The sequence below is a fragment of the Haematobia irritans genome, chromosome 4 (assembly GCF_050003625.1).
Source record: "Haematobia irritans isolate KBUSLIRL chromosome 4, ASM5000362v1, whole genome shotgun sequence".
Lineage (NCBI taxonomy): Eukaryota > Metazoa > Arthropoda > Insecta > Diptera > Muscidae > Haematobia > Haematobia irritans.
Window position 1 is genome coordinate 151,751,115 of NC_134400.1, and position 72,089 is coordinate 151,823,203.

Consider the following 72,089-nt stretch of genomic DNA (forward strand, 5'->3'; position numbering starts at 1 on the left):
AATTAATTTTTCAAATGGATCAATTAATTTTTTAATTGACTTTCAATTAACTTTTTAATTGATACTATCATTTTTGTGATTGAAGACATTTCAATTAAAAATTAATAAAAGTTAAAGAAATAGAACTCTAGAGGTATTTTAGGTCCATACCGCTATATGCCAAATTTGGTGACCAATCTCCCAATTTGACTTTTTGAGGTTATGTAAACCGCAATTTTTTATCGGATTTGCTTGAAATTTAAAATCTTGTCCAGACGACAATATTTTTTTCAGTGTATATAAAATTTACTACAGATTCGATATTATCTGAATTCCCAGATGTCCTTTTTATCGGCAATCTATTGCGTTTTAAGATAGTGTGTATTTAAAATTCGAACCGGCCGTAATCGGCCACCCTTGAAACTTACCATAATTTTAACATCCATTTATGTAATACTCATAGTTTTTTTTTCAAAACTTAAATTTTAAGCATTTATCTTTTGTTGTTGTTGTGTTTTTTTTTAATTTTATTACAATTATAATACTTATAGAATAAAAAAAATAATTTACGATCATCTCGATTTTGTTTTCGCTTTCTTTTTTTTTTAATCGCGCCATCGGTCTACGCTACATTTACATAAAAAATATTATTTTCAATTTGATTTTGTTTTTCTTTAAATTTATTTATATAGGCATTTACGTGTATGTATGTTTTTTTTGTGTATGTATTTGCTTTATATGTATGTGTGTGTATGTGTAAATGATTTTTCTAAAGAAATAAAAACTTTAAACAATTTGAATATAATTTTCTTGATTTTAATTTTCTGGAAAATTATTCAACCCCATGAAATGTATGTGTGTGTAAATCATGTAGTCGTATTGGACTTAATTAAAACAAATTTAAACAATATTTCTAAATAAAAAGAACAGACTTCCATGTTTCTTTTCCATAATGTCTGTGATGCTCCGCTTTCGTTAAATTTATGACAAAAATGGATTCGATGCTGCGGCTTCTGGCTTTATCCAAGGCATATTGTTGTTATTCTGGAAAATAAATTAAAAAAAAATAAAAAACAAATATATTAGAAAAATACAATAAAAATGTGTTGCAAGTTGTGGATTTGGTTCTATTACAAAGCATGCAAATAGTATAACAAGAATATCGAACCAATTCTATTAACAAAATTTAGATAACTCTAAATAGAAGACACTACAGAGAACAACTATTAATGAGATTAGTATTGGGATTTTGTTCATTGTTAAAATCTACAAAAAGAATTAGTAAATTTGTTTTGAAGGGCGTTTTTAAATTAATTATATGCGGTGTTGTTTAGAGAAAGATTAATTCATGTTACAAAAAAAAACAAACAAATTAGTTTTATTATATGTGTTACCCATTTTATTTAAGCGTCCAAGCTTCCATTGTTGGCTACAAGATATAAAATTGCAAGGAATATTTTAATTAGCATTAGCTTAAGAGTTTTAAAAGCATTCATCATTATTAGTAAGCATTTTCCATAGTTTTACTTTAAAAAAAAACCAACAACATTTTTTGTTTAATACTCCTAAGCATATTTATATATATATATATTAAAAAAATTATATATATATATATATATATATATATATATATATATATAAATATATATATATATATATATATATATATATATATATATATATATATATATATATAAATATATAAATATATATATATATATATATATATATATATATATATATATATATATATATATATATATATATATATATATATATATATATATATATATATATATATATATATATATATATATATATATATATATATATATATATATATATATATATATATATATATATATATATATATATATATATATATATATATATATATATATATATATATATATATATATATATATATATATATATATATATATATATATATATATATAAATTCTTTCTAAAAAAGTTCTTCTAAAGGCACAACTTTTAAAAGCACTTCCAAAAATGTCCTCCCAAAGATGTTCTTTATTTTAACTGCACAGGAAGTTCTTTTAAATCAATTTTTTATAAGTTACATTTTTTATACCCTCCACCATAGGATGGGGGTTTATTAACTTTGTCATTCCGTTTATAACACATCGAAGTATATATATTCTGGGTCGTGGTGAAATTCTGAGTCCATCTAAGCATGTCCGTCTGTTGAAATCACGCTAACTTCCGAACGGAACAAGCTATCGACTTGAAACTTGGCATATTTAATTGTTATTGATGTAGGTATTACAGAAGCAAATTTCATCCGATCCTGTTGAAATTTGGTACGTGGTGTTAGCATATGGTCTCTAAGAACCATGCAAGAATTGGTCCATATCGGTCCATAATTATATATAGCCCCCATATAAACCGATGTTGTTGTTGTAACAGTTTATTGTGATCTCATCCATTTCATGTTATACGCTTGGTACATCAGCTTGTTGGCAGATCAAGGAACTCTGCGACTAAGGTGGGGTGTGTCCAGAGTGATCTGGTGGTAAGTCGGGTTGGTTTGGCTGGGCAAGAGAAAAGATGACGCGTGTCGTGTGGCCCTTGGTTGCAAATTGGACAAACGTCAGCTACGCTGCTATCAATCACCGATAAGTAGGAATTGAGGCGGCTGCACTTGCCTGATCTTAATTGGGCCAAAACTACCCTTGTCTGCCGTGGGAGGTCTCTTTCCTCCGGTGCTATGGGCGGTGGTCGGACTCAAAGAACAGGATTAACCTTGTAGCTTCTCACCGCTTCAGCTACAGTATCCTCATGAATCCTGTTCAAACCTGCCTGGTACGCTGCTTGATCTAGAGGCTCTCTTTTATAGCGCTGGATCTCGCGCTCTAGATTATGTATATCAACCCTTACGTTCCTGGGTGGTGGTTGTGTATCCATAAGATGGTGGTTTGGATGATTACTGCGATAACAACCCAGGAGATACTGCTTTGACAACATGTAGTTGTGTCTTCGCACAGGGATGATCTTTGTCTCCACATAAAGGTGATCCAGGGGTGTGCTGCGGAGACACCCAGTCGCAGTTCTAAGAGCAGCGTTCTGGCAGGTTTGTATGTTATTCCACTGCGTATCACTGGTCTGCGGTGTCCACACTGGCGCTGCATAGTTTACCACTGACCGGCCAATTCCCTTATAAGTAGTTAGCAAGGTTTCTTTGTCCGCACCCCAAGTACTGCCGGCAAGTGACTTGAGGACCTTGTTTCTACCACGGAGCTTATTACAAATTGCAGTGGCATGGGCAGATGACCTAAACCGATCCCCAGATTTGACTTACGTAGCCTCTTGGAGGAGCAAAATTCATCCGAACCGGTTGAAATTTAGTACGTGGTGTTAGTATAAGGTCTCTAACAACCATGCAAAACTTGGTTCATATCGGTCAATAATTATATATAGCCCCCATATAAACCGATCCCCAGATTTGAACTCCGGAGCCTCTTGGAAGAACAAAATTCATCCGATCCGGTTGAAATTTGGTACATTAAGCTAGTATATGGCCGCTAACAACCATGCTAAAGTTGGTCCATATAGGTCTATAGTTATATACCCGAACACAAAAATTGGTCCATATCGCCAAAACTAAACTACCAACATTTTATTTCTATAGAAAATTTTGATAAAATTTTATTACGATACAAAATTTTGTCAAGATTTTATTTCTATAGAAAATTTTGTCAAAATTTTATTTCAATAGAAAATTTTGTCAACATTTTATTTCTTAGAAACTTTTTCAAAATGTTATCTCTATAGCTTATTTTGTCAAAATTTTATTTCAATAGAAAATTTTGTCAAGATTTTATTTCTATAGAAACTTTTTCAAAATGTTATTTCTTTAGCTTATTTTGTCAAAATTTTATTTCTATAGAAAATTTTCTTAAAATTTTATTTCTATAGAAAATTTTGTCAAAATTTTATTTCTATAGAAAATTTTGTCACAATTTTATTTCTATAGAAAATTTTGTGAAAATTTTATTTCTATAGAAAATTTTCTCAAAATTTTATTTTTTTAGAAAATTTTGTCAAAATTTTATTTCTATAGAAAATTTTGTCAAAATTTTATTTCTATAGAAAATTTTGTCAAAATTTTATTTCTATAGAAAATTTTGTCAAAATTTTATTTCTATAGAAAATTTTGTCAAAATTTTATTTCTATAGAAAATTTTGTCAAAATTTTATTTCTATAGAAAATTTTGTCAAAATTGTAATTCTATAGAAAATTTTGTCAAAATTTTATTTCTATAGAAATTTTTGTCAACATTTTATTTCTATAGAAATTTTTGTCAACATTTTATTTCTATAGAAAATTTTGTCAAAATTTTATTTCTATAGAAATTTTTGTCAAAATTTTATTTCTATAGAAAATTTTGCCAAAATTTTATTTCTATAGAAAATTTTCTTAAAATTTTATTTCAATAGAAAATTTTCTCAAAATTTTATTTCTATAGAAGATTTTCTCAAAATTGTATTTCTATAGAAAATTTTCTCAAATTTTTATTTCTATAGAAAATTTTCTCAAAATTTTAGTTCTATAGAAAATTTTATTTCAATACAAAATTTTCTCAAAATTTTAATTCTATAGAAAATTTTCTCAAAATTTTATTTCTATAGAAAATTTTTTCAAAATTTTATTTCTATAGAAAATTTTGTCAAAATTTTATTTCAATAGAAAATTTTCTCAAAATTTTATTTCAATAGAAAATTTTCTCAAAATTTTATTTCTATAGAAAATTTTCTCAAAATTAAATTTCTACAGAAAATTTTTCAAAATTTTATTTCTATAGAAAATTTTGTCAAAATTTTATTTCTATAGAAAATTTTGTCAAAATTTTATTTCAATAGAAAATTTTCTCAAAATTTTATTTCAATAGAAAATTTTCTCAAAATTTTATTTCTATAGAAAATTTTCTCAAAATTAAATTTCTACAGAAAATTTTTCAAAATTTTATTTCTATAGAAAATTTTGTCAAAATTTTATTTCTATTGAAAATTTTAGTCCCCGTATGGACTAACTTTCAATTTAGAAGACGATGTTAAGAAGTTTTAAGATACCTTGCCATCGGCAAGTGTTACCGCAACCCAAGTAATTCGATTGTGGGTGACAGTCTGTAGTAGAAGTTTCTAAGCAATCCATGGTGGAGGGTACATAAGATTCAGCCTGGCCGAACTTACGGCCGTATATACTTGTTCATATTTCTAATGGGTAATTTTAACATTTTTTGTTTCAAATAGATTAAAAACAGAGTAAGAGTTAATAAAAAGGGAACAAATTATTCAAATTTTGTCGATAAAAATGCTAAATCCATTCTAGAAAAATTACAAATTTTTGAAAATATTTGAAGTCATACGTTTCAGACAAGCTTTAGAGTGTATTAAAAACATTATAGTTCGAGCGGAAAAAATAAACAGAAAATGCTATAAATATTTGGTTGTAACCTAAGAGTTTTTCAGTAGAATTATTTTGCAACGATTTTTTGTTTGCTTAGCAATATCAATCTGTTCATTCGAAGTAGCTCTTTCTGCTCTACAAAACTGTTGTTCCTTTAACTGTTCGTCATTTTTTAGGCTCAGAAATGGAATATCTAGGGGCAATAAATCAGCATTCTCGGCATCTGCTTTTCATCAAGGTTAAAAGGCAGCTGGGAGCATGTGCAGTGTGCATGGAGAATAGAACTTTAAACAAAAGTTAACTTTTTGCGTCAATATCGATAGTTTTCAATGACTATCGATAGTAGGGTGAGTGTAGTAAATGTGGTATACCCATTTGTTTTTCGATAGCCAATTTTTTTCTTTTTCTCCGACGAGGCTAAGATTTTACCACATTCATTTTACTAGTGTTAGCCACGCAACTATGAGCGAAAAATAAGAAACCCATAATTTCGGATATATTTGCGAATTAAATAAAAAACACATTAAGCACGAATTCATAAAATGTGCTGGTAATATGGTACACCATAATGTAGATTTTTTTTTGTAAAAAAACAAAAATACAATATATGAATCGCAATTGCATACATTTTATGCTTATTTAGTACTCGTCAGTTATTTACTTCCGAATATTAATAAATTGAAAATATACCTTCACACAAAACGAAATTATTAAGAACCACCCAAACAAACAAAAAAAAAACCATTCGAACACAGGTACGAGTAGATGTGATTTTTTTTTTCAACTGGCACAAAGAAAAGAGTTGCAAAAATCAAACAGATCATTGATTGCTTCATTTTCTGACAGCCACAATCTATTCAGCTTGTTTTAGTTATTCGTATGTTGTTAGATAGCGAAAAAAGCTACTATACCACACTACACTAATAGAAAAAGTTTCGTTATAAATATTAACGAAATGTGTCGTTAAAAGTCAGTCAACGAAATAAATTCGTTAATACAACGAAATTTTTCATTATTATAATGATTTTTCTGTCAATCAACGTAACGTTTCGTACTATTAACGAATATTTTCATTGTATTAATGAAAATGTTTCGTTATATCAATGACAATTTTTCGTTGGTTGACTTAATGAAATTTTCTTTGTGTGTACGAGCCTGTACCACATTTGCTGCACTCACCCTATCGTTTAAATGTCATCACTTCCATATTTGTTGGGACACTGCGAATTTCGGTTATGCGACACTCACTTGAAATTTTGCTTTTTCAAGACTTAAAATCTCCTTTTCTCATAAAAGTCAGTATTTTAAATATCTAAAAGATTTCGTTTGTTGTTTGTTTTGCGCTTAAGCAAAATATAAATAAAATAAAATAAAAATTATTGATTTTAGATCGTTCCTATTCGACATTACTTTAAAAAGGAAAATACTCCAAATGATCATCGAAATATCCACTCGTATAAGCGAAAGTAAGAATTATCACGTAATCAATATTTCCCTAATTCATAGCATAAATGTTCAATGTCTGATTGCATCTTGATCTTTAAAATTTTTTCGTACCAATATCGCGATCAATAAATAAAAATTCGATAAATGGAAATGAACAATGTGTTAAAATATTGTCACGTCAAAATTAAATTGTTTGATTTTCAATATTAAATTTTCCAAACATTCTACAAACAAGGAAAAAAAAACGTTTTCTACCAAATGCTAGACATCAGCTATTAGGAACGCAAATTAAAAATGCGATTTTTTTTTTCAAATGTTTGAGAGTTTATTCCGAAAAAATATATATAAATGATCAATCGAAGTATTGCCTTTAGAGCAGCTGTTCGCAAGCGAAAAATCGCCTTTCGACGTTTCTCGGTTTCGTACCACAGTTGTCACTCGAGCCAAAAATAATCTACCAAAATTTGAAGAAAATTTTACGAAAAAACTAACAAACAAAAAAACTTTATTTCTATAGAAAATTTTGTCAAAATTGTATTTCTATCGGAAATTTTGTCAAAATTTTATTTCTATGGGAAATATGTAAAAATTGTATTTCTATAGAAAATTTTGTAAAAATTTTATTTCTATAGAAAATTTTGTAACAATTTTACTTCTATAGGAAATTTTGTCAAAATTTTACTTCTATAGAAAATTTTGTCACAATTATACTTCTATAAGAAATTTTGTCACAATTTTACTTTTGTAGGAAATTTTGTCAACATTTTTCTCTATAGAAAATTTTGTCACAATTTTACTTCTATAGGACATTTTGTCACAATTTTACTTCTAAAAGAAATCTTGTAAAAATTTTATTTATGTAGAAAATTTTGTCAAAAGTTCATTTTTATGGAAAATTTGTAAAAATTTTATTTCTATAGAAAATTTTCTCAAAATTTTATTTCTATGGAAAATTTGTAAAAACTTTATTTCTATAGAAAATTTTACTTCTATCGGAAATTTTGTCATAGTTTTACTTCTATAGGAAATTTTGTCAAAAATTTACTTCTATAGGAAATCTTGCAAAAATTTTATTTCTATAGAAAATTTTGTTACAATTTTACTTCTATAGAAAATTTTTTCACAATTTTACTTCTGTAGGAAATTTGTTTTAAAAATTTTATTTCTATAGAAAATTTTGTAAAAATTTTATTTCTATGGAAAATTTGTAAAAATTTTATTTCTATAGAAAATTTGGTCAAAATTTTATTTCTATGGAAATTTTGTAAAAATTGTATTTCTATAGAAAATTATGTCACAATTTTACTTCTGTAGGAAATTTTGTCACAATTTTACTTTTGTAGGAAATTTTGTCAAAATTTTACCTCTATAGAAAATTTGGTAACAATTTTACTTCTATAGGAAATTTTGTCAAAAATTTACCTCTATAGAAAATTTTGTCACAATTATACTTCTATAAGAAATTTTGTCACAGTTTTACTTCTGTAGGAAATTTTGCCAAAATTTTGTAAAAATTTTATTTCTATGGAAAATTTTTAAAAATTTAATTACTATAGAAAAATTTACTTCTATAGAAAATTATTAAATTGCTGTAAAAAATTTTGTGAAAATTTTATTTCTGTAGAAAATTTTGTCAAAATTTTATTTCTATGGAAAATTTGCAAAAATTTTATTTCTAACATATAGAAAATTTTGTCACAAGTTTACTTCTATAGGAAATTTTGTCAAAATTTTACATCTATAGAAAATTTTGTCACAATTTTACTTCTATCGGAAATTTTGACATAATTTTACTTCTATAGGATATTTTGTAAAAATTTTATTTCTATGGAAAATTTCTAAAAATTTAATTTCTATAGAAAAATTTACTTCTATAGAAAATTTTGCCACAATTTTACTTCTATAGGAAATTTTTTTAAATTTATTTTATTGCTGTAGAAAATTTTGTCAAAATTATATTTCTATGGAAAATTTGTAAAAAAAAACTTTTATAGAAAATTTTGTCAAAATTTTATTTCTATGGAAATTTTGTAAAAATTTTATTTCTATGGAAAATTTTGTAAAAATTTTATTTCTGTAGAAAATTTTGTAAAAATGTTATTTCTATGGAAAATTTTTAAAAATAAAATTTTATAGAAAATTTTGTCAAAATTTTACTTCTATGAAAAATTGTGTCACAATTTTACTTCTATAGGAAAAAAATAATTTGTTTCTGTAGAAAATTTTGTAAAAATTTTATTTCAATAGAAAATTTGTGAAGTACCTATTAGTTGAAGAAGAATATTTTGCAAAATCTAGCAAAACATCAAGAATTCTACCAAATGGTAAATAATCTAAAATTTTTGGTAGAATTCTACTAACTGTGCTTCGTACTCGTATTTTGAGACACGAAATACGTTATTTGTCGTCAATCCGCATTACTCATTTGCGCTGCATACATAAATATCAAACTTTAAACATTTGAATTTCTTCTGAAAAGACAAAGTATACTTTTCATCCCATTCAAAATCAATTTTTCATATATTGAAAATGGATTAAAATTGACTACCCTATGTACAGTGAAACCTCTGAGAGATGGACATTCACGGTTGCCTAAATTTTGTCCACATTTGAGAGGTGTCCAGGTATGAGAGGTTGATTTTAATATAGCAATTTAATATAGCAGTGTTAATATAGCAAACGTCCCCTGACAACTGTCCACGTTTGGGAGGATGATTACATCAAAAATTTCCCATCAATCACAAAAAAGAATTTGTGATTAAAATATATTGAACATGTCAAAAAAAATGTTAATAAATAAAAATCAACATTTAGAAATTTAGATTTTTTTTTGTAATTTTGTCAAAAAAAAAGTTCAAAATATAAATTCGATTTATCATCGTCTTCAAAATCGACTTTAGATTTTTTAAAAGTCGAATAAAATCGGCATTTGATGTTGGCCATCAATCAATAACTAATAGAAATGTCTAGCATTAAAAATATTAAATATAACCAAAAATGTAATAAAAAAATCAACATTTAAAACTCAAAGCAAGAAAAAACAAAAACGAAAACGAAAAAAAACGAAATCTACCCCATACACTTACAACAGTACTCACTTCCAGTTTACACTGATTATTGAGATCATTAGTAGTGGTATCATAAAAACCATAACCAAAAAGATTTGCACCCACATTTTGCTGTTGTTGCATATCCTGATGCAAGGGCATAATTGTTACTCCCGGTGTGGCAGCCAAGGATGCCGATAGGATGTTACTATAGGTTGAGGCAAATGAAGACGACGACGTTGGGGAGATTGATGTAGCATTTGGAATTGTTGCAGAAGTATTTGTTGCTGTTGATCCTAAATACGTGTTGTTCTTGTATGAATAGGAAGAATTGTTGTTGTCGCGCAAGTTATTGTTGTTATGGGTGGCGATATTTGATGCATTGAATACATCAGATTGAAGTGGATTTGGGGCACCGGCATATGATGGTGAAAATACATGGGACAAGGGTGAGGCGTCAGATGGTGTAGGAGAAGATGATGGTGATTTTACCATTGCATATAGATCATTATTATTATTATTATTATTATTGATAATTTCAACATGGGGATATAAAGAGGGATATGACAAATGTGTATTACAATTTGGATTATTATGCCTCTGGGATAAATCCAAAGAATCCATAAATGTATCATTTCCCAATGTTAGATTGCGTAAATCATCGACGGGAGTTTTGTAAAAACTATCAATGTTTTGATTGAAATGCGCAGTTGGTCTAAAGGCATCATAATCACTTTTGGAATATTTCATTGAACCACCAGTACCACCAATGCCTACAGCATTATTGTAGACATTATCATTATTCTTATTGTAATTTGAGGGATTTGTCGAATTAAGATTGGTATGCATTTCAATGAGATTTCTATCCTTTTTTTTTTAATATATTATTGTAATATAGGGGGTTGTTTTTAAGCATGCCAATCAACAATCATCGATAGATTCATAATGCAAGTGTTTTATTTTAGATTTATTGGGATTATGATTAATGAAGGGTAGTTGGTAGGTATTTATTTTGATTACAAAAAAAAAATAAAAAGAAGAGAAAATAAAATAATTAAAGCAGAAAAAGAAAACAAACACAGGATAAAGAGTATAAACACAACAACATAGAATATAGGATGGAATAAAAAAACACACAAAATAAGGCACAAACACATAACTATCATAATCATAACGGATAGATTCATATAAGAATTATACAAAAAATAAATCCTGGAAAATACTGTTAAAATTATTTTAATCAATTTATTTGAATATAACTCTTCTACATTGTAATCTATAACCCTTTAAACATTAACCCCCATATACAAAAAAAGTTAAAGAAAACTTCAAGCCTATTTTTGCCATATTAGATAAACTGTTAATAAATTGTTTTGCATATGGGCAAAAATCTTTCATCTTTATAATGTTCCATAATTTTATACTACACTCATAGAAAAGTCTACTAAAACCAGCAGTCGTTGCCGGCTTTTATATTTTTGTGATTCATGGCCTAGTAAACAAAAATTCTTGAAAGCGTGGTAGTGCTATTGGTTCATATTTGGCTGAAAACTACAAGTGTTTATCGTTGGAGCACTTCAGCATTTAAATAAGAATACATCGTATCATTGGTCTTTACCGTGATACTGTCAATGTTGCATCGCATCAAAAAAAAAAAAAAAGGACGAACAAAACGGCAACATCATATTGTGTGCAACACATATTGAAAAATTAGCTTGGACTAAAGCCATTGAAGTTCAAAACAATACAAGAGCACACAAAAAGTAGAATGGAAAGAGCCAGTGAGTTGCTTCGCTTGCACGAATTTGGTTTTCTCCAATGAGGTTGACAATGGACTCAAATTCAACAGAGACACTTTCATGTAGAGTGTAAGGGCTTTGTCGGTGATTTTATGGTGACATATGGTGACTTTATGGCGACTCATCATGTATATGAGGGACAGCTGAGATCGATTATATAAGTATAGAGGAGTGTAGAGAGGGACGCATACATTTTGGAGACCTGAATATATATACGGATGGCTGAGGGCACGGGCAGTGGTATCTACTGCGAAGAGTTGGTTATCAGGGTTTCATACAAGATGGATGACGGATGCAGCGGAGGTATTTGCCATTGCGAAGGTTGCGGAACTACTGTTGATGAGGCCAATATTCAGGAGCGATATCAGCTTCTTCATCGACAGTCAGGCAGCAATAAAAGCCTTAGGAAATCTGAACATAACGTCGAAGGTTATCAGCCGCTGTCATGGAGAGCTTAGAGTTCTCACTGCACAGCATAATATCACTTTGTGCTGGGTACCTGGACATTATGGAATAATGGGAAATGAGGAGGCAGATGTGTTGGCTATCTTTATATACTTACAGGATCAATGTAAGATACGATGATTTATGGAAGGAACGTTGGGCTTCCTCTGCGACCTGCGAGCAAACAAAACTAATATGGGACGACAATAGCCGCAAGAACTCTGTTTTTCTGATGGCGAATCGCATAGATGATCTGATAGTATTGATAGGCATCATAAAAGGACACAACACCCTTGGAAAACACATGGTAAGGATCGGCTTAATGACTGACGATATTTGTAGATGGTGTCTGGACCCAGAGGCAACAGAAGACTCCTACCATTTTCTGGTCTCATCCTCCATAACCTAACCCAACCAAAAGGCCATATTTCGTGCCAAAGATAGCCCAGTCTAAAGAGATTCTAAAATTTGATTCTATTTGCGACATTTTTTGCTTTTGAAAAATAAAATTTACAAAAGCACTCTACTTGGTTGCATTACATATCAGCCACACTGTAATTGTTTTTATTGTCTTACGATAGGCCCTAATTCAACTTGTTTGTCTTTTTTTTTCAGGCAAATTAAAACCTGTTTACGCGTAATCGAGTTGAAAAATAGCACAAAATGTTTGTTAGATCAGCAATCACTGACTGTTTTCTCCTTTCTCATCTGATTTTCGAATGGGTTTTAGTGGGCTATTTTAGCAAACAGTTACTGTTATCCCTGTATCAGCAGACTTTTTGCTACTTTTTGCTTCCGAAAGAAAAACTATAAATAACCATCATATATCTGTTCATGTTCGCAGCATTTTATTATTTTTATATTATGGTTCCTAGACCATTTATGAGGGCAAATGTAGACCCATAAGCGTAGGAAGGCCTCTGGGGAGGGGGCTTAGGCCCCCCAGAAAAATTTTAGCCCCCCCCCCAGAATTTGAAAACCTATTTACTATTTTACATTTTTATAAAAATTAAACAAGTATATAGTCGTACAACGCACAAAGTTCCACTAAAGACTTTCATGCACAATCGAATTACTTGGGTTGTGGTAGAAGTCTGATAATTATGAAATAAAGCTGTGGTTGAATTTATGATTTAGTTGAATAAAAAATAGTAATTGATATTAAAAATATTCTTTCATAAATTAATATTAGGTTAGGTTAGGTTAGGTGGCAGCCCGATGTATCAAGCTCACTTAGACTATTCAGTCCATTGTGATACTACATTGGTGAACTTCTCTCTAAAATTAATAAATTAATATTAATAATACTGCAAAAAAAGTGTCGCCAAAAAAGAAGTGAAAATGTTCTTTTTGGGTCTGGAAGTGGTACAAAATTGGCGGAGAAGCGATGAATGTAATATGAACTTGTCATAGAACGAATGTCCACCGTTTCAACAGCCGTTGCAATGAATTTGCATCACTTCTTAAGGTGTGATCCGAATTCAGTGTTTTGAATGTGAATTAAAAATTTTGTGATATTTTCCCAAATAAATAATTTTTATACTTTTTTATGATTTTTAATGCATTCTAACGCTTGTTTGAAACGTTTTCCTTCGACTATTTTCAAATATTATCGATTTTTCTATAATGGATTTAGCATTTTTGTGGCAAAATTTGAATAATTTGTACCATTTTATTTATTCTTACTCTTTTTTTAAACTATTTGAAAAAAGAAAACAACAAATTAAGCATTAAAATATAAAAAAATGAAGTAAATAAACTGCCTGTGTAGTTAAAATAGTTAACTTCTTTGTGAGGATATTTTTGGAAGTGCTTTTAAAGTTGTGCTTTTAGAACAACTCCCAATTTTTTGCTAAGAAAAGTGTGGAACTACCCTACGGGAAACGGATCAACCACAGACCTGGTACAGGACTAGTCCTTGGTGTGTATGGACCAGTCCCAGTTCTGACCAAAACGTATGGAAGGGACCGTCCACTTTAACATGGGTTTGTCATTGACGGAGTAAACTTACATTTTAGGACGCGTCTTGGACTCATCCCAAAGGACACGTCCTGGGACAATTTAGCAGGAGCAACCCATAAACAGGTCTTCAGGAACCAGTCTCGGACAAACTCTTAGAAATCTCTTTCAATTTGGGCTCCTAATCGAACCCGAAATGAAAAAAAAACTTTTGAAATATGTTGAACAAAAGGTTATTCTGATAATTTTATTTCACTAAATGTGAAAATTGCAACTAACTGGAGCACAGGAACCAGTTCTGTGATAGGTCCGTCAGTGGCAATTTGCACCAATTTCCCGTAGGGTACTTTTAGTTGTTTTATTATAAATTGATTGTCGAGTTATTTTGATGTCTATTTTTTATTAAATTTTATGAAATAAAACATTAGTTGAAAATATAAGTTCAGTCTAGAAAGTTTTAGCTAGGGGGGCTATAGCCCCCCTAGGAAAATTGTCTAGCTACGCTAATGTGTAGACCCTCAGTAAACAACAAAATAAAACAGATTACACCCAAAGAAATTTGTTAGTAAAAACAGCAGAAAAGTCTGACAATACAGCAAAAAGTCTGCTGAAAAAGGGAAAGCCGTCACTGTTTGCTGAAATAGCAAACATTATCTGCTATTTTTTAAGCCAGCGTTGCCAATTTAGCTTTTTTCCCCCTAGATTTGGCTTTTTTTGAAGACGTTTAGCGAGAAAAAAATGCATTTAGCTTTTAGCTTTTTTTCTGGCTTTTTTTCATGACCCTTTTAGCTATTTTTGGCTTTTTTATTTTCGACATGTTCCTATTGAAATATGGATAAAACTTCGTTTTTATCTTGTCTTGCTGCCAGAATAAGGGTTTCCACATATTTCAAAGCTCAATTGAAGCCTTAATAAATATTCCAGCCATTATGCGGGCATTTTTGCAGCAAATACACCTTGTTGTAAAGTTTTTTCCTCGCATTCATAAAAGTTATCGTAAACTTTAAATCTACTATTACCATACAAATTCCTTATATAAACTGTCAGTAAATTATTAGGAATAATAGCATTTGACTCGTTTATCCTTTTTATGTTATTATAATACGTATTCTAAAGTTATTATGATATTACTAAATTAAAATAGTAGATGTGAATTGCTTTGTACACCGAAAAAATATTGTCGTGAGGCCAAAGATTTCATGTCTTTAAAATACGAACGCGAATTTTGGTTATAATAGCATTTGTGAATTTCTCTTATATAAACTGTTTCCCTTGTCTAAAAGCCGATAAAATCGTTGTCCTTATAGTTAAGTGATTCAACTTAAAAATGGGTATCTTTTCATGAAAGAAGGCTAGGGTCAATTCTAAAAAATTCTTAAAGTAATTAAATAGTCTTTAAATTTGTGGAGTTTTTGTATCTTGACCACAAACCAAAATAGCGTTCAAAAATAGAAGATGTTTTTCAACATTTTATTTTAAAAACGTATACACATAATAATTTCTACTTAAAGTCGAGTCTGAATTTGGAAATTTAAGTTGTCGTTAGCACGTTTTTAAAGCACTGTGATAGCTCATGAAGAAAAAGCTGAAAAAACGAATAAATTCAAATTTGACTCGGAATCAATACCAAATCATTAGTGTACAAAATCTTTGGAACCGAACATAGAAATAATTAAGGAAATTAAGTTTTGAATGTGGTATTATTTTTTAACATCAAAAAAATGAAATAAAAAACAAATCTGCTATTTATTCATGGAATGGATTTACATTTACGAAAATTGAACAACAATAGATTTGTATGGGAAATTTTCGAATAACGAATTTATCATTAATTCAGTTAAAACGAAATACATTGATATTTTCTAATGCAGTTCTATGTGACATTGGACTTGTTAATTATTAACCAGTTGATAATTGCAAGTTTACCGGGAAAAAAGTTTTTACTAGGAAATATAAATGAAGGACTTCCAGTAAAAATTTGTGATAGTAATCAAAATGTATCGAGTACGCAAACAGAGCTAATATGACTTAGATTTTCTTAGTCTCACAGAAATGGAAATAAAATGAATACAATGAAAATAATATGCATTTTAAATGAAATAAAGCCTTTAAGTTTGTTAAATTTCAATAAAAAAAATGTGACTTTTGATTTAGGTTTTTTTCTAGTTATTTTTTAACATTTTTTAGATTTTTTGGATAGTTTTTTGGACAAATCTAGCGGTTTTTGGTGAAACAATTCTGGCAATGCTGAATATCACATAAAACAATATTTTATGAATATCTATAGTATTTGCCCAAAAATTTGAATATATATCAATTGAGGCATAACAGCAAACAAAATGTTTGCTGATCGAATTTAGGTGCTTATATTACAGTGCAAAAATATACCAAAAACTACTTTTAGTTTTTAAATATGCTTTGGCGAAAAAATGTATAACCTAAAAAATTTTATAATTTATTGCTTGTTAGTCCCTAAAGTACAAAAATATAACAGCAGACATCGACTGCTGTTTTTAGCAGACTTTTTCTATGAGTGTAGTACTTATTATTTTTACCTTATTTACTTCTATAACTATAAACCTAAAGATCTGCAGTTCATAAAAGTCATGAAAAATTCGAGTAAGTCACAACATAGACTTATAAATATTCTCGAAAGTCATAATGCAAATTTCCCATAATTATAAAATGCCAAAGTGTGTTTCTTGAGACTTTTCAGGTTTGCAAAATACAGACTAATAATTGTTTAATAAAAAAAACTAATTGTTTAATTTTCTCAATAACTAACTATTTCATCGTTTACAAAATAAACTATAATTTATATGTAGTGATAACAGTTAAATGGAGGAATATTCCCATGGAAACGACATGTCTAACAAAATGCCTTTAAATAATAGTGCAAATGCAATCTGTCAAATTAAATAATTTCGATTATAAATAGTACGAAAATATTTCCTTATTAATTCAAACCCGTATCGACTTAAATCTACTAATTTAGCTAAATAGAAATATGTATCACTTAGAAGTGTCACACATAAATCGCACAAAATACCATTATTTTAATGCTATTGCCTCATTGACCTCAATAACTGTCCTTTTACCAGTATAAACTATTACTCTGTGTAGTTCTTGTAATCAATCGATGTCTCGATATTAAAAATTCTCAACTTACCTGTGACGTTGCGGCATTACTGGCAGGCGCCCATGGATCTTGATTTATAGTCATTTGAAAAGATTGTTGTTTCAATTGATTTATGGACGGCACCTGATACAAGACATAAACAAGAAAAAATCCTTATAATAATGTTCAACGTAATGTTATTGAAGTATCTTACTGCAGGTTGCTGTTGTTGGAACAAATTTGGTTTTGGTGGTATAACAGTATCACTAAATGGATTATATGCAACTGCATTTGCTGTAATATTTTGAGCCACTGCAGGTTTTATTAAATTATCCAAATTGACCAGAGCAGAATTTTCTCCTAAAAATGATTGTGGATCTTTGAGGGGTCTCTTGGATGTAGCTCCCGTCGATGCACTAAGTGTGGAATTTGCTGTTGATAAAGGATCCAGATCATCAAGAAGGTGTGCTATAATTATAGAATAGAAATGTTACAAGGAATGTTTTTTTTTATATGTTGAGTGCTACACTCACCGTTGTTGTTGCTGACATTTGATAAGGAATTATTTATATTTAATAGGTCAGAGCCTCCAGACTTGTTTCGATTTGTTATTATATCAAATTCATCCATATCGGGTGAAGGCTTTAATGTAAAGAAATATGTAATTAGAAATAACATAAAAAAATAAGAGTAAATAATTTACAATATTTTAAAATAATTTTAGAATTTGCAAGTTTTTAACATAGGGATAGAGTATAGAGAGACGGATCATATGGCCACGGAGCATGCTTATAATAACAAACCGACATACATTATACCAAGTGTAGAGGAGTGGGAAGGCAGGAGGATACCCTTCGGAACCCTGAACATGTATACGGACGGGTCAAAGATGGAGGAAGGAACGGGCAGCGGAATCTATTGTAGTGAACTAGAAAAAAGGAAGTCTTACATGCTGGATAGTGATTGCAGTATTTTTCGGGCTGATATTTCTGCGATCACAAAGGCTGCTGAGTCTCTGTTGATGAGGCTGTTACTCAGAAGCGATATCAAGCAGCTATAAAGGCATTGTGCAGTGCTGACATAAGGTCTAAGGTAGTCAGCCGCTGTCGTAGAGAACTCAAGGTTCTCACTGAACAGCATATTATAACTCTGTGCTGAGTACGTGGGCACTATGGGATAATAGGAAATGAGGAAGCGGATGTGCTGGCTAAGGAGGGCGCTCGTGGAACGAATAATGTCATAGCGGACGTTTTTCCTCCACTATCTTCTTATCATTACAGGATAGAGGTCAAATATGACGAACTATGGCGAAGACGCTGGGTTTCTTCTGATGGTTGCGAAGTTGATATGGGACGAAAAGAAACGTAGGAACTGCGAAATTTTGATGTCGATGAACAGAGAAGAATTGCGGCCACTGATTGGTATCATAACAGGACATAACACACTTGGGAAACACATGGTAAGAATAGGACTTAAAGACGATGATAACCCGGAGGTTACGGAGGACTCGTACAACTTCCTGTGCCAGTGTCCAGCTTTATCCTTTAGAAGAAACAAAATACTGGGCTCCTTTTTCTTTCAGGCTCTCACTGATCTGCGGAAGTGCAGCTTAAGGAACATACTTGCATTCATCAGGGCCTCTGGTTGGTTGTTCTGAGATTTCTTTCAAAGAGAACGAGCAGGAGGAAGTTCTGGGACAAAGCGGGCCGCATCGGAAGGAAGAAGATTGAAAGATCACATCGAGGAATCACAATGGACCTATACTGGTCTAAGTGGACATCAATTTCAACACAAAAATTGATGTCATCCTCTACAACCTAACCTAACCTAACATAGGGATAAGTTTTAAGTTTTCTACCTTTAAACAAAATTTGCTGAGTATATTGATGGAAAATAGTCTGCTAGAAACTGCAGTAGGTGGCTGCTGATATATGTTTGTACTTCAGGGACTAGCAAACAAAGAAATGTATACCTTGTAGGTTTTAAAATGTTACCCAAGGGATATTTAAGAGCAAAAATTTATATGCTTGTATTTTCCTGCATTCTAATATCTTTAAAAGCTACTAAATTGGCTTTAATTTGATAAATATTCCGACTTTTGGACAAATACAAGACATACTCTTAATATACGATAGGTCCCAGTTTAAAGTTTTTGTTTGTTTCAGCAAAACTAAAACATGTTTTAGTGCAATAAAAGTAGCAGGCAATGATTGCTATTTCAGCAAACAGGGACTGCTTTCTCTTTTTAGCAGACTTTTTGTTTGTTTAATAGAATTTTTCTGCTGTATATACTAACTAATTTATTCAAAACCTCATTCCAATTTGATCAGCTGTTTTACACCATAAGAAACACAACGGGTCTGAGAGAGAAGGTTAGAGAGAAAACAAATGAAAAGTCAAAGGAATGGAACGAAAAAACGATCGCTTTGGTGAACGAAGTTGGCAAAGACCAGGAAATAGCAAACTATGTTGTTTTGCAGGCAGATCAACTTCGAAGATGACCCCGATATAAACCGATCTCCCAATGTCACTCGTTGAGAGGCTAAAAATTAATTAAATCTATCAGTCATAGTCAACAAGCAAACTGGTAGTATCGGAAACCTCAAATATTATTGTTAATAAGCCCCTTCATCCTCAATGTGGATTGGTCCGAAAATAAAGTTGGATCAAACGTTTTCGTTGAATGGATTGCGATGATGAGAGGTTATATATGAGATGTTATATTCGGAATAGAATAGTACTGATTTAGACTTAATTTGATTTAAAAAATAGAGAGCTGCATGTCATGCAAACAACGAAATCATTTCTTCTTTAAAGCGAAAAGTCTCCACACTCCGTATAATCTCTACAAGAGATGATCACAATCGGCCAACGATATCTTTGTTATTTAACACCCTGTGCCTTGCTGCTATGGAATTTAAGAATTCAAAATCAAATCCTTGAATGAGTTCTGGGATAAAAAACAATAAAGTCGAGCCTAACATACTCAACTCACAGCCATATAATTCCGCACCTACCCTATACGAGACAATTGATCATTACAAATTGATCGTTTACACACAAACATAAAAATTATTGTTTTGCTTACCTTTACTGTGGAACTTTCAATATTCTTCCAGGGATCGGCATTAGGGTTGCCCGTTTTCGGAGCCCATGGATCTTCATTAAGCAAAGATTTAGGTGGAGTAGCAGTAACCGACGGTTTATTACTGTCCGATAGCCATGCATCTACCGTCGAAATTGTGTTATGGGCAGATGCCGCTGATTTTGATGGGACTTGCCATGGATCCACAACAGAACTAGCTGCGGCCACCGCTACACTATTTGGCGCATGGCTATTACCATTAGTCTGTAACCAGCCCTCAGTTGATGATCCGGATGTGACTGAAGGTGATTGTGTACGCATTCCACCCCATGCTTCAGAACCATTTGTGCCATTACTCTGCATGGCCATAGCTCCTGCCATACCGCCTCCAATGGCACCCATGTGTGCGGCACTTAAGGGTGTTGAACGTGAACCCGCTGTCGGCAACCAAGGATCTACGGGTGGTGATGCAGTGCCTGTCCATGGATCAGACATTTGACTTGCAGCCCTTGCAGGAGTAATCCAAGGATCTGTGGTATTAGATAAGCCGCCAGCAGCTAAACCCAATGGAGGACTTGAAATACTAGTAGCTCCCAATTGTATGTCCAATAAATCCAATAGATGTGACTGAGTTGGTTCCTCTTTAGGAGGCTTTGATTGCCTGAAATTAGGTTCATGTCTAAATTGAAATTGTCCATATGTTATGGAACACGGGGGATATGATTGATTAAATTGGAAAAGGTTAGTGAGAACATAGAAAGGAGAAGGTATCAACTCACTTGAAGTCTTGTTCACTTTGACTTAAAGCCAATTGAAGACGAACATCATCACTGCGACGTTTGGCTTCCTCCTGTTCGGCTTCCTCACGGGACATAGCCATGGCCAGTTGCAATTGTAATTCTTCTTCGCCTGCCGTCTGGGGACGTACCATTTCTAATTCCGATGTTGGTTTTACGGGTTCTTCCTGCCAACCGGGAGGCATTTCGCCACGGGCTATAGGACCATCTATATAGCCATCACTACCAAAACCACTGGGATATTGGGCAAAGCGTTCTTTTGCTTTCAGTGCTTTGATCCTTTCATTTTTCAGACGTTCATCATCCTTGAGAAGATTCACCAATTGCTTGGCCTTTTCTCGCACATGATTTCCTTGATCTTTGCCCTCTTCATGATAGACAAATTCGCGTAGAGTTTGAATGGCAAAAATATTCTCTTTGCATTGTTGTGAAACCTTCTCGTTGCCAGTTTTAATGAGATATTCCAATAGAATTAGGGCTTTGTAGACATGACGCCAATTTTTGCCATGATCATTAAGACGCTTCCATATCATTTGCATTATTTCAGAAAATGCCACCACATTATTTGTTAGCTCGGCCAACTCGGCCATAATAGTGGCCGATGGACCCCATGGGTCATTGGATGTTGCCTCTCGTACTTTGACCTTAATTTAGAAGAGAAAAACAATTTTAAAAAAAATTGGATACCATAGAATTCTTACATACCTGAGCATCTGAATAATTATGGGCTAAATTTTTGATATTGCGTCTTAAGCCTGCCACATTGACTTGCATATCGTCCTTATGTTTTCGCACTTGAAAAAAGAAATAGAATGAAAATTACATTGAAACATCTGCTGAATGAAAATGACTTTGAAGAAAAAATCATTGTTCTAAGAGATTGGTTACTGGTTTTGTTTCAGGGAGTTATATTGCTGCTTTGTTAATTGTTGTGGTTATAATTATGTGTAGTGTTCCCTAAGTTTTATTTAATTATATTATTTTTTTTTTTTTTTTTTTGGTTTCTATGCCCAGGAAGACTGTATAAACTATTTCCACGAATTATTGGTTTGAACTGAGTACAGGTATGACTTGTGTATGGAAAAGTCACCCATAATAATGGTAAAGCCTTACAAGTTTCGCAAATCTGACTGGCAATGAAGACTTTTTGTACGACACTTTGCGTCATTTCTTTTATAAAACACGACCATGTTTTGAACGTGCCAAGCCAAGTGCCTTCGATGGATTATATCGTATATCCATACAAACAAATTTGTGCCCATCGTGGTTTGAGACTTCCTATTGATGTATATGTAAACACTTTTTTATTGGTCATAGTTATTATGAACAATTAAGTGAGGTTTTTCATTAATTAATGAAAAATATTCTTCACTAAACGTTATCGAATGGCCTAGTGAAATATTATCTGAAGTCATTGAAATTGCTTTTCATTCCAATACGGATTTTCACTACTACTCTAAGAAATTCCTCTAAAATGGTGATACTAAAATTACCGCCGAAAAGAATAAAGCCGCCACCGCTATCTAATTTTTTCTCTCTTATCAAGGAGTGCTGTCCAATTCTATGTTTAGCTCAACGACAAAGGACTTCAAAAATTTACGAAGCGAAAGTTTGATCGTCGCCGTTATATCTGTGGACGAAAAAACGGTAACAGCACAAGAAGTGATCCAAAAAGTGAACCCCAGCTTTGATCGTCGCAGTGGTAGAAAACTTGCTAATGAGCTGAACATAATGCGACAACGAATGCAAATCATATTGAAAAAATGAGTCATTGAAGTTCTAAAAAGTGCAAGAGCTTACCGACGCCCAAAGAAAGAGCCAAGGATTTGCTACGCTTGCACGAAAGTGGACAGTTATTGAATTTGGTTTTCTACGATGGGAAGTCATTCCAAAACAAACAAAATGATCGGATATAACTTGCCAAAGCTGAAAATGTACACATTATATTGGCCAACAGAACTCAGGTGCCAGTAATGGTCTGACCCGCAGTAACTCTCAGCTTGTATTCATAGACCGAATACTAGCGGGAAAAAGTCCAAAAGACAGTATTTATGCCCTTGGAAGACAAACGATTCGGCCACAGATCAAAGACATTCCAACAGGACTCAGCAACAGCAACACGCGTCATTTTAAAAGGAGGTTCCTCGCTTCATTTCTATCGCACAATGACCACTAAAAGCAACAACAGCAACTCTCAAAATGGTCTCAATCCGTTGGCCTTATGCGCCTGGAGCATTTTTGAGCCTAAGTTTGGCATTAAAGATTAACGAAGTGTCGTTCATTTTAAGACGAAAATGTTCCAAACTATCGCACAGTCACTTTCGTAGACTGTGATTGCTTTAACGGCTATAATTCCTACCAAAGGTAGCCAACACGAACAAATCGAAACAGATTTTAAAATTTGGTATATCCGACAATTCAAATTACTCTAATCCCCGTATCATACGGTAATCGACTTTTAACGAAATAATGGAAAAGTCGACATTGGATTAAGAGCGGAATATGATGCAAATATTTCGATGGTAACTTTTATAAGCATACATATATATGGTGAATACGAATGTGTACATTTATCCGATTTAACCGCAGCTCAAAAGTCGAAAAATTGATTTTTCTAAATTAAAAAAACAAAATGTCGACTTTTCCTCATTTTGAAAAAGTCAATTTTTCCAAGACGTCGAAAAGTCCAATTGTTTTAAATTTTGCAAAAGGCGAAACCCCAAATTGTTGATTTTTCGAAATTTTTAAAATGTTAAAAGTCGATCAATCAGATTTTCCAAATTTTGAAAAAGTCGAAAACTAAAAACAAAAGTCTCAACAACTCTTCGAAAAAAGTCGACTTTTTATATTTTGAAAAGTGGAAAAGTTCGACTTTTTGATTCTGATTATAATCCTTAGCATATATCCTAATAGTTTTTGCGTTTTTTTAACTTAAAGGAATTTATTAATTAATAATTCTTAGGCTAATTAAAAACCCAAAAATTAAAACCAAAATAAAATGTGCGTGTTCAATTAGAGGCTCATTGTGCTGTTGGAATGTAACGTCTGTGGAATGTGTGGTAGGTAGTTAACACAACATCATTCATTGTTGATTATTGCTTTTTTGCATGTGACTCGATGGATACATGGGTTGTAGGTGGTGATGAAGGGGGCTGGTATGGGGATTTCTAATATGCACTAAAATTGAGTGGGCTATACAATTGGATATATGTGTATGTGATTTACGAAAAATGATTGTGTGGCAGCAAACCAGGTGTATGCTAAAAAAACAACAACAAACGTAAAAGTCTCATCGCTTCAGTTTAACTGGCTGTGTAAAGGAGTGGTGGGGGGTGGGTGTGATAAGTGTTATAACAAACATGTAATCATGTATGTATGCAAATTGGATGCCAGAGTAAACTGCAAATATGTTATTGAAGTTGAATGAAAGAACAACAATAACAATAACCACACAAACATGTAGTACGCACAATGGGTGAGAATGTTACATGAGAGCGAGAGAGAGAGAGAGTGGAAAAAGAGAAAAGACAGGAAATAAATACAACAAATTTTCAATAGGAACTTACTTTTTGCACCTTTGCTTTAAAAAGGCTTTTTGTTTTGTGAGAAACTGTTTTTGTTTTGTAATGTATTTGCTTTTGTTTTTTACTTTAAAAATTTGATTTTTTTATTTTAACTGGCGTTTGTTTTTTTTAGTGCTCCAAAGCAAGCTAAGAGAGATTAAGAGTTATAAAAATACAATTTAAAGCAGTTTCAAAATATTTTATTTGTTTTCTTGGGTTAATTTAGCAATAGATAATTATTCGATATATTTAAATGTTGTGGTATTACAAGGCAAACGATATTCACTTACAAATATTTAACAAACGAAATTACTTCATGAAACCATAATTGGAAAAGTGGGAGAAAAACAAATAGGGAATTATAATAATGATTGAAACATAATTACATGGACAAACAAACCAAACATATTGTGGGAGTTTGAAATATTTCCCTATATAAATTTATAAAGGCAAAAAAGACCAGAATAGGCTTTATGTGATACGGCGTTCACACTAAGCATTTAAAACAAGTAAATAGGGCCGAAAGTTCGACCAGGCCTATTCTTAAGTACCCTTCACATAGGTCGTCTTCAAGAAAATCTCTTAAAAAATGTAGGATTAACAAGTATATATGGCCGTAAGTTCGGCCAGGCCGAATCTTATGTACCCTCCACAATGGATTGCGTAGAAACTTCTACAAAAGACTGTCATCCACAATCGATTTACTTGGGTTGTGGTATCTTAAATCGTTTTCTAAATTGTGAGTTAGTCCATACGTGGTATCAGAGAATGAAGCCGCCGAGTCGCGCCGCCGATTTTAGCCGCCGCCGACCAGTTTCTTCCAGCCGAAGCCGCCGCCGAATATATCGACTCATCTCGACTCATAATTAGCCGCCAAGTAATCAAAAATATTGATTTAAATCAGAAAAATTTATTAATAATTGTTGTATTTTTTGTTAAAATGTTTAACTTTCAACCCAAAATCCATCAGTATCATGTTTCTATAATAGCTTTGCAACCATTTAGCTTAGAAAATGTAAATGAAATGAAAATTTGATTGTAAGTTTGGTTGTACAACTAATCTCATTACCATTAGGATTACCTCAAATCGATTTTATAATGGATAATTGTCCGCCGCCGAATAGACGAATTTATATCGGCTTAGCCATCAAGCCGCCGCCGCCGGAGGCAAAAAATTAGTGTCAGCCGCCGCCGGCAAAAATGGGTCGGCTTCATTCTCTGCGTGGTATATATTAGAAAAAAAAGGTATGTGTAGGTTTACGAATCGATATGGACTTTTGCGCGGTACGTAGGGAGCCAGAATTGAAATATGGGGGTCGCTTATATGGGGGCTATATACAATTATGAATTTGATATGGACCAAATTTTGTGTGATTGGGGATCGATTTATCTGAGGGCTATATATAACGGCCATATACTAGCACAATGTACCAAATTTCAACCGACTCGGATGAAATTTGCTCCTCCAAGAGGCTCCAAAACCAAATCTCGGGATCGGTTTATATGGGGGCTATATATGATTATGGACTAATATGGACCACTTTTGGCATGGTTGTTAAATATCATATACTACCACCACGTACCAAATTTCAACCAGATCGGATGAATTTTGCTTCTCCAAAAGGCACCAGAGGTCAAATCTGGGGATCGGTTTATATGGGGGCTATATATAATTATGGACCGATTTCGTTCAATTTTTGCATGGGTGTTTGAGGCCATATATTAACACCACGTACCAAATTTCAACCAGATCGGATGAATTTTGCTTCTCCAAAAGGCACCAGAGGTCAAATCTGGGGATCGGTTTATATGGGGGCAATATAATATAATTACCAATGTGGACCAATTTTTGCATGGTTGTTAAAGACCACATACTAACATCATGTACCAAATTTCAGCCGGATCGGATGAAATTTGCTTCTCTTAGAGGCTCCGAAAGCCAAATCGTGGTATCGGTTTATATGGGGGCTATATATAATTATGGACCGATGCGGACAAATTTTTGCATGGTTGTTAGAGACCATATACTAACACCATGTACCAAATTTCAGCCGGATCGGATGAAATTTGCTTCTCTTAGAGAGTCTGCAATCCAAATTTGGGGGTCCGTTTATATGGGGGCTATACGTAAAAGTGGACCGATATGGCCCATTTGTTCGAATTAAATTTCGAGCGTTTCGAATGAAAAAAAGGTTTGGCTGAATCGTTGTCCTATATGGACCGAAATAAACGAAATAAAATTTGAAAAATTGAGGCCTTATATTATCTCAAGAAGTAAAATCATGAGATTGTGATATGGACCGATGTAAATCAATTTCATCAGAACTTCTTAGGGACCACTAGATTTTATATTACAGACAAATCTATGGCGTTTAGATGACTATGGGATGGAGGCTATATCTATATATAAACCCATATATAGCCAATTTTGGAACCTAACCTACTCACAGATAAAAAAAATGAATCGACGCCAAATTTGGGCCACAAACTGGCTGCGGTGTATATGGGGACTTCGCAAGCAAGTTAGCTTGCCAAATTTCAGCATGATAACTTTTTTCTAGGTTAGATTAGGTTAGATTAGGTTAGGTTAGGTGTTTACAATAGACAGACAAACGAATATCTTCACATCGTCTTAGAAATTCCCTCTGATCAAGAGTTTATGATTGGAAATCGGATACGTGGTGTTCCATGGATAGAGATCGTAATGAACCAGTCTGGGACAAAGAAGAGAAGAAAAACTTTTGGGATATTTTGTAAAATGGATTATTCTGATAATTGTATTTCATTACACCCAATAAGATTCAAACTTGTTGTTGGATATTACCCACAAGTGCAAATCATTAGATTGTCGGTAAAGAATTCAACGTAACTCCTAATTCATTATGCTTTGTTTGTGGTATAATATAATCGAGTCATTGTAAATTACACAACTATAAAAATATACTTCTTTTAATAGCTCAAAAATTATTTAACAAAGAATTGGAAAACGTATTCCATAACAAAGAAAATAGACCTATATATATTTAAAAGGTCTGGAAATTAAGGTTGGCAAGCAAATATAAAAGAAAAACGTATAAAAATAATTAAGCCATTAGACATAATATAAAAAATCTTCTAAGAAACCTTCAATATGCAAACAATTGTCGTGTTTTTTTGTAAAAATATCAATAAAACGAAATGGCTGCGTAAAGAGAATTGCAAATAAAAATGGCAATAATGATATGATAGACAAAGTTAATAGAAAACTCTAAATACTAATCGCTTAATTGTTTCGAGCTTAATAAAAAACGATTTGAAGTACGGCAAGTTTTTTCAAGAATATCAAAAGTTTGTATTCGTATGAGTATGATGTATTGTAGTGTTCTAAAAATTAATAAAAAAAGCATACTTAAAATGGGGGTCACAAACTATACAATGTGGCAAACATAAATTTAATCTCGTAGGCATTCCATGGAATGTTTGAATTTAATCGTAGGCGATGGGGTTAGCAGCAATGACTGCTACCGTTATGAATTAATTAAATAAAATTATATTTTTAGGATTTTTAGGATTGTTTTTTATTGTAAAGGGTGATTCTTTTGAGGTTAGGATTTTCATGCATTAGTATTTGACAGATCACGTGGGATTTCAGACATGGTGTCAAAGAGAAAGATGCTCAGTATGCTTTGACATTTCATCATGAATATACTTACTAACGAGCCACAACGTCGAATTTTCAGTGAATGGGCCCTAGAAAAGTTGGCAGAAAATCCGCTTTTTTATCGACAAATTTTGTTCAGCGATGAGGCTCATTTCTGGTTGAATGGCTACGTAAATAAGCAAAATTGCCGCATTTGGAGTGAAGAGCAACCAGAAGCCGTTCAAGAACTGCCCATGCATCCCGAAAAATGCACTGTTTGGTGTGGTTTGTACGCTGGTGGAATCATTGGACCGTATTTTTTCAAAGATGCTGTTGGACGCAACGTTACGGTGAATGGCGATCGCTATCGTTCGATGCTAACAAACTTTTTGTTGCCAAAAATGGAAGAACTGAACTTGGTTGACATGTGGTTTCAACAAGATGGCGCTACATGCCACACAGCTCGCGATTCTATGGCCATTTTGAGGGAAAACTTCGGAGAACAATTCATCTCAAGAAATGGACCGGTAAGTTGGCCACCAAGATCATGCGATTTGACGCCTTTAGACTATTTTTTGTGGGGCTACGTCAAGTCTAAAGTCTACAGAAATAAGCCAGCAACTATTCCAGCTTTGGAAGACAACATTTCCGAAGAAATTCGGGCTATTCCGGCCGAAATGCTCGAAAAAGTTGCCCAAAATTGGACTTTCCGAATGGACCACCTAAGACGCAGCCGCGGTCAACATTTAAATGAAATTATCTTCAAAAAGTAAATGTCATGGACCAATCTAACGTTTCAAATAAAGAACCGATGAGATTTTGCAAATTTTATGCGTTTTTTTTAAAAAAAAAGTTATCAAGCTCTTAACAAATCACCCTTTATAACAGGTTGGCTGATAAGTCCCCGGTCTGACACACAGATGGCGTCGCTAGTATTAAAGGCATATTATTTTTATATAGTACCAACCTTCAAATGATTCGTGTCAAAATTTGACGTCTGTACGTCAATTAGTTTGTGGGATAGAGCGTCTTTTGTGAAGCAACTTTTGTTATTGTGAAAAAAAAAATTAATTTCGTGTTTTGATAAAATACTGAAGGGAAAAAATACGGTGGAAGCAAAAACTTGGCTTGATTATGAGTTTCCGTACTCTGCCCCAGGGAAATGAACAATAATTGATTGGTATGCAAAATTCAAGCGTGGTGAAATGAGCTTGGAGGACGGTGACTGCGTTCACCGCCCGAACGCCCGAAAGAGGTGGTTACCGACGAAAACATCAAAAAAAAAAACACAAAATGATTTTGAATGACCGTAAAATGAAGTTGATCGAGATAGCAGAGGCCTTAAAGATATCAAAGGAACGTGTTGGTCATATCATTCATCAATATTTGGATATGCGGAAGCTCTGTGCAAAATGGGTGCCGCGCGAGCTCACATTTGACCAAAAACAACAACGTGTTGATGATTCTGAGCGGTGTTTGCAGCTGTTAACTCGTAATACACCCGAGTTTTTCCGTCGATATGTGACAATGGATGAAACATGGCTCCATCACTACACTCCTGAGTCCAATCGACAGTCGGCTGAGTGGACAGCGACCGGTGAACCGTCTCCGAAGCGTGGAAAGACTCAAAAGTCCGCTGGCAAAGTAATGGCCTCTGTTTTTTTGGGATGCGCATGGAATAATTTTTATCGATTATCTTCAGAAGGGAAAACCCATCAACAGTGACTATTATATGCCGTTATTGGAGCGTTTGAAGGTCGAAATCGCGACAAAAGGGCCCCATATGAAGAAGAAAAAAGTGTTGTTCCACCAAGACAACGCACCGTGCCACAAGTCATTGAGAACGATGGCAAAAATTCATAAATTGGGCTTCGAATTGCTTCCCCACCCACCGTATTCTCCAGATCTGGCCCCAGCGACTTTGTCTTGTTCGCAGACCTCAAAAGGATGCTAACAGGGAAAAAATTTGGCTGCAATGAAGAGGTGATCGCCGAAACTGAGGCCTATTTTGAGGCAAAATCGAAGGAGTACCACCAAAATGGTATCAAAAAATTGGAAGGTCGTTATAATCGTTGTATCGCTCTTGAAGGGAACTATGTTGAATAATAAAAACGAATTTTGACAAAAAAAATGTGTTTTTATACCCTCCATCATAGGATGGGGGTATATTAACTTTGTCATTCCGTTTGTAACACATCGAAATATTGCTCTAAGACCCCATAAAGTATATATATTCTGGGTCGTGGTGAAATTCTGAGTCGATCTAAGCATGTCCGTCCGTCCGTCCGTCCGTCCGTCTGTTGAAATCACGCTAACTTCCGAACGAAACAAGCTATCGACTTGAAACTTGGCACAAGTAGTTGTTATCGACGTAGGTCGGATGGTATTGAAAATGGGCCATATCGGTCCACTTTTACGTATAGCCCCCATATAAAGGGACCCTCAGATTTGGCTTGTGGAGCCTCTAACAGAAGCATATTTCATCCGATCCGGCTGAAATTTGGTATATGATGTTGGTATATGGTCTCTAACAACCATGCAAAAATTGGTCCACATCGGTCCATAATTATATATAGCCCCCATATAAACCGATCTCCAGATTTGGCTTGCGCAGCCTAAAAGAGAAGCAAATTTCATCCGATCCGGCTGAAATTTGGTACATGATGTTGGTATATGGTCTCTAACAACCATGCAAAAATTGGTCCATATCGGTCCTTAATTATATATAGCCCCCATATAAACCGATCCCCAGATTTGGCTTGTGGAGCCTCTAAGATAAGCATATTTCATCCGATCCGGCTGAAATTTAGTACATGGTGTTGGTATATGGTCTCTAACAATCATGCAAAAATTGGTCCACATCGGTCCATAATTATATATAGCCCCCATATAAACCGATCCCCAGATTTGGGTTGCGGAGCCTCAAAGAGAAGCAAATTTCATCCGATCCGGCTGAAATTTGGTACATGATGTTGGTATATGGTCTATAACAACCATGCAAAAATTGGTCCACATCGGTCCATAATTATATATAGACCCCATATAAACCGATCTCCAGATTTGGATTGCGAAGCCTCAAAGAGGAGCAAATTGCATCCGATCCGGCTGAAATTTGGTACATGGTATTGGTATATGGTCTCTAATAACCTTGCAAAAATTGGTCCACAACGGTCCTTAATTATATATGGCGCCCATATAAACCGATCCCCAGATTTGGGTTGCGGAGCCTCAAAGAGAAGCAAATTTCATCCGATCCGGCTGAAATTTGGTACATGATGTTGGTATATGGTCTATAACAACCATGCAAAAATTGGTCCACATCGGTCCATAATTATATATAGACCCCATATAAACCGATCTCCAGATTTGGATTGCGAAGCCTCAAAGAGGAGCAAATTGCATCCGATCCGGCTGAAATTTGGTACTTGGTATTGGTATATGGTCTCTAACAACCTTGCAAAAATTGGTCCACAACGGTCCTTAATTATATATGGCGCCCATATAAACCGATCCCCAGATTTGGGTTGCGGAGCTTTAAAGAGAAGCAAATTTCATCCGATCCGGCTGAAATTTGGTACATGATGTTGGTATATGGTCTATAACAACCATGCAAAAATTGGTCCACATCGGTCCATAATTATATATAGACCCCATATAAACCGATCTCCAGATTTGGATTGCGAAGCCTCAAAGAGGAGCAAATTGCATCCGATCCGGCTGAAATTTGGTACTTGGTATTGGTATATGGTCTCTAACAACCTTGCAAAAATTGGTCCACAACGGTCCTTAATTATATATGGCGCCCATATAAACCGATCCCCAGATTTGGGTTGCGGAGCCTCAAGTAGAAGCAAATTTCATCCGATCCGCCTGAAGTTTGGTACATGATATTGGTATATGGTCTCTAACAACCATGGAAAAATTGGTCCACATCGGTTCATAATTATATATAGCCCCCATATAAACCGATCCCCAGATTTGGCTTGCGAAGTCTCCAGAAGAAGCAAATTTCATCCAATCCGGTTGTAATTTGGAACATGGTGGTAGTATATGATCTTTAACAACCGTGCCAGAATTGGTCCATATCGGTCCATAATTATATATAGCCCCCATATAAAACATTCTCCAGATTTGACCTCCGGAGCCTCTTGGAGAGCACAATTCATCCAATCCGGTTCAAATTAGGCACGTGGTGTTAGTATATGGTCGCTAACAACCATACCAAAATTGGTCCAATCACACAAAAATTGGTCCATATCGGTTCATTTCTATAGAAAATTTTGGTAAAATTTTATTTCTGTAGAAAATTTTTTCAAAATTTTATGTCTACTTTGTCAAACTGAAGTACATACGTATTGGATCGATCTTTTTTGATTTAATATATACCACGTATGGACTTACATACAATTTAGAAGATGGTGTTAGGAGGTTTTAAGATACCTTGCCATCGGCAAGCGTTACCGCAACTTAAGTAATTCGATTGTGGATGGCAGTGTTTAGATGAAGTTTCTACGCAATTCATGATGGAGCGTACATAAGCTTCGGCCTGGCCGAACTTACGGCCGTATATACTTGTTCTTTGTTAGACCGGGGACTTATCAGCCAACCTGTTAATAGACGTGGCAAAACAAACAAAGATTTATCCAGAACTAATGAACATTTAATTAAACAAAACTTTCGCCAAAAAGGCCAATTTCTTCTGATGTGATTACTTGAGTATTACGAATTTCAATAAAACAAAAATAACATATGTACACTTTTTCGAGTGTCATCTCTATACAAAGACGCGTTGAAATGTATTTCATCAGACATTCTCCGTTTGCCAAGCAATTAATCCGCATACTTTCATTTTTTTTTTTTTTTTAATTTACAGTATTCTCTTTGTCCTTACTGTGTTTTTAGCCCAGTAAAATTTAAATAACCTCAAAACAAAATCTTGTGAAGTAAAAAAAATAAGGGCATCTCTAGAAGAGCATCTTGCACAGAAATTGAAAAGTCTCCAGACTGATAAATATAAAGCTCTACTTTATCCATATATATGGAAACATATGTTTCTTCGGTAAGAACTATAGTGTTAAAAATACAGTTTGTCGGTGTTTTCGGTTTTGTATAGCCGGATAATTTTCGTAAAGCGGTATACGATATTTTTAAAAACAAATAACAAGCATTTATCAAAAATCTCAAAACGCTATTTTTCGTTTGCGAAGACCTGCTTCAAAGGCAGCATAGGAAAGGTTTTTTGTATCGCATTATGACTGGTGATAAAAAGTGTATCCAATACGACAATCCCAAGCGAAAAAAATCATATGCTATCCTAGGTAAACATCGACGCTGTGAATTTTGTGGGTCCAGCTGGGTGTGGTGTAATATGAGCTTCTGCAACTTGGTGAAACGTTATTTGCAAAGACACGACAGGGCGATTTCGCAGCATGATGACGCTCGGCCATATTTTGCAAAAACCTAAAAAACATGTGGAAACACACAAATGGGTCTTACCTCATCCACTCATATTTTATAAATTAAAATTCATTCGAAAATTTAATTAATGATGATTGGAAAACTCAGTCAGTTTTCGAATTGATTCAATTAAATATTTTGTTAAACTTCAATCCAAATTCCAAATAACTTTTTCATTAAATCAGTTAAACAATTAATTGAGTTTTGCAATGTCCACCTATTAAATTCTTCAATTAGTTGTTTAATAAAAACCGCGAATATGTTCTAATTTTCTTAACTAACTTTGTGTTCTTAGTTTGATTAAAAAATATATTGCATCAATTATTTGTTTAAATAAAGACGTAAAAATTTTCAGCCACTTTTTTTTTATTAAAATCAATTATTTTTTATTAAAAATTAAAATAAAATTCAATCTGTTTCTAACTGACCTACGGTTATTTTCATGTAGAGTCGCTGGCGTTAACTGCCAGTTAACAGAAAGGAAAGTGCAACTATGTTCTCTCAGGCTGACTATAACTGAACAATTTTCAGCAGATAACTTCCTAACATATGAATTATATAGGCATGATGACAGATATCTCCATAGCTCGTTTTAAAAATTCGTTAGATAACGTAGCACTAACGGAGCGTCGTGGAAGTGGGCGTTACTCTTCCTTGTTTGATTAAAAAGTTAATTGTATCAATTAATGTTTTGATTAAAAATTTTAATCATTGACCTAATTGACATAATGTTTAGAGTTTGACTAAAAAGTTAATTGCATCAAATAATTTTGTAATTGAAAAAGTTTTTAACCCCTATTAACTTCTTAATTGAAATATTTTGGTGATGTTTTTTTCTGTTTGGAGATGACGTATGTCATACTTGTCTTATAAAATTATTTGACTTACGGCTAGATCAAACCGAATGCATTCCATCTTATTTGTAGAAATGCAATATTTGGTAATTGTTTCACGCTCCTTAACATAACTCATTCGCACTTAACTCAATAGAAGAAACTAGGCACACTGTCACAATAACAACAACATAGTAGACTACGTAAAAATTCTATCATTATTCCCAATAGCAGATCACCTTCATACGGAAGTATCCAGAAAGCAGGGCTATTCATTGGAAAGCCAAGGTTATCATTATCAAATATTCATTAGTTATTGACAACTACTGTTCAACGAGCAAAAAAAGTGCAAAAAGTAAATCATTTTGGGTATACATATTACTAACACCTTTGCTGTTCGCTAGACTACTATTGTGGAATCCATCAACAACTACAAGCCACAATTGTCTGGAAGGTATGACTCAACTTGAAATAAACTGTTTTTTTTCAAATATCTGTTATCTTATCAATTAATACACAAGGCACAAAGTAAAGGTAAAAATATCACAAGAAAATACCATAAAAGTATAAACGTGAGAAATAAAATAATAAACAAAAATGTAATCGAGAAAAATTAAAAAGAAAAAATCCGTATAAACAAAAAAACCTTTGCGATTGTAGTGAAACAAACCTACATAGATTACAGAAGAAACCCAAATTTTGATTTCTGCTAGTCAGGGCGGATCAAGGGTGATTACACCCTTATGGCTGAAATCGCTCTCGCTTTTTGTTGCTTATCGTTCTTACCAAATCGCTACATTTAATTTACATCCAAAACTTCTTTTCTAAGGATAGGCATATTTTTCACTTCACAAGAAGTTCTTTTGAGGTAATACATATATTCAAATAATTTTTCGCACTTGCGTTGCCTCAATGGACTGAATAGTCTAAATGACTGCCGCTAGACATAATCTACACTAACCTAACCTAGTAAAGCAGGTGTAGACCCCAAAAAGTAGGTGTAATATCGTCTGTAAGGCTACGCTGTGCAACAAACACGAACACAGTGGTCTTAAAGGGTGATACGGTCAAAATTTGGTCAATATAAACTTGACGTATTTCTTTCAATTTTGCATTTAAAAAGGCCATGGAGTGGTACGCCGCCAACAACGTGCAGGTGGTTCCCAAGGACAAGAACCCTCCCAACACGCCAGAGCTCCGCCCAATTGAGAAATACTGGGCTATTGTCAAGCGGAGCCAAAAGAAGACCAAAACAAGTATATACGGCCGCAAGTTCGGCCAGGCCGAATCTTATGTAAGACTGTCAATGAAAGACTGTCATCCACAATCGAATTACTTGGGTTGTGTTATCTTAAAACTTCTTAACATCGTTTTCTAAATTGTGATTTAGTCCATACATGGTATATATTAGACAAAAAAGTTATGTATAGTTGTCTATAAATAATTACGAATCGATATGGACTTTTTGTACGTAGAGAGCCAGAATTGAAATATGGGGGTCGTTTATATGGGGGCTATATACAATTATGAACTTGATATGGACCAATTTTTGTGTGATTGGGGATCGATTTATCTGAGGGCCATATATAACTATAGACCGATATGGACCTAGTTAGGCATGGTTGTTAACGACCATATACTAGCACAATGTACCAAATTTCAAGCAGATCGGATGAATTTTGCTTCTCCAATAGGCACCGGAGGTCAAATGTGGTGATCGGTTTATATGGGGGCTATATATAATTATGGACTGATAGGAACCAATTCCTGCATGGTTGTTGGATACCATATACTAACATCACGTACCAAATTCCAACCGAATGGGAAGAATTTTGCTCTTCCAAGGGGCTCCGGAGATCAAATCTGGGGATCGGTTTATATGGGGCCTATATATAATTATGGACCGATATCGACCAATTTTTGCATGGGAGTTTGAGGCCATATATTAACACCACGTACCAAATTTCAACTGATTCAGATGAATTTTGGTCTTCCAAGAGGTTCCGGAGGTCAAATGTGGTGATCGGTTTATATGGGGGCTATATATAATTATGAACCGATGTGGACCAATTTTCGCATGGTTGTTAGAGACCATATACGAACATCACGTACCAAATTTCAGCCGGATCGGATGAAATTTGCTTCTCTTAGAGGCCTCGCAAGCCAAATCGGGGGATCGGTTTATATGGGGGCTATATATAATTATGGACCGATGTGGACCAATTTTTGCATGGTTGTAAGAGACCATATACTGACACCATGTACCAAATTTCAGCCGGATCGGATGAAATTTGCCTTTCTTAGGGGCCTCGCAAGTCAAATCGGGGGATCGGTTTATATGGGGGCTATATATAATTATAGACCGATGTGGACCAATTTTTGCATGGTTGTTAGAGACCATATACTACCACCATGTACCAAATTTCAGCCGGATCGGATGAAATTTCCTTCTCTTAGAGGCCTCGCAAGCAACATTTTGGGGTCCGTTTATATGGGGGCTATACGTAAAAGTGGACCGATATGGCCCATTTGCGATACCATCCGACCTACATCAATAACAACTACTTGTGCCAAGTTTCAAGTCGATAGCTTGTTTCGTTCGGAAGTTAGCGTGATTTCAACAGACGGACGGACGGACGGACGGACGGACATGCTCAGATCGACTCAGAATTTCACCACGACCCAGAATATATATACTTTATGGGGTCTTAGAGCAATATTTCGATGTGTTACCAACGGAATGACAAAGTTAATATACCCCCCATCCTATGGTGGTGGGTATAAAAACTGCTAAGGACGAGCAGCAGTTCAAGGCAAACTGGCTTTCTGCGGCGAAGAAGGTGGACAAGGTGGCTGTACAAAATCTGATGGCAGGTGTCAAGCGTGAGGCCCGGCAATTCGGATTTGGAAAAGCGAAAGCCTAGGTTAGGTTAGGTGGCAGCCCGAAGTATCAGGCTCACTTAGACTATTCAGTCCATTGTGATACCACGTTGGTGAACTTCTCTCTTATCACTGAGTGCTGCCCGATTCGATGTTAAGCTCAATGACAAGGGACCTCCTTTTTATAGCCGAGTCCGAAAGGCGTTCCACATTGCAGTGAAACCACTTAGAGAAGCTTTGAAACCCTCAGAAATGTCACCAGCATTACTGAGGTGGGATAATCCACCGCTGAAAACACCGCTGAAAAACTTTTTGGTGTTCGGTCGAAGCAGGAATCGAACCCACGACCTTGTGTATGCAAGGCGGGCATGCTAACCATTGCACCACGGTGGCGAAAGCCTAACTGAATTTTTTTCCTGAATTTTATACTAATTGAACTTGAAAAAGAAATTTAATTTGATTTTTTAAATAAACGATTTCACCGATTTACACGCGTTTTCCCTTGACCAAATTTTGACCGTATCACCCTTTATCAATTGATTCTACAGTAAGGTGGTATCACAATATCACAGTGAGCCTGAAAAAGCGAGCTGTATCTATAACCTAACTTAATCAAATCTATCCTATAGGTACTAAAATCACAAATTTTACAAATTTTAATTTTCGCCAATCGGCTTCTTACATAAAAAACATGACATGAGAATTTGTAAAAAAATTTCACCTCTAATTTGACATAGATTTTAATATGATGTTGATATTTTTATACTGATTAAAAAAAATTAATGATCAAAATCTTTGGAGCTTTTTATGTTATAACACCGATTGGTGGTTTTCGTGAAAAATTCCATTTTAGGTGGATCGGTAGAAAGGGTGTTTTCAAGGCTTCAAAAGCTGATTTTCGGTTTTTATATTTTCATTGTAAAATGGTTAATTTAGTGACAAATTTAGACAAATGCTTCTGGACATTTTATAAACTGCAATGAAGACGCATTCAAACATGCGCAACATACATTTGAATTAAAATAAAATTATGCCCAATTTGTAATAAATTATCGAATTATTTTTTCGTTGATTTTGTGTGACAATGAAATTTTTCTTTCAAAATTACGAGTTTTTATGAAGACCGGCTTATTTATTTCATAAAACACCGTCTATCTGTTCTTGAAAAAACTCCGGTATAAAACGTTTTTTTTTATCACTCTTGATGACTTTGAAATCATTTTTCGACATCGACCATAAATACTTTTGTATGTGCCCAGCAAAAACTAGGTAACCACATCTCATTACAATTGACATTACCAGGAGTAAAGCTGTCATTACACGTTGCATTACATTGCGGCGAGTTATAATGACTAACTTGTAATGACAAAAATAAATACTTCTCGGTAATTTTCGAATTGTTATTCTCTAATTTTTAGGCAGTTGTAGTTAATATAATTATTCACATAATCGAGCACTTACATAAAAAATCAAAAAGAATATGTAATGTAACGGTAATTCTGAAGATTTTTCCGTTAAGAATTTTTTTTCACAAATATTTCATAATAATTGTATTTAATGTCATTATCATATTATGTTTTAAATAAATACTTTCTTATACCTCATTCACATTACACTTCCAAAATGCGCTTAAACTAAATTTCAAATGCCTTATAAAAAAAGACTTAAATCCACTTTTAGTAGATTATATCGTAATTCACGAATCCAACTACCTTAAACAACCTACATTTATTTCTATTTTAAGTGTGAAATTAATTTGAGTATAATCTTATTTAGATTATTTATTACAATTTTTATTTATTTATACAATATTCGTTTCTATTCAAATAGTTCTCCTATTTCAGCACCACTCGCCATATTTTGATCCATTGTAATCGGCGATAGAAATCAATATTTTCGAGATTTGGTTGCCTGAGACAATAAGTGGCTATTTATTTTGCAAGCTTTGGTGTATCTACGAATAAGTCATTACATATTAGGTGAATATATGCTTTAAATGCACTACTTATTTTATGGCCGAAAGTATGCCTGGGGAAAAGTACTTTCCTCCTAGGACATGCGTATGTAAAGGGTGATTTGTTAAGAGCTTGATAACTTTTTTTTAAAAAAAAACGCATAAAATTTGCAAAATCTCATCGGTTCTTTATTTGAAACGTTAGATTGGTCCATGACATTTACTTTTTGAAGATAATTTCATTTAAATGTTGACCGCGGCTGCGTCTTAGGTGGTCCATTCGGAAAGTCCAATTTTGGGCAACTTTTTCGAGCATTTCGGCCGGAATAGCCCGAATTTCTTCGGAAATGTTGTCTTCCAAAGCTGGAATAGTGGCTTATTTCTGTAGACTTTAGACTTGACGTAGCCCCACAAAAAATAGTCTAAAGGCGTCAAATCGCATGATCTTGGTGGCCAACTTACCGGTCCATTTCTTGAGATGAATTGTTCTCCGAAGTTTTCCCTCAAAATGGCCATAGAATCGCGAGCTGTGTGGCATGTAGCGCCATCTTGTTGAAACCACATGTCAACCAAGTTCAGTTCTTCCATTTTTGGCAACAAAAAGTTTGTTAGCATCGAACGATAGCGATCGCCATTCACCGTAACGTTGCGTCCAACAGCATCTTTGAAAAAATACGGTCCAATGATTCCACCAGCGTACAAACCACACCAAACAGTGCATTTTTCGGGATGCATGGGCAGTTCTTGAACGGCTTCTGGTTGCTCTTCACTCCAATTGCGGCAATTTTGCTTATTTACGTAGCCATTCAACCAGAAATGAGCCTCATCGCTGAACAAAATTTGTCGATAAAAAAGCGGATTTTCTGCCAACTTTTCTAGGGCCCATTCACTGAAAATTCGTTAGTAAGTCTATTCATGATGAAATGTCAAAGCATACTGAGCATCTTTCTCTTTGACACCATGTCTGAAATCCCACGTGATCTGTCAAATACTAATGCATGAAAATCCTAACCTCAAAAGAATCACCCTTTATATGTAATCCGAAGCGATGCCAATTAATAAGTGGTTATTAATTTTTAAATAGGCTTACCTACAAGATTACCGGGTAATGAGTGTTTTTGCTGAGTGTTATCATTACTACAGATTTTTTGCTATGTAAAGAAGCCTACAAGTTAAAGTGAATATGAGAACAATTTTTAAATATGCAATATGACTTGTAAATTTTAATATACCGACTACGTTTGCTCTTATAAATAGCTATAAACAACTATAAATTGTTGTGGACAGTATATTCCCTTTGTTAATGGATTTCTGAGTGTCTCCTTATTAGCTTTGATAAATCCAATTATCTCACAATAATCAAATGATACCAAAGAAAACAAGGAATGGTAAGAAAATATGTGGTTTATCATAAATTGAGTTGTGTTGTTAAAATGGCAAGTAATCATAGCTACATCCTTGAGCAATTTCACATATGCACCTGCACTCTACTTCCCTGCGTTCCCATTTGTGTGAGTTCCATACTAATCATTGGCTAGTAGCATAGGAAAAAAATATCCTCTTCACATACTCTTGCATTAAACGGCCACCCAAAGTAATTATCCATTTTCAATGATATTATGGGCAGCAGTGACCGTCGATATAATAGCAAGCATTTTGGTCGTAGGCCATGGAAAACTCGGAACTTTCACTCGGTATATTTTTATCTTTGTCTTCATATAACACTCAAAAAGTAAAATTGGGTCCTGTATTAAAAATAAACTGTTATGAAACAAATTGGGATTTTTTGGTAAAATGTCAGTATCTTCATCTAAAGAATGTGTAAATTATGAACGGCTTGACTTTTACGGACTTTATTTCATCCATAGAACGGTTATCTAATACGCCCTATTTAATTTCGATTGACGAAAAAAGGGAAAGAATTGATTTGTGTTCTGTATGCTTGACATAGCAGTTCTTTGGGGCTGTCTTCCAGTTTACTAATATCCATTGAAGAAAACGACCATGAATACCAGAACTTAATTAATACATAGTATGCATTTTCATTGTATCCGGATATATGTGAGTACAATACATATGTATGTTTTTTTCCTCTATGTCCAATTTATTAATTTATTTCGGCAAAAGCGTACTTTTGTTGAAATGTGGACAACCTTTTTGACGAAAAGTCAACAAACGCTGGAGACAAAGGAATTTAGATTTTAAAATTCTTCAAAATGAATGCGCACAACTTTTGTTGTTTTGTTTGCCTAGCCTGCTGCTCCAGTTTTATTGGATTGATAAATAAAGTGGTGATATTAGCAAAGAGAAGATAAATGCAAAATAAACCTAAAAATGATTTTGCACGATAACGCGAATAATCTAGAAAATGAAAACGATGCTGTTTTTGGAGTGCGATATAGACCTATTTCAGGAAAAATTATAAAATAAAGGCAAAAGTATATGTAGAAATATACATCATGTTACATTGTATTGAGCATTTTTTGTGATAATTTATTCAACTCCCCTTATAAGGCCAAAAATACCCATCACCAGGGATCTAATATAAAAAATTTCACCGAATATATCATCATGTAACGAATTACCCGAAAATACATGGAATCCCAGTCAATATCGGTTCTATAGAAGATGAGGGATAAACTCAACACATATGGATGAGAAATATAAAGGTTGTATCATACGTTATTTTAGATCTATTATAACCATTTTGTTTATTAGGGCTCTAGAGGGCAACTGCAATTTCTCATAATAACCCTCTAGGAAATGGAATGAAAAGTTCGCAATCAAGAACCAAGAGCAAAGCTAATTATATTGATGTATTCATATAAAAGCAAAACAGATCTTTATGGACCATTATATGACCTATGCATAATACAATTTTCCGACTATATAAAGTATATATTCCTGATTTTTTGAAAGATCTAACGATGTCAATTTGCCTGTGTAATCACACTATAGTCTCAAACAATCGACCTGAGTTTGTTGCACAAACTCGTTTTTTGTGCAGGCAGGTAAATTTCGAAGATGGGCTATATCGGATATACAGGGTGGTTGATATGTAATACAACAGAGTGAAGCGCTATACGAGGGCGGTTCGGAAACTTTTTAGCCTATCAATGAAAGAGAATAGTTAGTTTTTCAAAAATATTTTTATTTTTCAATATAATCTCCTGAAACTTCAATACACTTAGTTCAAAGCATTTCTAGCAACTCTATCCCTTGATTAAAATAGTTTTCCTCAATTTCTTGTCCCGATAAACCTTTTTTATGTAAATATTTAATGACAGCACGCATTTCTAATTTTTGTAAAAAAATTGCGGATGCGTCTTTTTTGAACACCTGTTTTTATACGAAGGAGTTGCCAGATCGAAACAAAATTTAACATGCGTTCATAACAGAGATGGAAGTTTCCAAAATACTTAACTTTTTTCTGTTTATACCGCGCTTTTTGTGCTATGCTAGAAGAAGTTTCCGAACTGCCCTCGTATATTTCGTTTTTTTTCACCTTTTGATACAAATTAAGGCCTTTGAAAGGCCGATAAAGCCATCACATGTTTCACGAAATTGGTTCGATCCCGGCGAAGCGCCGTCTTGGAATGGGTTCTTATCGAAGACACCTACATTCAGTAAAGGACCACTTTCGTGCTAACGAAACAATGCCTTGGCTCTTTCCAGCAGTGTTGTTCTCTGGATCGAGTCCCCAAATTGGAAAGCCTTTGTCCCCAAAAATCCCCATTTTGGGTGAAATTTCCCAATACTGGAAACACTGCTTTACAGTTTACATTTTTTGGGCATCAATGATCTTTTACTCTCTTTGGAACTTCAATGGCTTTAGTTCAAGCTCATTTTTCAATATGCGTCGCATCCGTTTTTTTTGTTTTCTACCACAGCGGTGTGGATTTCGATAAGATATTGCCTTCAAATTTCGGATCATTTCTGGTGTTATTACCGTATTTTTTACTGGCAACACTTCCAGGTCCTCGAGGGCATGTGCGCCGCAATTTGCATGTAATTTGAAATCTATGCTACTTTAAGTCACTTAAAAGATGTACTATATTTGGTATACATCTTTCCAAGATTGAATATGGCCCCCATACAGACTGATCTCTCGATTTTACTTCCTGGGGGCTTAGAATCCGAAATGTTTATCCGACTTACTTGCAATTTGAAATCTAGAGATTTTTTATTTTATATATATTTTTATAAGAAATCATTAAATATATACGAAATCTTCTCATAAATTAATACAATGAATGAGAATCAACAATTTTTTTCAATTCGACTTATGGCCATTTTCATGTATTTCCGTTAGACTTTAACTCCCAGTTCGCAGAAAGTAAAATCGAAATATCTTCTCTCGGTTTAACTTTAACTGAAAAATTTTTAGCAGTTAAGTTGCTAACTGGCATATGGAATATATAGACATGATGACAAACATGTCCATACTACGGTTTAAAAGTTCGTTAGCTAACGTACCAATAACGGAGCTACCTGAAAATGGGAGTTAAAGTAATATAAACTATTTCTTCCGATAAAAAACTACTACTAAGATTTTTTGGGTCTATAAAGAGATATGTCAAATTTGGTATATAGATATATCAGTCCCTTTATGACTTCTTGAGGGCATGGAATCCGCAATTTTTATATATTTGCTTTTCGTTATAATCGACATTTCTGGGATGGTTTAGAACATAACCTTTTGGTTGTTGTTGATACCAAAATATATAGAGCACACTGTGCTGCTTTTTATGATATTTTTTATCTTCCCAAATTGTAATTAACTTATTAGATGCGCGGCTTAGTTTGTGTTTTGGCTAGTTAAATATAATTTTTATCTTCACGCCCATACTGGATCCTAGTGTATATGAATAAAATCGAATAAACATTAATTTATATTTAATTTAGTTTATAGAGTTTCAATATATTGCGAACTCAGTTGCAAGACAGTTGATTTAGAATAAATTTTACATTTCAAATTTTACATAATATGCATACACAACTCGAAAGAAAAGTTCCAGATTGAACCGTTTTCAGAAGTCATTTGCGAAGAATGTCACAAATAGGAGTTTTTCCCAGGGCTGTGGAGTCGGAGCCGGAGCCGGAGTCGGAGTCTTGGAGTCGGAGTCTGAAGATTTTGCTGGAGTCGGAGCCGGAGTCGTATAAATTTTGCTCGACTCCGACTCCGGCGAAACAAAAGTTGAAAAATACTTCATATCAATAAAATTGTAACAAAAGAAATATTTTGACATTTTAGATTCGATTGGTGTTTTTAATCGAACAATGAAAAACAAAGTACTGGATTTCAGGCCATTCAAATTGTATTTATACGGGAGAAATTTCACGGTGATTAATTTTTAACCCTATATATACTCTTGATAAAGGCAAAATTTAAGGCAATTGTAGAACCTAACGTTCTGAATTTTTGGCAGGCATGTTGAGTTCAAAGATTGGTCATACTGAACAATTTTGTGATATAGCACCTACATAAAAACCCATCTCCGATTTGCTTTAAGAAATCTGATTAGCTCGACATTTTGATTTTTGTATATTTTTATACCCACCACCATAGAATGGTGACGGGGGTATAATAAGTTAGTCATTCCGTGTGTAACACATCGAAATATCGATTTCCGACTATATAAAGTATATATATTCTTGATCAGGGAGAAATTCTAAGACGATATAACCAAGTCCGTCTGTCTGTTGTAATCACGCTACAGCCTTCTATAATGAAGCAATCGTGCTGAAATTTTGCACAAACTCGTCTTTTCTCTGCAGGCAGGTCAAGTTCGAAGATGGGATATATCGGTCCAGGTTTTGATATAGTCCCCATATAAACCGACCTCCCGATTTGGCGTCTTGGGCTTATAAAAACCGTAGTTTTTATCCAATTTGCCTGAAATTTGAAATTTAGAGGTATTTTAGAACCATAAAGAGGTGCGCCAAAAATGGTGAGTATCGGTCCATGTTTTCGTATAGCCCCCATATAGACCGATCTCCAGATTTTATTACATGGTCTTTTAGAATCCGTAGTTTTTATCCAATTTGAAATCTAGAGCTATTTTAGGACCATAAAGAGGTATACCAAAAATGGTGAGTATCGGTTCATGTTTTGGTATGGCACCCATATAGACCGATCTCCCGTTTTCACTTCTCGGGCTTCTAGAATCCGTAGTTTTTATCCAATTTGCACTAAATTTGAAATCTAGAATTATTTTACGAAGAGGTGCGCCGAAAATGGAGAGTATCGGTCAATGTTTTAGTATAGGCCCATATAGACCGATCTCCCGATTTTACTTTTTGGACTTGTTCAATTTGCCTGAAATTGAAATGATTTTATTGTTTGGGATTTTTGAAACCGTAGCTTTTATCCAATTGTCCTGAAATTTTAAATCTAAAAATATTTTAGGACCGTAAAGAGGTGTGCCGAAAACGGTGATTATCGGTCCATGTTTGAGTATAGCACCCTTAAGACCGATCTATCGATTTAACTCCGTGGGTTTCTAGAAACCGTAGTTTTTATCGGATTTGCCTGAAATTGTATTGTAGACTCACAAAATCGTGTATCGGATATAGTTTTTATCGGCCCATATGGTAAGGCCTCCATATAGACCAATTTCACTTCTTGAGTGTATAGAAGGCGCACTGATCATGAAAATTGCTAAATGTAAAATTTCCAGATTTTACTTCTTGTAATCATTTAAATAATGGGGGTGAAAATCTACAGATTTTAGATCTCCAATCAAGACGTTATTTCATCATTTGCTTGCACACTTACAAGATATGTTAATGATTCCTCTAAAACTCAAACAAAAATGGTTCTTATAAATCCAAAATCTGATATAGTCTTCAAAGGTAAAATCTTTAAATTTACTTTCGGGAAGTGTACTAATTGAACGGTTCTGCTTGGGAGAAGATCAGTCATCAAACCCCCCTGACATTTTAAAGGAAACTATAATATTTGATTCATGGTGGTGGGTATTTAAGATTCGGCCCGGCCGAACTTACTGCTGAAATACTTGTTCTTTTTTATATAGATTTATTTTTTATAAAATACCTACATAGACCAATACCAAGATTTTTACTTCTTAAACATCTGGAAGCCTAATTATTTTTTGAAATTTTGTGTTTTTATAAATTCATATTCTGCACTCAAAAAAAGTGAACTCTCTATTTCACTAAAGCCAATTTAACTTTGTTTTAGTTCGTGGAATTATTATATATGGAGAAAGTTCCGTTGACAATAATAATTTTTTGCGTACGTTAGTTAAATGAACTAAAAAACGGAAAAAATTATACACAAATGAAGTAAAAAGTTTAACTAAATTCGAACTTCTCACCAAATAGTTCATTATTTCTTAAAATTTGTAAATTTTACTACAAATTCGTCCTTGATTTTACTAAAAATTTTCTTGAATTTGTCGAAAAATATTGACTTATTTTTTTTTGTTTGATATCGGCGTGATGTCAGCGTTTGTAATACTATTTAGTTAAAATTTTCTAAAAATATTAAAAATTTTCTAAAATTAACTAAATCTTTTCTTCCTGGTGGGTTCACTGTTTTTTTCAGTGTGGAGATTGTTGTTATCTACCCATACTTTGATGTGGTCTCTATATAGTCTTGTGTCGTATTTTAATTTATTGGCCTGAAATTAAAATTTAGAGTTCTTTACATTCCTAAAATGCTGAGATTTGTCGTCGAGTCATATCAAAAATTAAAATTAGAGTTCTTTTGGACATATAAACACATAGGGCAACATAGAATATTTGGGGAGCCACCGTGGTGCAATGGTTAGCATGCCCGCCTTGCATACACAAGGTCGTGGGTTCGATTCCTGCTTCGACCGAACACCAAAAAGTTTTTCAGCGGTGGATTATCCCACCTCAGTAATGCTGGTGACATTTCTGAAGGTCTCAAAATTTCTCTAAGTGGTTTCACTGCAATGTGGAACGCCGTTCGGACTCGGCTATAAAAAGGAGGTCCCTTGTCATTGAGCTTAACATGGAATCGGGCAGCACTCAGTGATAAGAGAGAAGTTCACCAATGTGGTATCACAATGGACTGAATAGTCTAAGTGAGCCTGATACATCGGGCTGCCACCTAACCTAACCTAACCTAACATAGAATATTTTTGGAACACTACACCTATTTTTGGAACACTACACCTTAAAATTACAATTGGAATACTGTTAAAATGATATTTAGGTACACCACCTGGAGTCGACTCCGGAGTCGGAGTCGAGGCTTATAAGAAATGCTGGAGTCGGAGCCGAGTCGAGTAAAATTGACTCGACTCCACAGCCCTGGTTTTTCCCGGGAACGGGATCCCGGGAATTCCCGGGAAATTGCTATTTTTTTGCTCCCGCTTTCCCGGGAATGAAGTGCGGGAATTCTCGGGAAATTTTCTTTACAATAATTTTATGTATAATAGAGGGAGGGTTTTATATGGCAAATGACAGTTGAAATCTAGTTAAAGTGGATTTTGGAAGTGTAATGTGAATAACTATGGTACAAAGTCGTAGTAGTTGCCTTGTCCAGAGAACGCCTTATAACCGTAGCTTTAGGCTATTTCTAATTTATTCAAATATCTAAATGTATTCCACATCAAAGCAGGTTTCCCTTTGACCGGCATCCCGGGAAATTCGAAAATAATTCCCGATTTCCCGGGAAAAAGAAAACCCTAGTCACAAATCAGGAAGACAACATGTATTCCCGCCGTCACCTCATTCTATAGGCTTGCATATTAGAATACAAGAATGGAATTAGGAAAAAAAAACTTTTCAATTTCTCCGTAATTGCTAACTAACGAAAATAGGCAATCAAAAGAGAATCTGCTTATTATTCAAAGGCAAGATGAATTGGAATTTGCCGATGAAGAGGGGTACGGTATACAAGTGCTGAGAATATGAACTTGTTTCCGGTTATAAAAATTTATAAACAAAATAAAGAGAAGATTGAGAAGAGAAATATTCAGTGTAAAAGGGGCTGGGGTGTATGGGAGACGGAAAACGGCAAGGAGATGAAAACTATAAAGAAATATACAAAGCACAATGAAAACAAACAAACCCCATCCACCCAAAACAAAAGATACTCAAGGGGATGGTGGGTGTTTTTTTTTTTCTTGATTGGAGAAATGAAGGCACAATAATAAACCATATAACTATTGAGAAGCACTGTAACTGAAGATTGAGCAACAAACACAAAACCACATACACATACATACTCACTACACTATAGCAATAATCTTAAACAAAAATACATGTAAACCAAAAATATTAATTAACAAGATTATATTTGTTCGTATCTGTTTACAATATAACAATGGAACTCACCTGTAAGTCTGTATAATTAAATATAAAGATATTGATTTTTTCGTCGCTGTAATGTTTTTGAATGTTTCTGGTTGATTTACTGGCTGGCTGATGAACTCAATAAACCAAACTCAACTGGGAATGTGCAACAATGGTGGGGAGGAAACAACAACAAGAAGAGCAAGAATATATATTTGGACGAACAACGACCAAACAAAAACAACAATAATGGTGACAGTGACGGGGACGAGGAACGTCACGAGACAAAAAATAACCAAGCGACTCTTTGAAGTGTTTGGACTCCGCTAATCCCCTTTAAACTGCTGTTGGATGGTCTGGTATTGTTGAGCCGGGGCAACGGAGGTAGAGCGGCAGTGGTTGTACACAAATTTTGTTATTGGTAATTGATGGCAGACTTAGTCAGCAAGCAAATCTGACCAACAAACTTCGTCGTCGAGTATTTGACTATTTGGGAATGGTGAAAATGAAATGTAGTACATGTGGTACAGGTAAAAAAAAACACAGACAGGCCTTTTCCAGCCTACACACAATAATCCAAATAACGAATAAAAGTAACGATGTTTGCCACAATTGTTTAAATTAAAAGCACAAATTATATTTAACTTTCTTCTGCGTCCGACCAAACGAGTACTACGCTTCTTTCTTCTTCGATAGCGATTACTATGACTGCTTTTGGCTTTCTTTCTCCTTGTTTTTACGTTGGTTGTGTGTACGTGTAGTTGCCCCACTCGTAATGTGCAGCAATAAACTTTTTTCTTCTTTTGCTTTATGCTTTGATGACACAGCAGCAATGAATGAATGACGTATTTTGCACAATACAACCAGATTTCTTTTTGTTAAACAATTTTAATAATATTTTTACTTTCGAAATATCCAAAAAATATATACGAAGTTTTACCGATTTGCTGTATTTAATATATTAGGCCAATTTTGTATCAGTGTATATGATGAGTTTGAGGGCTCTTTTAATTTTTTTTTTTTTGTTTTTACAATTTTTGCTTTATGAAAACCAAGTTTTTAACAATGAGTTTATTTTAAATCACATATAATTAATTTTTTTGATCGAATTAATATAAATTTTAACTTAAATATATCCAAAATTGCACTTTTATCCGCTAAATTGTTGTTTTTTCTTAATTAATCAAATGGTATAAAACTTTGCTCCGTTGTATCGTTGTGTGTATGTGTGCAGACTACAGAGTCGAACATCAATTGAAGTTATGTCAAATACATGGCTGTTCAGCCATGGTCAAATATTGAGAACGGCGGTAATATAATGGATTCATAATGACGCCGTTATTAGGCATGGCATATAAAATAAATAGCATTGGAAAAATATTTATATTCAAGACGCTTTCAAGCATTTTTCAATGGATTACCCGCTAATCACTTTGTCTTAAATGAGTTTTAACTATTAATCCAAAGTATTTTTGAGAAATTATGTGCGACCAGCAAACATTTGGTTTGCAGTTATGAGATATATTAAGACTTTTGAGTAAATACAAGACATATTCTTAATATACTGTTTTCATTGTGTTACGATAGCCCTTAGTTTAAAATTTGTATTTATGTCAGCAAAACTAATACATGTTGAAGGGTAATCGAGTTTATAATAGGGCAGACATATTGTATTTCAGTATGCAGTGGGTGTAAATACATATTGTTCCACTTTATCAATATCTACTTTCAAGACGCCGAATAGAAAAGGGTTTTATGGGTTCATCTCCCCTTACTAAATACCATGCAATATTTCTTCAAACTATGATTATATATCGTTGAATTAAATATTCCGGTTTCTTTCCATCTACACGAATTAATTGTTTCTCTTTTTGAGGTACCTTACCCCTGCCAACATTTTTTGAATTTGACGGCGCTTCTGAGAATCCCCACCACCAAGGCCGTATTCAGGGGGGGGGGGGATGAGGGGGATCAAACCCCCCCCCGAAATGAATGAATATTTTTAAATAAATAAACATATATTTTTAGCTGCATAGAAAAATCTTATCGAAGATGTTGAAGAAAAGCTGGAGGTTTTATTTTGAAAAACGCTTACCTATAAAACTTGCACAAATCATAGAATACTAGTTGAAAAGCCAGTCAAACGACGGTCGAAAAAAAAAACAAATTATTTTTGTTCTCGAACCACAAATTTACTGCCTGTTCGTGGAATTTTCGTTCGCCTCCAGACGAACGATTCGCCAAAAATCACATATTGATATCTTGAAAACCAGGGTCTGTTGAATCCCAATTGCTTCGGTGTTAGATAGTAAATCATAAATAATGAGTTCAGGACAAAATTCAGACTTTTCTAGAAAATATATCTAAAGTTATTTTAGTATCAATCTAGACGAACGATTCGTCTCGAGTCGATTTTGTGTTTCATAAACAGGCAATTAATTTTTGGAAAATGTATTTCTGCTTTTTATGTGTGTTGTTGTTCTTTTTGTGAACACGACTCGCTTTGTTTGACCATAGCAACAACAACGAAACAGCCAAACACACATGTGTAAATGAAATGGCGCAAAACCTGCGAAAAGAACCTGCCTAATTCAGCGATGGAAGCAATAAAGAGATTTTTCCAAACGTGCATATTCTTTTAAAAATTTTGGTCACTTTGCTAGTTACTCAGGGATGGAAAATACAATTTTTAAGAAAGTACAAAAAAGGTATTTTTTGAGCGGAAAGGTACTTTTTACTAAATTTCAACAAAAATTTCACTGGAAGATTATTGTCAAGAGACTGAATTTTAAAGAAAATAAAATTTTGACAAAATTTTCTATAGAAATAAAATTTTGCAAAAATTTCCTATAGAAATAAAATTTTTACAAAATTTTCAATTGAAATAAAATTTTGACAAAATTTTCTATAAAAATAAAATTTTGCAAAAATTCTATATAGAAATAAAATGTTGACAACTATTTCTACCGAAATAAAAAATCGATAATATAGAATCGAATTCTTTTTTCGACTAAAACTTTCTTGAAGTTCAATAAAATCCTGTTTTTGACTATGTATTTTACAAAATCGAGATTTTCTTCCCACATGAACATGTCTGTTTTGCCATATTTGTAAAAGACTATTAGCAAATAAGGTTGATAAAGACTTTCTCAAAATATTAAAATATTTTGTCAAAGCTATTGTACCATAAATCTGATATCGACTCAAAAATGTCTACACAAAAGGTACTAAATCATTCCCGGGGGTACTACGATACTGACCGGGGTGAAAAAGGTTTGAAAAAAGTACTATAGTACTGCATTTTCCATCCCTGCAGTTACTACGTGCTCATCCGAACATTCATTTTCAACAATGAAGAGATTAAAGACGTATCTTAGAAATTCGACTAGCGAGAGTAGACCCAACGGATTGGCATTAATGTCGGTTCATCGCCGAATAAATGTGCCGACTGAAGAAGTCATTGATTTATTTGCTGCCCAAAAAGTCCGTCGGCTCAATTTAATATTATAACAAGTATATACAGCACTAAGTTCGGCCGGGCCGAATCTTAAATACCCACCACCATGAACCAAATATTAGGGTTTCCTTTGAAATTTCAGGAGGGCTTGAGGACTTGAGGATATTCCCGAAGATAAATTTAAAGATTTCACCTATGAGGACTATATCAGATTCTGGATTTATAAGAACCATTTTTGTTTGAGTTTTAGAGGAATCATTAACATCTCTTGTAAGTGTGCAAGAAAATTATAAAATAAAGTCTTGATTTGAAATCTTAAATCTGTAGAAGTAAAATCTGGAAATTTTACATTGAGTTTCAAGCAATTTTCATGATCAGTGCGCCTTCTACACCCTCAAGAAGTGAAGTCGGTCTATATGGAAGCATTACCAAATGGATCGATAAAAACTTCATTCGATACACGTTTTTGTGAGCCTAAAATACCAGAATATTTACAATTTCAGGCAAATCAGATAAAAACTACGGTTTCTAGAAACCTAAGGAGTTAAATCGGGAGATCGTTCTTATGGGGGCTATACTAAAATATGGACCGATACTCACCGTTTTCGGCACACCTCTTTATGGCCCTAAAATACCTCTAGATTTCCAATTTCAGACAAATTGGATAAAAACTACGGTTTCTATAAGCCCAAGACCCCAAATCGGGAGGTCGTTTTATATGGGGACCATACCAAAACATGGACCGATACTCACAATTTTTGGCACACGTATTTGTGGTCCTACAATACCTCTAGATTTCCAATTTCAGGTAAATTGAATAAAAACTGCGGTTTCTATAATCCCAAGAAGTAAAATCGGGAGATCGGTCTATATTGGGGCTATACCAAAATATGAAAGATACTCACAATTTTTGGCACACGTATTTTTGGTCCTACAATACCTCTAGATTTCCAATTTCAGGTAAATTGAATAAAAACTGCGGTTTCTATAAGCCCAAGAAATAAAATCGGGAGATCGGTCTATGTGGGGGCTATACCAAAACATGGACCGATAATCACCATTTTTGGCACACCTCTTTATGGTCATAAAATACCTTTAGGTTTCAAATTTCAGGCAAATTGGATAAAAACTACGATTTCTATAAGCCCAAGACCCCAAATCGGGAGGTCGGTTTATATGGGGACTATATCAAAACCTGGACCGATAAGCCCATCTTCGAACTTGACCTGCCTGCAGACAAAAGACGAGTTTGTGCAAAATTTCAGTACGATCGCTTCATTATTGAAGACTGTAGCGTGACTACAACAGACAGACAGACAGACAGACGGACATCGTTATATCGTCTTAGAATTTCTCCCTGATCAAGAATATATATATACATTATATAGTCGGAAATCGATATTTCGATGTGTTACAAACGGAATGGCAAACTTATTATACCCCCGTCACCATTCTATGGTGGTGGGTATAAAAATATTGTATATTGTATGCATAAATAAAATTTTCTACACATGAGATTATATGAATATTTTTTTTAAAGTTGAACCCCCCCCCGAATTAAAATCCTGGCTACGGCCTTGCCCACTACGTCGAAAACAGTCGTATACGATACCCAAAACTCCTCGCAAAAGTGCCGTCATTAAGAAGTTGTACCATGACAAGTTACTACAAAAAAGTGTCGCATGAGTGCAATTATTAGGTGCCTTTTTAGATAAATTTAGAACGACGGCAATAAAAGCCCGTTCAAATTGTCAGAAAAAGTGAATTTTAAGATAATTGTAAAAGAATCACGATTGTTTTGATGTTTATTAGTTTGATTAAACTTTTATAAATTCTTATAAATATAACATTTATACAACTATCGAATCACATTTAACATAATTTTTTTTCATTAATAAAAGAATGATATTGAGTTACAAGTAATAAGTTATATGTTGCAGCATCTATCAGACAGTGGTTATTCTCGATGGAGGCAGCGTGTCTGGAAATATATCTGAAAAACTATCACTTTACCCCCATTTGGAAAGTCACAAAATTGTTCACCAATGTACCTTTCACAAGTCTAAGCGTAATAAATATGTTTTCAGCACTTCAATTTCGTTTTTATTTAAATAAATTACAATAAGCTATTTGCGCTTAGTGTTTCACAAAATGGCTCTTGTAACAATAGTGATGGCAAAAAACTTTCGTGTATATTTCATACTTTTTAATTCCTCCTTCCCCATCACAGTTGGCGATTCTTGTAGTGTCACTTACGAGTAGCGATGAGGATGAAAATGGAACTTTGAAATGCTGGCAGGGACATTGTAGCTTTCACCCCTTAAGCCTAGTACTAAGATCACGTTTTCGCACGAAAAACTGTTATACTCCATATAAAAAAACGTTAGCGTGGAATAAATGCGAAATCTTTGTTTTGAGCATTTTCAGACACATATTTATACAACTCTGGATTTTTCGCACGAAAAAATAGGCAGGCATATTATTTCGCATAAATAAGTTAACATTCCTGGGATTGAGACCCTATTTACGGAGATATATGAAGATATTCGTTTTTCGCAGAAACGAACTTAGTACTAAGCATTAAGGCCGGTACTCAGTTCGGTTTTCGCGTTGAAACTCCATACAAAACCAACAAATGCGAAAAACTAGCGAATTTTTTTTTCCATTTGTGATACTTTGTTTTTTTTTTCGATTTGAAAGACTGACGTAAATCGATCAGTCAGTATTTTCATAACATGGCGCCATTTGCAATGTAAATTAAGAAATAAGATTTTTGTGCATTTATAATAAAAAAGTGGATCGGATTATTATTTAAAAATGTAATCTGATCGATTGATAAAACAAAGTATGTTATAACATGGAGTTGTGTTTCCGTAATAAACTAGCAACCAACATCTACACTGGTAGAAAGGCGGTATGTGGCCATTACCGTTTGGTATTAACAAATTGATTCACGTTACCTTTTAATTTTGATACCACTTTATATCAAATCATTTACATGCGGTATTACTATGGTATTAACTATCGCATCGCCATAATGATATGTAGCCGTTGCGACCAATTATAATTGATCGCTTTGGTATTTTATTTTTTTCATGTGGCTTGTAAATAACAATATTTTAGGATACAGATTGGGGTAACATATATATAGGTCTGGGAGATAAACCGCAGTTGCATATTTAAGAAAATTAAGGGGTACATGTCTATGGGTGCTTTGTGTCAATCTGACAATAACTCATAGTCAATGTTGCCATGGAAAATGTTCGGTTTACCCTACAAGGACAAAAAAAGATCCCTACACGCTCACAAAAAATCGCTTCTGTAACATATACTCCCAAACATATTTTGCTTCAAGCATATATATTTTTGGGTATTGCCCAAACATTTATATGTTTGATCTCTTCCAATATATAATATGTTTGAAAGCATATTGGTCTAAACAATATATGTTTGGGTAGTCTAAGTTCCAAACATTTTGTATTTTTGCATCCAAATTCAATAATGTTGTCTTCCAAAAAACAATATGTTATTATGTGAACATATAATATGTTTGGAAGCATTTTGCACCCAAAAATATTATATGCTTAAAAAAAATTCTCCCAAGCAATATTGTGCTCAAAATTTTATTTATTTATTTATTTATATATTTACAATCATAATGAATTATGAAAATAAACAGGTAATATAGGTGCTAACAACATAGGTTTTCGACCTGAATGCTCAAAATTTTGTTTCTGCCCAATTGTATATTCCCCCACATCTTTCTCACTTCCACGAGATTTTTTAGTTCTTAGCACCTCTTTCTGTAATAAAGGGTGATTCTTTTGAGGTTAGGATTTTCATGCATTAGTATTTAACAGATCACGTGGGATTTCAGACATGGTGTCAAAGAGAAAGATGCTCAGTATGCTTTGACATTTCATCATGAATAGACTTACTAACGAGCAACGCTTGCAAATCATTGAATTTTATTACCAAAATCAGTGGCAGAAAATCCGCTTTTTTATCGACAAATTTTGTTCAGCGATGAGGCTCATTTCTGGTTGAATGGCTACGTAAATAAGCAAAATTGCCGCATTTGGAGTGAAGAGCAACCAGAAGCCGTTCAAGAACTGCCCATGCATCCCGAAAAATGCACTGTTTGGTGTGGTTTGTACGCTGGTGGAATCATTGGACCGTATTTTTTCAAAGATGCTGTTGGACGCAACGTTACGGTGAATGGCGATCGCTATCGTTCGATGCTAACAAACTTTTTGTTGCCAAAAATGGAAGAACTGAACTTGGTTGACATGTGGTTTCAACAAGATGGCGCTACATGCCACACAGCTCGCGATTCTATGGCCATTTTGAGGGAAAACTTCGGAGAACAATTCATCTCAAGAAATGGACCGGTAAGTTGGCCACCAAGATCATGCGATTTGACGCCTTTAGACTATTTTTGTGGGGCTACGTCAAGTCTAAAGTCTACAGAAATAAGCCAGCAACTATTCCAGCTTTGGAAGACAACATTTCCGAAGAAATTCGGGCTATTCCGGCCGAAATGCTCGAAAAAGTTGCCCAAAATTGGACTTTCCGAATGGACCACCTAAGACGCAGCCGCGGTCAACATTTAAATGAAATTATCTTCAAAAAGTAAATGTCATGGACCAATCTAACGTTTCAAATAAAGAACCGATGAGATTTTGCAAATTTTATGCGTTTTTTTTTTTTAAAAAGTTATCAAGCTCTTAACAAATCACGCTTTACAAACATTGTAGAAGAAATTATTCAATTGTATGATTTTTTTTTTATTTTAATTTTACGTTTTGCCGGACGGGGATTCGAACAGCGGACCACACAGTTTGTAAGGATCAAAGAAGTAGCTGATCAATTGCCCAAGGAAAAATAAAATGTTAATTTTGTAATAACAAGCAACAACCACCAACTTAATTCAATATCGCTCCCTGTTAAATAGCGCTCCAAGCTACTAAACACATATATGTTTATAGGCTATTTCTAAATTAATATATGTTTGCATCCAAGCATATTATATTTACAAACATTTTATGTCCCAAACATAATATGTTCTAACATATTAACATATATGTCCCAAACATGTTATGCTAGTTTATGAACATTATATGCTTGCACTCAAAAATATTGTGTTTAAAAATTTGTGTTCCAAACATATAATGTTTATAGCCAAACATATGAAAAACAGGCTTTTTCATCCGTGTACTTTCCCATACATTCCCAAACAATTTCCCTACTATATTATTCGTTAAATTTTAAAAAAATTACAAAACAAAAATGGTTCTAAGTACTTTATTATCTTAAAACATGAATATGCAACGTATATAACTTAGAATATAAATTTGTATTACCACCACGGTTGCCACAGTTGGTAGAATTCTACCCAAATTAGTAATCTTTTTGTTAAATCTCTATAAAAATAAAATTTTTGGAAAAAGTTTCTATAAACAAATTTTTGTGAGAAATTTTTCTATAGAAATAAAATTTTGACAAAAAATTCTATAGAAATAAAATTTTGAGAAAACATTTCACAGAAATAAAATTTTGAGAACATTTTTTATAGAAATAATATTTTGAAAAATATTTCTATAGAATTCAATTTTGACAAAATGTTTTATAGAAATAAAATGTTGACAAAATTCTCTACAGGAATAAAGTTTACCACACATTGTTAAAGATCAAGCCTTGCCGGCTTCTAATTTCCTCCTCTAGAGCCACCAAAATGTATAAATTATTACAAATTGTGTTGAGTGAAAATGTCCTATCAAGCCTTGCCGGCTTCTAATTTCCTCCTCTACACCCAAAGAAATTTGTTAGTAGGGACAGCAGAAAAGTCTGCTAAAACAGCAGAAAGTCTGCTGAAAAAGGTACAGCAGTCACTGTTTGCTGAAATAGCAAACATTTCCTGCTATTTTTACAGTTCAATTACACTAAAACATGTTTTATTTTGGCTAAAAGAAATAAAAATGTCAACTTAGGAGCTATCCTAACATAATTAAAACAATATTTTATGAATATCTATAGTATGTGACCAAAAATCTGAATATTTATCGAATTGAGGCATAACAGCAAACAAAATGTTTGCTGATCGTATTTAGGAGCTTGTAAGTATATTACGGTGCAAAAATATACCAAAAACTACTTTTGGTTCTTAAATATGCTTTGGGGAAAAATTTATAACCTAAAAATTTTATAAATTGTTGTTCATTTGTCCCTGAAGTACAAAAATATAACAGCAGACATCGACTGCTGTTTTTAGCAGACTTTTTTCTATGAGTGTAGAGCCACCAAAATGTAAAAATTATTACAAATTGTGTTGAGTGAAAATGTCCTACATTGTGGTCCTACGTCCCTACTAGACGCTAAATATTAGAAAAACCCTACATATAGGGAATTTCCCCTACTTCTACCAACACTGGCTGTGTTGATATTGCACCTACGGAGTTAGTATGCCACTAATATTGAGTCCATTATTAAACAAGTAAGTAAAGTAGAAAGTCGGGCGGGGCCGACTATATCATACTCTAAACCACCATTATAGAATTAGTAATCATAAGCATTTGTGGGGTAACATATAGGTCTGGGAGATAAACCGCAGTTGCATATTTACATGTCTATGGGAGCTTTGTGTCAATCTGACTATAGCTCATAGTCAATGTTGCCAGTGAAAATGTTCGGTTTACCCTACAAGGACAAAAACAAATTTACAAAACAAAAATGGTTCTAAGTACTTTATTATCTTAAAACATGAGTATGCAACGTATATAACTTAGAATATAAATTTGTATTACCACCACGGTTGCCACAGTTGGTAGAATTCTACCCAAATTGGAAACCTTTTTTGTTAAATCTCTATAAAAATAAAATTTTGGAAAAAGTTTCTATAAACAAATTTTTGTGAGAAATTTTTCTATAGAAATAAAATTTTGACAATAAATTCTATACAAATAAAATTTTGAGAAAAAATTCCACAGAAATAAAATTTTGAGAACATTTTTTATAGAAATAATATTTTGAAAAATATTTCTATAGAATTCAATTTTGACAAAATGTTCTATAGAAATAAAATGTTGACAAAATTCTCTACAGGAATAAAGTTTACCACACATTGTTAAAGATCAAGCCTTGCCGGCTTCTAATTTCCTCCTCTAGAGCCACCAAAATGTATAAATTATTACAAATTGTGTTGAGTGAAAATGTCCTACATTGTGGCCCTACGTCCCTACAAGACGCTAAGTATTAGAAAAACCCTACATATAGGGAATTTCCTCTACTTCTAGCAACACTGGCTGTGCTGATATTGCGCCTACGGAGTTAGTATGCCACTAATATTGAGCCCATTATTAAAAAAGAGAAAATAGTTAAATTAGTGTGGGTAATAAATCCAAATTTGTAAAAATCGAGCATTATTCTTATGTAAGAGCTAAGGGTACGTATAAGTACGATCGGCTAGTACATCAAAATTTGAAATTTGAGTAACATTGGTAAATAAATAAGAGTACTATGGCCAAATTTGGGAAAATCGAGCGATGCATATATATGGAAGCTATATCTAAATCTGAACAAATGTGCATAATATTTTGCGGGTTTGATTAATACCACAAAAGGTTACCTTGTGCAAGATTTGAGTAAGATCAGTTAAGAAATGAGGCCTGTATGGTCAAACATAATGTTATTAGGGGCGAATTTTTCAAAATCGGGTGATACATATATGGGTGCTATATCTACATCTGAACCGATTTTGATGAAATTTTGCACATATAGTTAGTACTATAGAGGACTGGATCTAGCCAACTTTTAGTAAGATCGGTTAATAAATAAGGATTCTAAGGCCAGATTTGAAAAAATCGGGCTATACATATATATGGGAGCTATATCTAAATCTGAACCGATTTCGATGATTTTGCACACATAGTTAGTGCTGTAGAAGACTACATTTAGCCAAATTTGGGTAAGATCGGTTGATAAATAAGGGATTTATGGCCAAATTTGGGAAAATCGGGCGATACATATATATGAGAGCTATATCTAAATCTGAACTGATTTGAATGAAATTTTGCAGACTTGAAGGGCGATGGAAAAGATTACCTTTTGCCAAATTTGGTGACGATCCGTTTGAAAAAACGCGCAACGTGACCCCATTTATCGAAATCGGGCGATACATATATATGGGAGCTATATCTAAATTTGATCCGATTTCTTCCAAATTCAATAGCTTTCGTCCTTGTGCCCAAAAAACTCCCTGTACCAAATTTCATCAAAATCGGTTAATAATTGCGACCGGAATCCTGTGAACAACAAATACATGGACAGACGGACGGACGGACACCAAGCGCTAGATCGACTCAGGAGGTGATTCTGAGTCGATCGGTATATATTTTATGGGGTCTAAAATCAATATTTCTGGTAGGCACATTTTTTGGCCGATCAAACTTATTATACCCTGACCACTATGTGGTTTAGGGTATAACAAAGTACCACAAATGGACAAAATTTCGCTAGTTTTTCGAATTTTTTGGTTTTGTATGGAGTTTCAACGCGAAAACGGAACAAAGTACCGGCCTTTAGGAGAACGTTGCTAGCTACGCCATTGTTCAACTGACAATTGTGACAAATAAAAGAAAAACTTCAAAATAAAATTATTTTATACAAAAAAAAAATATGAAATGTTGCTTTAAATTTATAGGCAGGTACTATATTCAGAATTCAAGCTGAAAACCAGCTTGTTTTCACGGTTACTTTTTTGAATTAATTATTTTAGAAATATAAAATTTTTCGAAATCAATGCCTTGGATATTTTCCATCCATAGTTTGACAAGACTTGATAAAAATATAATCGTCTTCATATATATTTTTATACCCTCCACCAGCGTTGCCATTTTAGCTCTTTTCCCGCTAGATTTGGCTTTTTTTGAAGACGTTTAGCGGGAAAAAAATGCATTTAGCTTTTAGCTGTTTTTCTGGCTTTTTTTTTTCATGACCCTTTTAGCTATTTCTTATTTTCGACATGTTCCTATTGAAATATGGATAAAACTTCGTTTTTATCTAAGTCTTGCTGCCAGAATAAGGTTTTCCGCTTATTTCAAAGCTCAAATGAAGCCTTAATAATTATCCCAGCCATTATGCGGGCATTTTTGCAGCAAATACACATTGTTGTAAAGTTTTTTCCTCGTATTCATAAAAGTTATCGTAAACTTTAAATCTACTATTACCATACAAATTCCTTATATAAACTGTCAGTAAATTATTAGGAATATTAGGAATAATAGCATTTGACTCGTTTATCCTTTTTATGTTATTATATTTAATACGTATTCTAAAGTTATTATGATATTACTTAATTAATATAGTAGATGTGAATTGCTTTGTACACTGAAAAAATATTGTCATGAGGCCAAAGATTTCATGTCTTTAAAATACGAACGCGAATTTTGGTTATAATAGTGTTACGTTTTTATATTTAGGCGTTTTTAATTACCCGACAATTAAAATACTGTTCGTTTCAATAACGTTAATCTACAATTTACTTACTATGACTTCACTTTACAATTCGTTCACACTGATGTTATTCGTTTGACGCTTTAATTAAGACTGACTCGTTAGCAGCATGCGAGCGCTACAATATTCTGGCAACGCCAGAACATTCTTTGACAACGCTAGAAGGATCATCTGGTGGCTGCCAAACACATATACACTCACATAGATATATGCTCGCATTACTACAACAACAATGAGATGAAATGAGAATGCAAAATAACAAAGAAACGGGGTTGTTATCAGGGATGGAAAATACAATTTTTAAGAAAGTACAAAAAAGGTATTTTTTGAGCGGAAAGGTACTTTTTACTAAATTTCAACAAAAATTTCACTGGAAAATTATTGTCAAGAGACTAAATTTTAAAGAAAATAAAAGTTTGAAAAAATTGTCTATATAAATAAAATTTTGCAAAAATTTTCTATAGAAATAAAATTTTGCAAAAAAAATCTGTAGAAAAAAAATGTTGCAAAATTTTTTCTAAAGAAATAAAATTTTGCAAAAATTTCCTATAGAAATAAAATTTGTACAAAATTTTCAATTGAAATAAATTTTTGACAAAATTTTCTATAAAAATAAAATTTTGCAAAAATTATATATATATATATATATATATATATATATATATATATATATATATATATATATATATATATATATATATATATATATATATATATATATATATATATATATAAATAAAATTTTGACAACATTTGCTACCGAAATAAAAAATCGATAATATAGAATCACATTCTTTTTTCGACTAAAACATTCTTGAAGTTCAATAAAATCCGGTTTTTGACTATGTCTTTTACAAAATCGAGATTTTCTTCCCACATGAACATGTTTGTTTTGCCATATTTGTAAAAGACTATTAGCAAATAAGGTTGATAAAGACTTTCTAAAACTATTAAAATATTTTGTCAAAGCTATTGTACCATAAATCTGATATCGACTCAAAAATGTCTACACAAATCATTCGCGGGGGTACTACGGTACTGACCGGGATGAAAAAGTATTGAAAAAAGTACTATAGTACTGCATTTTCCATCCCTGGTTGTTATTCTATGAGAGAGTAAGAACTACCATTTCGATTTGAAAATAAGTAAACAAAAGAACATAAAAGAAATTTAGGAAAATACTAGAAAATGAATAGATGATTCCAACAAGTGATAGCGAAATTTTATCGTTACAATTTGAAATTTGAAATTAACGGAAACTAATTTAAATAAACTTAAATCTATAATTATCAAATTCGTAACAATAGCATTTGTGAATTTCTCTTATGTGTTATAAACTGTTTTCAAAAAGCCGATAAAATGGTTTTATATATAGTTAAGTGATTCAACGTAAAAATGGGTATCTTTTCATGAAAGAAGGCTAGGGTCAATTCTAAAAAATTCTTAAAATTAATTAAATAGTCTTTAAATTTGTGGAGTTTTTGTATCTTGACCACAAACCAAAATAGCGTTCAAAAATAGAAGAGGGTTTTTAACATTTTATTTTACAAACGCACCCTCAAAAAAAATCGCTTCTTTAACATATGTTCCAAACATATTTTGCAGGAAGCATATATATTATTGGATACTGCCGAAACATTAATATGTTTGTTTTATGTGAACATATTATATGTTTGGAAGCATTTTGAGCCCAAAAATATTGTATGCTTGGAAGAATTTTTCCCAAAGACGATTGTGCTTATTCCCTAACATACTCGTTATTTTCACTTCCACGAAATATTTTAATTCTTGGCACCTTTTTCTGTAATACAAATAATGTTGAAGAAATTATTCACTTTTATAAATTTTTTAAATTTTACCTCCCGTCTGCACGGAGAATCGAACCGAGGACCATACAGTTTGTAAGCCAACACACTATCCACTGGGCTACGTAACTGTTATAGTCACCAGCAAATAATTATCGTTATAAGTTACATTTATATAGCATAGTTTGCAGCGCCCACGAGCCCATGCAAACATAACATTATTTAACAGAAACATACATTTGTTTGCCACGTGGAGCAGTGGTTAGCATGTCTGCCTTGCATGCAAAGGGTCGTGGGTTCAATCCCTGCTCCGACCGATCACTTTTCTTTAATTTAACTTTAAAACTTTGAAATGTGGGTTATTAAAGATTTATAGTCAGTAACAGTGCTTGATATAAACGAAATTGACTGATTTTTGGATAAAATATTATTTTTTTAAAGCAAAAATAACAATTTTGTAACAAAAAACTGTTTTTGGTACAAAACTTTAAAATTTGGTATTCAAAAACTCAAACAAAAGAAGAACGTGGAGTCTTTTGTCAACTCTCCCGGTTCCCATCTCTATTTCTTTCTCTATACTCTCTCTGTCGCTTTGAATAAAATATCACAACATATGTATGTTTAGTCGAAATTTGTAAATTTATATATGTTTGCATTCACACATATGATTTTTATGAAACATTCATGCCCCAAACATAATATATTCTAACATATTAACATAGATGTCCCAAACATTTAGTGTTAGTTTAGGAACATTACATGTTTGCACTTAAATATATTGTGTTTTAAAATTGTACCCGAAACACATTTTGTTTATATCGGAACATATGAAAAACATATTTTTCTAAGAGTGCGTATACACAGAATAATTTCTACTTAAAGTCGAGTCTGAATTTGGAAATTTAAGTTGCGTTAGCACGTTTTTAAAGCACTGCGATAGCTCATGAAGAAAAAGCTGAAAAAACGAATATATTCAAATTTGACTCTGAATCAATACCAAAATCATTAGTGTACAAAATCTTTGGAACCGAACATAGAAATAATTAAGGCATTAGCGTAGTTAGACAATTTTCCTAGGGGGGGCTATAGCCCCCCTAGCTGAAAATTTATAGACTGAACTTTTAGGTTCAATTAATGTTTTATTTCATAACAAGTAAGGAAAGTCTAAAGTCGGGCGGGGCCGACTATATTATACCCTGCACCACTTTGTGGATCTAAATTTTCGATACCATATACATCCGTCAAATGTGTTGGGGGCTATATATAAAGGTTTGTCCCAAATACATACATTTAAATATCACTCGATCTGGAAGAATTTGATAGACTTCTACAAAATCTATAGACTCAAAATTTAAGTCGGCTAATGCACTAGGGTGGAACACAATGTTAGTAAAAAAATATGGGAAACGTTTGAATCTGAAGCAATTTTAAGGAAACTTCGAAAGAGTTTATTTATGATTTATCGCTCGATATATATATGTATTAGAAGTTTAGGGAAATTAGAGTCATTTTTACAACATTTCGACTGAGCAGTGGCGATTTTACTAGGAAAATGTTGGTATTTTGACCATTTTTGTCGAAATCAGAAAAACATATATATGGGAGCTATATATAAATCTGAACCGATTTCAACCAAATTTGGCACGCATAGCAACAATGCTTATTCTCCTCCCTGTGCAAAATTTCAACTAAATCGGAGTTAAAAATTGGCCTCTGTGGTCATATGAGTGTAAATCGGGCGAGAGCTATATATGGGAGCTATATCTAAATCTGAACCGATTTCAACCAAATTTGGCACGCATAGCAACAATGCTAATCCTACTCCCTGTGCAAAATTTCAACTAAATCGGAGTTAAAAATTGGCCTCTGTGGTCATATGAGTGTAAATCGGGCGAAAGCTATATATGGGAGATATATCTAAATCTGAACCGATTTCAACCAAATTTGGCACGCATAGCTATAATGCTAATTCCACTCCCTGTTCAAAATTTCAACTAAATCAGACCAAAAAATTGGCCTCTGTGGTCATATGAGTGTAAATCGGCCGAAAGCTATATATTGGAGCTATATCTAAATCTGAACCGATTTCAACCAAATTTTGCACGCATAGCTACAATGCTAATTCTACTCCCTGTGCAAAATTTCAACTAAATCGGAGCAAAAAATTAGCCTCTGTGGTCATATGAGTGTAAATCGGGCGAAAGCTATATATGGGAGCTATATCTAAATCTGAACCGATTTCAACCAAATTTGGCACGCATAGCTACAATGCTAATTCTACTCCCTGTGCAAAATTTCAACTAAATCGAACCAAAAAATTAGCCTCTGTGGTCATATGAGTGTAAATCGAGCGAAAGCTATATATGGGAGTTATATCTAAATCTGAACCCATTTCTTCCAAAATCAATAGGAATCTATTCTGAGCCAAAACACATACTTGTGCCAAATTTGAAGCCGATTGGACTAAAACTGCGACCTAGACTTTGATTACAAAAATGTGTTCACGGACAGACGGCCATCGCTATATCGACTCAAGAGCCCACCCTAAGCATTTTTGCCAAAGACACCATGTGTCTATCTCGTCTCCTTCTGGGTATTGCAAACATATGCACTAACTTATAATACCCTGTTCCACAGTGTGGAGCAGGGTATAATAAATATGGGAAACGTTTAAATCTGAAGCAATTTTAAGGAAACTTCGCGAAAGTTTATTTATGATTTATCGCTCGAAATATATGTATTAGAAGTTTAGGAAAATTAGAGTCATTTTTACAACTTTTCGACTAAGCAGTGGCGATTTTACAAGGAAAATGTTGGTATTTTGACCATTTTTGTCCAAATCAGAAAAACATATATATATATATATATATATATATATATATATATATATATATATATATATATATATATATATATATATATATATATATATATATATATATATATATATATATATATATATATATATATATATATATATATATATATATATATATATATATATATATATATATATATATATATATATATATATATATATATATATATATATATATATATAAAGGGTGATTCTTTTGAGGTTAGGATTTTCATGCATTAGTATTTGACAGAACACGTGGGATTTCAGACATGGTGTCAAAGAGAAAGATGCTCAGTATGCTTTGACATTTCATCATGAATAGACTTACGATCTGCCACAACGTCGAATTTTCAGTGAATGGGCCCTAGAAAAGTTGGCAGAAAATCCGCTTTTTTATCGACAAATTTTGTTCAGCGATGAGGCTCATTTCTGGTTGAATGGCTACGTAAATAAGCAAAATTGCCGCATTTGGAGTGAAGAGCAACCAGAAGCCGTTCAAGAACTGCCCATGCATCCCGAAAAATGCACTGTTTGGTGTGGTTTGTACGCTGGTGGAATCATTGGACCGTATTTTTTCAAAGATGCTGTTGGACGCAACGTTACGGTGAATGGCGATCGCTATCGTTCGATGCTAACAAACTTTTTGTTGCCAAAAATGGAAGAACTGAACTTGGTTGACATGTGGTTTCAACAAGATGGCGCTACATGCCACACAGCTCGCGATTCTATGGCCATTTTGAGGGAAAACTTCGGAGAACAATTCATCTCAAGAAATGGACCGGTAAGTTGGCCACCAAGATCATGCGATTTGACGCCTTTAGACTATTTTTTGTGGGGCTACGTCAAGTCTAAAGTCTACAGAAATAAGCCAGCAACTATTCCAGCTTTGGAAGACAACATTTCCGAAGAAATTCGGGCTATTCCGGCCGAAATGCTCGAAAAAGTTGCCCAAAATTGGACTTTCCGAATGGACCACCTAAGACGCAGCCGCGGTCAACATTTAAATGAAATTATCTTCAAAAAGTAAATGTCATGGACCAATCTAACGTTTCAAATAAAGAACCGATGAGATTTTGCAAATTTTATGCGTTTTTTTAAAAAAAAAGTTATCAAGCTCTTAACAAATCACCCTTTATTACAGAAAAAGGTGCTAAGAACTAAAAAATCTCGTGGAAGTGAGAAAGATGTGGGGGAATATACAATTGGGCAGAAACAAAATTTTGAGCATTCAGGTCGAAAACCTATGTTGTTAGCACCTATATTACCTGTTTATTTTCATAATTCATTATGATTGTAAATATATAAATAAATAAATAAAATTTTGAGCACAATATTGTTTGGGAGAATTTTTTTTAAGCATATAATATTTTTGGGTGCAAAATGCTTCCAAACATATTATATGTTCACATAATAACATATTGTTTTTTGGAAGACAACATTATTGAATTTGGATGCAAAAATACAAAATGTTTGGAACTTAGACTACCCAAACATATATTGTTTAGACCAATATGCTTTCAAACATATTATATATTGGAAGAGATCAAACATATAAATGTTTGGGCAATAGCCAAAAATGTATATGCTTGAAGCAAAATATGTTTGGGAGTATATGTTACAGAAGCGATTTTTTGTGAGCGTGCAGGAAGTTTTTTTATTTAATTTTTATACCCTGCTCCACACTGTGGAACAGGGTATTATAAGTTAGTGCATATGTTTGCAACACCCAGAAGGAGACGAGATAGACACATGGTGTCTTTGGCAAAAATGCTCAGGGTGGGTTCCTGAGTCGATATAGCGATGTCCGTCTGTCCGTCTGTCCGTGAACACATTTTTGTAATCAAAGTCTAGGTCGCAGTTTTAGTCCAATCGACTTCAAATTTGGCACAAGTATGTGTCTTGGCTCAGAATAGATCCCTATTGATTTTGGAAGAAATCGATTCAGATTTAGATATAGCTCCCATATATATATTTCGCCCGATATGGACTTATATGGCCCCAGAAGCCAGAGTCTTACCCTAATTTGCTTAAAATTTTGCACAAGAAGAACAATTAGTACTATAGTCAAGTGTGCCAAATTTTATTGAAATCGGTTCAGATTTAGATATAGCTCCCATATATATCTTTCGCCCGATATGCACTAATATGGACCCAGCAGCCACAGTTTTATACCGATTTTCTTGAAATATTGTATTAACATAACACTTAGTCGTATAGTCAAGTGTGCAAAATTTGATTGAAATCGGTTCAGATTTAGATATAGCTCCCATATATATCTTTCGCCCGATATGGACTTATATGGCCCCAGAAGCCAGATTTTTGGCCGAATTTGGTTGAAATTTTGCACTAGGAGTACAGTTAGTAGTATAGTCAAGTGTGCAAAATTTGATTGAAATCGGTTCAGATTTAGATATAGCTCCCATATATATCTTTCGCCCGATATGGACTAATATGGACTTATATGGCCCCAGAAGCCAGAGTCTTACCCTAATTTGCTTAAAATTTTGCACAAGAAGAACAATTAGTACTATAGTCAAGTGTGCCAAATTTTATTGAAATCGGTTCAGATTGAGATATAGCTCCCATATATATCTTTCGCCCGATATGCACTAATATGGACCCAGCAGCCACAGTTTTATACCGATTTACTTGAAATATTGTATTAACATAACACTTAGTCGTATAGTCAAGTGTGCAAAATTTGATTGAAATCGGTTCAGATTTAGATATAGCTCCCATATATATCTTTCGCCCGATATGGACTTATATGGCCCCAGAAGCCAGATTTTTGGCCGAATTTGGTTGAAATTTTGCACTAGGAGTACAGTTAGTAGTATAGTCAAGTGTGCAAAATTTGATTGAAATCGGTTCAGATTTAGATATAGCTCCCATATATATCTTTCGCCCGATATGGACTAATATGGTCCTAAAAGCTAGAGTTTTGACCCAATTTGGTTGAAATTTTGCACAGGGAGTAGATTTAGCATTGTAGCTATGTATGCCAAATTTGGTTGAAGTCGATTCAGATTTAGATATAGCTCCCATATATATCTTTCGCCCGATATGCACTTATATGGACCCAGAAGCCAGACTTTTATCCCGATTAGCTTTAAATTTTGCACAAGGAGTACAATTGGTAGTATAGTCATGTGTGCCGAATTTGATTGAAATCGGTTCAGATTTAGATATAGCTTCCATATATATTTTTCGCCCGATATGGACTTATATGGCCCCAGAAGCCCGAGTTTTGGCCCAATTTGGTTGAAATTTTGCACAGGAAGTAGATTTAGCATTCTAGCTATGCGTGCCAAATTTGATTGAAATCGGTTCAGATTTATATATAGCTCCCATATATAGCTTTCGCCCGATTTACACTCATATGACCACAGAGGCCAATGTTTTGCTCCGATTTAGTTGAAATTTTGCACATGGAGTAGAATTAGCATTTTAGCTATGTCTGCCAAATTTGGTTGAAATCGGTTCAGATTTAGATATAGCTCCCATATATATGTTCTTCTGATTTCGACAAAAATGGTCAAAATACCAACATTTTCCTTGTAAAATCGCCACTGTTTAGTCGAAAAGTTGTAAAACTGACTCTAATTTTCCTAAACTTGTAATACATATATATCGAGCGATAAATCATAAATAAACTTTTGCGAAGTTTCCTTAAAATTGCTTCAGATTTAAATGTTTCCCATATTTTTTTTACTAAAATTGTGTTCCACCCTAGTGCATTAGCCAACTTAAATTTTGAGTCTATAGATTTTGTAAAAGACTATCAAATTCTGTCCAAATCGAATGATATTTAAACGTATGTATTTGGGACAAATCCTTGTATATAGCACCCAACACATTTGACGGATGTGATATGGTAACGAAAATTTAGATCTACAAAGTGGTGCAGGGTATAATATAGTCGGCCCCGCCCGACTTTAGACTTTCCTTACTTGTTTTTTCATATTTTAATGCGTAATTTTTTGTTTTCTTTTAAAACAATGTAAGAATAAATAAAATGGTACAAATTATTCAAATTTTGCCACAAAAATGCTAAATTCATTATAGAAATTTTTATAGAATTTTTGAAAATATTCGAGGGAAATGTTTCAAACAAGCGTTAGAATGCATTAAAAATCATAAAAGATATAAAAATTAATTATTTGGGAAAATATAACAAAATTTTTTAATTCACATTCAAAACACTGAATTTGGATCACAACTTAAGAAGTGATGCAAATTCATTGCAACGGCTGTTGAAACGGTGGACATTCGTTCTATGACAATTTCATATTACATTCATCGCTTCTTCGCCAACTTTGCACCACTTCCGGACCCAAAAAGAACATTTTCACTTCTTTTTGGCTATGCTTTTTTGCAGCATTATTAAGATATTAATTTATGAAAGAATAGTATCAAATACTATTTTTTTTAATTAAATTGACTAAACCAGACTAAACAAAATAATAAAGGAGCTTTAGTTATTCAACTAAATCGAAAGTTCAACCACAGATTTATTTTATAAATATCAGATTTCAAACATTGCCATCGGCAACTGCTACCACAACCAAAGTAATTCGATTGTGCATGAAAGTCTTTAGCGGAACTTGGTGCAGTTGTATATACTTGTTTAATTTTTAGAAAAATATAAAATCGTAAATAGGTTTTCAAATTCTGGGGGGGCTAAAATTTTTCTGGGGGGTCTAAGCCCCCTCCCCAGAGGCCTTCCTACGCTTATGAATTAAGGAAATAAAGTTTTGAATGTGGTATTATTTTTTTAACATAAAAAAATGCAATAAAAAATTCGTAGTGATAGGATCAAAATAAATCTGCTATTTATTAATGGAATGGATTTACATTTACGAATATTGGACAATAGGTTTGTATGGGAAATTTTCGAATAAAAGTTATTCAGTATAAACTTGCAAGACAGTTAGAATGTGTTTTATTCTCTTGGGTAATATTAGGAGAAGTGTACACGTTCACGAATTTATCATTAATTCAGTTAAAACGAAAGATATTGATATTTTCTAATACAGTTCTATGTGACATTGGACTTGTTGATGATTAACCAGCTGATAATTGCAAGTTTACCTGGAAAAAAGTTTTTACTAGGAAGTATAAATGAAGGACTTCCAGTAAACATTTGTGATAGTAATCAAAATGTATCGAGTACGCAAACAGAGCTAATATGACATAGATTTTCTTACAGTCTCACAGAAATGGAAATAAAATGAATACAATTAAAATAATATGCATTTTAAGTGAAATGAAGCCTTTAAGTTTGTTAAATTTCAATCAAAAATGTGACTTTTGATACAAAAAATTTTAGCCTTTTTTTCTAGCTATTTTTTAACATTTTTTTTAGCTTTTTTGGCTAGTTTTTTTGGACAAATCTAGCGGTTTTTGGTGAAACAATTCTGGCAACGCTGCCCTCCACCATAGGATGGGAGTATATAAAGGGTGATTTGTTAAGAGCTTGATAACTTTTTTTTTTAAAAAAACGCATAAAATTTGCAAAATCTCATCGGTTCTTTATTTGAAACGTTAGATTGGTCCATGACATTTACTTTTTGAAGATAATTTCATTTAAATGTTGACCGCGGCTGCGTCTTAGGTGGTCCATTCGGAAAGTCCAATTTTGGGCAACTTTTTCGAGCATTTCGGCCGGAATAGCCCGAATTTCTTCGGAAATGTTGTCTTCCAAAGCTGGAATAGTTGCTGGCTTATTTCTGTAGACTTTAGACTTGACGTAGCC

At 33.5% G+C, this 72,089-nt stretch overlaps 1 protein-coding gene and 1 long non-coding RNA gene across 10 annotated transcripts; one reads left to right on the plus strand and one right to left on the minus strand.

Annotated features, from left to right (window-relative positions):
* Nucleotides 1–773: 773 nt before the first annotated feature.
* Nucleotides 774–49,939, minus strand: lqf (epsin homolog lqf). Of its 9 annotated transcripts, none has more exons than XM_075307742.1 (10): nucleotides 48,745–49,939; nucleotides 24,672–24,815; nucleotides 21,811–21,899; nucleotides 21,088–21,749; nucleotides 20,312–20,987; nucleotides 17,757–17,865; nucleotides 17,438–17,691; nucleotides 17,275–17,367; nucleotides 9,943–10,770; nucleotides 774–1,023 (listed from the first exon to the last, which is right to left on the minus strand). In XM_075307742.1, coding segments are annotated over exons 2-10 (2,775 nt in total). In that variant the 5' UTR covers nucleotides 24,673–24,815; nucleotides 48,745–49,939; the 3' UTR covers nucleotides 774–960. The 9 variants fall into 9 exon arrangements, with proteins under 9 accessions (XP_075163857.1, XP_075163862.1, XP_075163861.1 ...); XM_075307747.1 differs by lacking the exons at nucleotides 24,672–24,815; nucleotides 48,745–49,939 and adding exons at nucleotides 1,374–1,408; nucleotides 21,994–22,155 and having other exon boundaries at nucleotides 9,955–10,770; XM_075307746.1 differs by lacking the exons at nucleotides 24,672–24,815; nucleotides 48,745–49,939 and adding exons at nucleotides 1,374–1,408; nucleotides 21,994–22,155.
* On the plus strand, nucleotides 41,254–41,883 carry LOC142236519 (uncharacterized). The gene is made up of 2 exons (XR_012722073.1): nucleotides 41,254–41,472; nucleotides 41,539–41,883. It is a non-coding gene; the product is annotated as an uncharacterized LOC142236519 (long non-coding RNA).
* Nucleotides 49,940–72,089: the final 22,150 nt, after the last annotated feature.

Coding starts and splice junctions, on each gene's coding strand:
- lqf (XM_075307742.1), bottom strand. Junction 17,692..17,756: donor AAATGTCAGCAACAACAACG/GTGAGTGTAGCA, acceptor CTATAATTATAG/CACACCTTCTTGATGATCTG. Junction 10,771..17,274: donor GTAATGCCGCAACGTCACAG/GTAAGTTGAGAA, acceptor TAAAAAAAAAAG/GATAGAAATCTCATTGAAAT.